The sequence below is a fragment of the Dermacentor andersoni genome, chromosome 7 (genome assembly GCF_023375885.2).
Source record: "Dermacentor andersoni chromosome 7, qqDerAnde1_hic_scaffold, whole genome shotgun sequence".
Lineage (NCBI taxonomy): Eukaryota > Metazoa > Arthropoda > Arachnida > Ixodida > Ixodidae > Dermacentor > Dermacentor andersoni.
In genome coordinates this window covers 134509441-134570881 of record NC_092820.1, presented here as the reverse complement: position 1 = coordinate 134570881, position 61441 = coordinate 134509441, and the positions used below count along the sequence as shown (strand labels likewise).

The following is a 61441-nucleotide window of genomic DNA, read 5'->3' as shown; positions in this document are numbered from 1 at the left end:
ATGTGTAATAACTTTACCGAATCGGGAAAAATTGATGCGCATCGCCCAAGAACGGTCACCTAGCTGTCAGTCGTGTTGATCGGCTTCGCCTGTTCGTAATTTCTAAGTTCTATACGCCCTGGAAAACTTATTTTAGTGTGTAATACCGTGTAATAGCATCTACGTGCTGTACCACTCTTAAAAAGAATAGTTCGTCATATTCACTAACCAAATGCTAACGCGTTACATCTCAAAAAAGCACTACGTTTTTACTAATTCTAGGTATGGAACCGATAGTATTTTTCATCTCCAGCTGCAGATAGCAAGTAGACCCTTCTTATACTAAATAAGTAGTAACTAAGCATTAACTAGCTACTAAATAAATGCTACTAATTATTTTTCGCGATATTCATTACCTCGGTATACTTCTGTTACTAACCCAACTGAAGTAGAAAAACCAACAATACGCTGGGCATCACTGCGATGAATACAGTGAGGATTATTCTATTCCTAAGGGGTTTCTTGCATTGTGACAGTAAACCGATGGCATTGATTAAATAAGGCTCATGGGAAAAAAGAGGACCGCTTCAATTCGGTGTATACTAAGCATGAATGATTGCCGAACGTGGTGCTTGCAGAAACATTCAGGCCCAGTCACCTCAGGTGACATGTCCTACATAACGCCATCCAGCGCCATAAGCAAGAGCATATAAAAGAAAACAAGTGATCTCTGCGGGGCTAGTTAGTTGACGGACATTATGGCGAAGCAGCACAGACAACTGACATGTCCGTTTTCCTCCCCTCCCCCCATTGTCTGCGCTTGTTGACCATAATACAAATAAAGAACGACGAAGGTGCTGCGCGACCCGTACTCTGAGAACAACTTCAAGAGTATTCATTGCCTCGGCCCTCTGGCTAGTAATGACAGAACTTATTAACTTCATCAGCCCCAGGCTAGTGCAGAACTACGGCAGTTTAATACCTAGTATTCTAGCAATCTGCGTGAATTTACTAACTATTGCTAACATTATATTTCAGATTGTAGGACGACAAATGGTCTCGGGCTGCGAAACAGTTGCGGTTATCACCGCGAGCTGATAGCGAAGCGAAAGCCTGCGACACAGCTCTTTCAGAACAAAGGACAATATCGCCACACCGCGATTACCGCAGAAACTCGAGAGGCACGACGACAATGCGTGCGCGGCTTTTATTTACCACTTCTTTTTCATTTCTGAACGTATAATGGTTTCCAGTAAGTACGGACGCGAGCACGAGAAGTAGAAACAGACAGGACAACGCTGGACTTACAACTGAAGTTATAACTTCAGTTGTAAGTCCAGCGTTGTCCTGTCTGTTTCTACTTCTTGTGCTCACGTCCGTACTTGCTGGAAACCATTATACGTTCACCATGCACCAACTGGCCCAGCAAACTACTCTACTAAACTGTTTTTCATTTCCGCCACCGTTACAGCACCCGCCGCAGATTACCTCGACGATGCGCCACGGGAGTCGAGTGGACTCGCGCGCCAGAATTCGTAAATACGGCCGGGCTACGATGGCCTAGAAAACTTTCCAGTAAACTCCATCCGGCATATAGAAGGAAAGGCGTGCTCTCCTCACCAAGCGCTCGGCTTGATCGCAAGATTTCCGACATTGTACGCGTGGTTTGCACGGCACGTACGCAACTAGCCACCATCCTTCCCAGCTGACCCTCACCCGGTTTCCCTCATTGCCATGGGAAACCACGTCCTAGGCGCGATCTTACTGATCTTCCGGCTTTATAAGCGGCATCACAGCGACGGCGAAAATTCGCCTGGAGTGCCTATCGCAATTATATGTATCGGTTGATCTTGAAGTATCAGTTGACGCTTTCCCCATCGCATGTATAGTATTCTTGCACATAATAAATTCGCTATTTACTACATAGTACTTCGCCATATAATCTTCCGTGTTGCACGCTTTCTGCAACAGCGCTTCACATATCTCAAGACAGTTTTTCATGTGTCAGGTACATGACCACTGCTTTCTCTCAATTACTCTTTTCACCTTACAATTACGAGCGCTATTACTGCCTCGTGCACAAACGTATGCAAAGCTTCCCAAACCTCTTGCTTACCCGCCGTGGTTGCTCAGTGGCTATGGTGTTGGGCTGCTGAGCACGAGGTCGCGGGATCGAATCCCGGCCACGGCGGCCGCATTTCGATGGGGGCGAAATGCGAAAACACCCGTGTACTTAGATTTAGGTGCACGTTAAAGAACCCCAGGTGGTCGAAATTTCCGGAGTCCTCCACTACGGCGTGCCTCATATTCAGAAAGTGGTTTTGGCACGTAAAACCCCATAATTTTTAAACCTCTTGCTTCATTTCCAACTTTCTTCTTATTCTTTGCAATCCAAATTTTCTATTTTATGTGATATCCTGCAGCTATTGTATAACAAGTAATCCTAGTAACTCTACTACTATATAACACTATCTTTTAAATTCTAACAGTTCCCCTCCCCGCTTGTTCTTTGTAATATGCCCTTATGAAGGCCGTTCGGGCATTCTTGAATACATAAACGAACTTAGATTAGCCAGCGAGCGTGGCTCAAGAGACTAAGACGTATTGATGTTCCGTAGGGAAAACATGAACACATTGCAGCTACCCTGACATGGCTTAGAACATACGCCGATTGTGCTATTGCTCCGGCGCCCTTACAGTAAAGCCCCCCGCGTCTTTTTTTTTTTTTTTTTTTGAACTTCGTAACTTTTGGCTTCAACTTTAACTAGAGTAAATATCGTACTTACGAGCAGGTCACAAGGTAGCTCAATGTCGTCTCAGGCTGCCGCTTTCTACAGGTAGAGTTATTGTGGACATGTGGCTAGAATGAAACAGACTAATATTTTCTATGTACATTCGAGCTAGAAAGTTAAAATAACATTAAGAGCCACGTGACACACATGAGGCATTGGCAAACAGAAGAGCTCGTACTATTGTTGAACTGTAATGGCTCTGATAGATTACTGCAACTTCGATTTCTGCGAAAATTCTCCTAGCATTTTCGTTTATTTCATACCAGCGCAAAAGATCTAAAGTAACAGTAGCAAGCTTAAGGAAGGAGTACTTGATACGTTCGCATTACACACTCAGTGCGGAATATCGACGTCCTTCCACAATTCCATGACATCACTGCCTAGCGTCTTCTCCTGAATTCTCTTCTTCAATCGCTGCACTTGGTCTTCCGAGAAGTGGTTCCGCCAATCGCCGACAACGCCTTTTCGAACAAAATCGCCTGTCATCGGCTTATCGCAAGCCTCAGCTCCTATCGATTCCCTTATGAGTGCGACCCATTTGGGCACCTTTCTACCGAATGCGGTCTCTGCACCATCGAATAAGGTTTTCATAGAATCGTTGACAGTTTCTCTCATGTTCTTAACGCTGATGCTCAGTAGTACGTTCTCTAACCGACTATTGTCGCTCCGCAGCTTCTGGCCGAACTCTTCCCCAATGAAATCAGCAATCTTCAGGACCCAAGCCTTGATGTCCTTCTTAAGCTGCTCGTAGGTTACGAACAAGACGTTTGGATCATCTTTGTGTGCATGCCAAGAGAGCAAATGGTCGAAGTAGTCGCCAAAGTCAACCTTGCCTTCCACAAACATGTCGAAGAACTCATCGAACGTGCCGTCTTCAAAGTGGTACTCAGGCATGTGCTTGGTGTGGTAGAAATAAGACACGCAGCAGTCGTACGGGTTTCTCGCTACGTAGATGTACTTGGCGTCTTTCGAGTAAGGTTGGAACCGGAAAGCCATGTGTGTCTTGATTGGGCCCGGCCTCTTCATGTCCTCGACAGATTCGGCTCCTTGAGCTTCGAGGAAAGGCATCTCTATCCAGCTCAACAGCTGGTTTTTGGGAGGTGGATGGCCATTTATGATGTTATAAACGATGTGCTGCATCCATGTAGTGCCGCACTTGGGGTAGCTGACGATGAATAGGTCGCCCGGTTGTGCCTTGTAGCGGAGCGCTGAGCGGACGCACTCTACTGGGAAGCTCTTGCTGATGTAGAAGCCGTCGACTTCGTGATACTGTTCATAGTGCTGCATCTTTAGTTCCAAGCGCGAGGCACTGCGCAGAAAAAGGAGAACGCAAGAAACATTAGTGTAATATTAGCAGGGCGACTGATTGTTTGCTTTCAGAAATAGTAAAAAGACTGGGACGTCGTAAATATAGCACAATCAACGCAATTTCTAACATTACAGGTGTAGATGCGAGCGGCGAGAGCAGTTTATTCGTACTTCTGAGTTGACACATTCTCGCACTGCTTTTTCACTTAAAGATAACTGAACAAGAATTGGTTGTGGCGGGAACACGGTAGTGTTAGGTTAAAGAAATACGAAATGATGGCATCGCTATACCGCCTACAAATCCCTTTCGACAGTATTAAGATAAAACGAAACATTTCAAAGCTCGTAAGCGAGGTCAGTTTTCGCATATACACTTTTTTACCAGCTAAACGAGATAAGCTCTGAAGACTAACATCATTTACCACATGGTTTAAGTTCAGAACAAGATAAAGCATATTTACAGCAACCGCAATAAGATGTGGCCTCCGAACCTTTCCGTTTGAAATAACAATTCCTCATCTTCAGAGACCACATCTCGGGTATAAAATGTCGCGGGCATAAAACTATTTACACGATATATTTATAAGCCGTGTATATAAACAGCAGCCGAGAATACTGAGAGTATGGTATGGTATGGCATTCCTTATGCGATGGCGCACGCTGTTGTCACTTCGTCGTCTTCACCGTCGACGACCTCGTCCCCTTTTTGCACCGTAACAAAATAACAATGGGACTTTATGCTGCTAGAAAGCTGCAAGCAGCGACTTTTTAATTACACATACTCCTTGTCAAATAAAAAACTGCAGATGGATAATGTCACCTGAAAAGGTGCTCAAAGAGAAAGAAAATACGAAATTGCAGCGCTAGAGAAAATAAAATGAGCTGTGGCACTGTATGGCACAGTTTGGGATTTCCACAGCGCTTATAAAAGACTCAGGCGGTTAAAATCAATGAAGAGATGTTGATTCCAGTATAACACGGTATAACACGGTTGTTGTGACGGTTTAAGGTGTATCAGCCATCACGAAGGCACCGTATGTTTTTTTTTTTTTCTATAGAGGCGATCCAGCTATCTGAGTAAGCGAACTCTAACATCGACCACAAAGATAGAATAAGGTTCAGCGCTAAGGACATGTCTGCACGTATATTTGAGGCTCGCGTTGTTTGTCGCTTAGGGTTGTATTTGACACCCGCGTTACCTTTTCTATAATTTCAGGCCACTACATACTTCATAGCCTTGCGCACTTCGCGAAGCTGACACATACAAACTTATCCGGACCGCTCTCTAGGTCTTTGGTGATTGCCTCGACGTCTTATTCTTGTTTACACATAATGAGCAAAAATACATGCGTACTGCATTATTTGAGTTATTTCTTTGAAAAACAAAAAACGCATGAAAAAGTCACCGCATGCCAGCATGTGTTGTGCTCCTTACTTGGCTGCAGCTTTGTTTGTTTCTATGAACTACCCGATGCAACATAACATAAGAAGTAACACGACCAAGAAATCCGGAATTAAACATACGTGACTCTTCTTCAAGGCTGTCAAATAGCCGCAAACACGCCCGACCACGAGCGCCGATTAGAAGGAAGATACGAGCGACAAGGCCGCGTGTCACATGTAACCGTTTTTCGTTTTTTTGTGCCGAAGCAAGATACTTTTATCAGCGGTATCGAGGAAACTGTGAGAATGCTAACGATTTTGACAATTTTCGCAGCTTTGCTTGCACGTGAGTTGAGGCAGACCCAGCGCGGAAAAAATTTGGGCGTCAACACACGTTGCATCATAATGTCACAGTGCATCACAGTGCATCATAATGTAGTTCATTGTCAAATGAAAAGCGTAAGTAATTTTAGATCTTGCATAATGATTATTTAGAGAGATTTATAGACAGATGCATTCATAATTGGATGAGATCACTACGAGCGCGATCGATTTGGCTCAGCCTTGCTTGCGAAGTTCTTTAAAGCGCTTCCATTGACCATTTCTAAAAATTCTGCATTGGCATATTTCGATTAGGATACGGTTAAGTTTGCTGGCAAAGAGAGGGAAGAGCAGTCCCATTTTGGAGTTTCATGGGTGCTTAACTACAAAATTATCATTAGTGTCCGCAGACAAAAGAATTCCGTCCATACCTGTGACGAGCATTTGTGTAACAATTCTAGACGTCACCGGTACAAACCAGAGTGAATCTAAACTTTTGGATCTACCTGTGAATTCCGCATTGCCAGCATCGCGATCATCGTTTATCATCGTCGTACTCTATGTCGGCAGTGCGACAAATTCCTCTGCCAGTGGTCTCCCCATTACTCTCACCACGCACCAGCTACCCCATCTTAAGTCCTGCAAATTTCCCATTATCACCACACCACATATTTCGCTGCCGTCCACGTCCGTGCTTTTCTTCCCCTGGCACGTAACCCGTAACTTCATTTATCCATCTGAATCTCAACTAGAATATTGGCCTGACCATCTTTCTCTCTTATCCACGACGCCGTTCTCCCGTCTCTTAACGTTACAGCTATCGTCTCTATTTCCATTAGTCGTTGCGCAGGTCCTTAGCTAATTCACAAACTTCTTGGTTAAAGTCCACGTTTTAGCCCCATATTTTAGCCGCAGTATCGTTCAATTACTGTACTCTTTTTTTTCCCCAAGATAGCGGTCACTTGCCAGTCATGACTACATACTCCCTGCCCTATGCATTCCAATACATTTTTCATTTTTCTGTATAATTTGTTTTCACTCTTCGGGTCACCGGCGACTAATCTTGACTCATTTAACACTGGAACCGAATAATTACTTCTAATAACTTGCATACATGCACACGACATGAAACGGGTTGCAAAAAGAAAAAAAAAACACAAGCATAGCGTAAATGCGTAGTCAAAGTTACCTGAGCAAGAGCTTCGTTCCTGTTTTCTTTCTCTGCGGCAGTGCTGCGCCTCAGGCGTGAACAGACCTCTCGTTCGTTGGACGAACGCTCAATAAAGAGCTCATGCCACGACGCACATGGCAAGCTTCCCATTACGTTTTCCGTTGGCGATAGGAAAACGTTATCACATGATGGGGGCCTCACCCCGACATAACCGGCGTAATGAACGAAGGGCTTGATGCGCTTTATATTGCCCGTGCGCTGAGCAAAGTTCCCTCGGCAAAGGACTGATAAGACAGCCTTCTATCACTATCGACTGCCCTCCTAGTCCCCGCTCTATTGAGGCGCCGAAGTATACAGACTATGGTGGTCACCGTGTGATTACAATCCCAGATACCCCCTAATATTCGTAGCACATGTATTTAGTCACGGAGGTGTGTTACTCTCTTTTTTTACCTCCGTCACCCTGTGCACGCGCTGAACTTGGGCAGAGTAGTGACAGCTCCAACCCACAGCTCCGCACATAGGTAGGTTGAGACGCGTGTGGCACCGAATAAACAAGCACAGTGGGATCTTCTATTCTCAATATAAAAAAAAAAACGGGAAAATAAAATAAAGTAAGGGTCCGTACAGCTCAATACAGCACAGCGCAGGAAAAGCGATTACATATAAGAATCGGTACAAATTAATAGGGCTGCTAGCTCATATGCAGTGTTCTAGTAGGGGAACCAAAACTACATACGTCAGAACTAACCGGTAATTGCGAAACTATATATATATGCGGGAAATGAGTTCTGCGGAAGCCTGCAAGGTGAAGGTAAGTGCATGAAAGAAAAAAAATGGCATCCACCTGAGTTGTAGCACGAAGCTACAAAGGAAGCATATACGGCTTTCTCAGAAAAGCCCGCAGTTGAAGAAAAATTCGTCCTCGTCCGGTACTCGAATATGGTGACGGATTACCCGCGAAGCTGCTTCGGCTGCATACGTTATGAAATCATTTTTGTTTCCATAGGGCACTACACTACACCGCCACAAGCGCCACGTGTTCAGCACACACCCAAGAAATTTGCCGCAACTGCGGCTGCAGCCGCTTCGGCACCTCCCCCGCACGTGACGTTATAACGCCAGACGCACAGGTCACGTGCGCAGGCACCGTCGCCGTACTCTTCGCTCCTCTCCAGTACCGGTTTTCATGCGCCTTTTTCGCGGGGGCGATGGCGCATAGCCCGGCCCTAGCGGATTAGTCGCGAAACGTGTTGGAAGGGGCACGCGCGCGGTCGCGCAGCCACATATAGGAGGAAAGTACCCCCCCCCCCCCCCCCCCCCCCCCAAAAAAAAAAAAAAGTTCGGCAGAGACACTTAAGAGTGCATGCATGTGGGAATGCGAAAGCATTGTAGTCGCTTTGCGAAAATGTTTTCGCTTAGGTATTCATAGGTATGTCGTCGTGGACGCTATAAACTTGCACGGCATTCCTTTTAGGAGAGTTTTTTTTTTCACTTGATCTCACCCCATAGCTCTCTGCGCTTGCGCCGCGTTCCTATAGACGTCAGACTCTGGAGTTTTGCAAGACGCGTAGCGCCACCTGCCGGTGCCAAGAGGCAGTAATTGAGTAGTGCAAAGCCAGACTCCCATGCTAAGTTGCCTATGCAGCTAGCGACTGCGAAACAACGATTTCACTAGGTTTTGGTCCATATTGCGAGTGTTTTGCTCATTTAACACCCAGACAGACAGCTATGAATTTCTCCGCTAGCCGGACGCGCCGCCGAACTGCCACAAAGTGCTTGCTGGCTCACTTGGCTCGCTCGTCAGACTGATGGTGGAAACGACGGCAACCTGGATAGCTCCGCGCGCTACCAAGAAACGCCGCAATCGACGCTACTGCTGTGCTGTAAATTGCGATGAACGTGAAGGACTGAATAACAACGTTCAGTTTTACCGACTTCCATCGTGATCGTATGAAAGGGGAAGGCGAGAGCGCTGGTTACGGACCGTTCAACCTGTTGGGTAATCGAATTACTTGCATTCCCCACAACACAGCGGCTCGCAGGAGAAAGTGCGACAATTTTGTTCTGGGGTAATTGTGTTGCGTAGCCCTGACGGAGGACCGCGGTAACCAAGCGAAAACTCAAGAATCTGCAGCCACCACTTCGTTGGTAACCCAAAAAAAAAACAACGTTGCGAACCATCCTGCGTATGTGCCATCGATATTTCCACCTCTTAACAAGCGTCCGCCTCCGCTTGACTCAACAAGTGAAACGGAGAGATTTGGCGGGTCAGTTTAACCAAACATTTTGGTTAGTTTATAAATTCAAAATCCTGTTCTAGAGCATCGTTGTATCGCGAGCTGATTTCTTGTTTCGGTATTTTTTATATCCTGCGACGATACAACAAGCACGTTTCGCAATGTTCTCAGCCTGCTAGACCGTTTTTCAAATTTGAGCAATAATGTTGCTGTAGGAGCGCTAGATGAGTAATCGCGAAGTAACGCACGTGTGTAAAGAAAAAGAATGTCGCGTATTTTTACATTTATTTGTGCGCGCTTGTTGCTCGAAGCGTGTACGAAAACTTCAAAGTAAGGTACTGAGCGATGCTGTAGCTCTCGCGAGAAAGAAAGATGCGGGGCGTAGGCACTGTAGGAAGCTTACTTTCGTTATGTTCACACGCTGTTTGCTGCCTTGGAAAACGTTTTCTGTTTGCTGCCCTGAAAAAGCCTATGGAAGGGTTTACTCTCTGTAAATAATTGCGAGGAAAACGTTACGGTAAAATGCATAAACATATAGGAGATACTTAAGGCTTTTGTTCGGGAGGTTTTCAATATGAACCAATTTTACATGCTTAGATTTTTATGCTGATATGCCTATAAACAAACCTGATGCTCTCTGTACTTGCGAGTTGCAGCACGCCGAAATAACACCGAGACTTCTCTTATATTGTACACGTACTTCGCCCTGCTGAGCTTCCTCCCTTTCCGAAGCGTGGATGGGCGGAAGAAGCTTTCCAGGTTCTTGATTTTTAGAAAACCGTGCCTCAACACAACCGAAAGCGGTGGGTGCATTGTGGCCTATGCACTTTCGCTTGCGGACAGACCCTTTTGCACTACTCAGTTCGCGCCAAGTCTGCAACGGGGGCGCTGGTGACGGGTTTTTCCGCAGCGCCGCCTGGGCAGAGTCTGAGGTCTATAGCCATGGCGACGCGAGGTCTATGGAGGAAGGGAGGAGAGCCATGGGTGAGACGGTCTGTTTCGCGCGCCGTCGGCCTAACAGACGGTGAAAGAAATATTTCAGGAGCAGAATCTGGCTAGGCCGCGACAGCGCGCGCGGACAGCCCGAGAAGATCACGGTTCGGCGAGGACGAAATGCAGCTTTCGCCGCAGCACGACAGATTACGCGTCGGGCGCGTTTCCATTAAGTTGCCATCGTTTACGTGTTCTATGGACGCGACACACAAAAATTGCGATATCGTCTCATATATCGTAACTTTTCCCAGATATCATTCTGTAACGCCTACTAAATCGAAGTGGCGGACATCTTGGCAGCCGCTATTAATGAATACTGTCCTAACTACATGTCATACTGTGCTTCAAACGAACTACTAGTAGTAATCCCGGAGCAGATTACGTCTGCCGACGTCGCGACAGTTCACTCGCTGGCATGTGGTGTGAGTGCATGCGTAGGTGACCTTGGGAGGAAACGCTCCCAAATTGGGCATGCAAGCTGTCGCGGTTTGTTTAGCGCTCTGCAGGCATTCCATCTGAGCTGGCTCTTGCGGGCTTCTGCATTGAGCCGGCGGCCCTGGATTTTCAGAGTTCGCGCGCTTTCTACGCTGCAACTAAAGCGAGCGCTTTCCATCTGTGCTTTTAAAACGACAGTGTTCAGGGCCCCTTGTCACAGAAAATTCGGCGTCGGCGACCAGCGTCAGACGTCGTTTCGGCAAGATGATTTGCGAACCACCCATATCCAGGCCCTCCATGTGCCGCAAGGTAGCTACTGAACTAATTGAATTTCTGAAGCTAAAATACATAGAAAAATTGTAAAGTATGACTTACTACTTACAGACACAATAGCGTGGAATTGTAACTTGAGTATTCGAGAAAGCAAAATTCTATTACGCGAGAACTCAAAGGAACTCCTTTTGCCGACTTTCTACCTTTCAAAGATCGGCCACGGCGTCCGCCATTGACACGCGCGGGCACGTGAATACCTTGGAGGCCACGGAGCCATCGAATTTTTCACTATAACTCCTAGAGACAAATCGGGCGCCACCGTCTATGGGAGTTTCCTAAGGGACGCTGTGCCCTCATGGGAATGACGGTATATGTGCCTGCGAGGGTTGTGTTGGCTCATGTTGTAAGAGGCTTCGTCTAAAACGAGGATATGCCTACACAAATAACGTGTTCGTAAAGTAAAATCTTTAAAACATGTTTTCGTTATGTCATATTACATCGTCCACAGAAGTTTACTCACTTACAATGCATAACCAAGCAAAGAAAAGCAAGAACAGACGACAAACTGTTCCAACATGAGCGCGAATCTTGCCGTCTCTGCTCTAACTTAAGTGGCCCGCTGATACTTTTTACGTTTCATATAATTATACATGCAATAACAAGTTCTCACAGTTAAACAAAACATGATTTTATGCAATAATAGAACGAAAAGCTTTTTACATGCTGTTTCAGTAGAAAATGAATCACTGTGACAGACGGAACGGTGCTTGCCAGACGCGTCTTCATGGTGTCCTGGCTCTCCGAGAACGGTACCAATCGGAAGTCCCAATATAGCGGCATTCCGATGCATACCACAGCGCCGCAGCACCAGATTTCCCTGTAGGTAATATAGTGAGAAACTCTATGCACAGTGCGGCCCGCCCCGTTGCTTGCAATACCTCCAAATGGCGCTAGCCTCCGCCACATCGCGGCCAACGCAAGAGGCCGTGTTTCTACCAGAAACCCCGCTTTCGCGGCCAGTGTTCCCCGGTAAACATTACAGTTACATACGCTTCAGTTGCCGCGAAGCGTGATCAGCAGTCGGGTATCTTTGAACGCTATTGCGTTTCACTCTTAAAGGCGAAGCTCAAGCGCCTTGCATCTTTTTTCTAGGACGGGGCGGAAATGTGTCGTGCCAAACTGCAGCAGTAGCTACGCATCTTGCAAGAAAAGGGTAAATACATTCAAGTTCCAAGTGACCCGGTACGGTTGCAATTGTGGGCTCGTGCAATTCCAAGCAAGCATTGGGAGCTGACGACTCGTGGCTATATGTCTGCGAGAAGCGCTTCATGGAGAGCGACATTGAGAAACGCCGGTATTATGGCGAGTTTGGTGGCGAAGTCCTCCTAGACAAATTTAAGCGCCCTGTCCTCTTACGAGTTGCCGTGCCGACAATGCTTCCGCACTGTGCCAGCTACTTCTGTTCGCAAAAGGAGAAAGCCAACTGGATCTGTCGTGTAGTGCGCTTAGCACGCCAAGACAGCGAATTCAGTTGAAGATACGAACATGCACACTGTTTGGGTGAGAAAAATGAGACTGTGTGTCCTGTCGCCTCTGACGTTTGCCATCGCTTCCGAATTCGCGTTTAAAAAAAAACACCTGCACTATAGATATAGCGTTCTAAAACATATCTGTCACGCCGGTAATTGCTCTGTAAGTGACGTATTTATTTCCTTAATTTTTCAAGGCATTCGGAGTCGGCAAGGAGGCGCAAGAAACACACCCACTCATCCCTAAAGCGCTAGAGGTGAATCGCCACCGAACTACCTTGAACCGGCGAGCCTCTTTGAAAAGCACACTGCGTTCTCCATAGCTTAACCTAACCCAACCTAACTTGCATCCCGTAGGTGCGTACTAAAGAAAATAAGAAGTAGAAGGGCAAAATATTTTTCAAACACCGCTAATGGAACCAGTGCCTCCTGGATGAGAGCCAGGTATTTAACCTCTAGACCATGCCGGAGACAAGTTCTACTGTTTCTTAGACCCCTGAAATAGGATAACATCGCCTTGGAGTACAACGCGTCGCATGAGCAGAGAGCAGTGGGGCTGAGATCAAGTGCAAAAAACCTCTCCCATTCTTTTTTTGTGCACCCTTGCTTCGTGTTCTGCGGCATGCTTCCGTGGGCAAGCTGGCAGCGACCAGGTTGCACAGATGCCGCTGAGGTAGACTCTTCGGAGTGCATGCACCCATAAAATCCGAAGAGAAAGTGTCGCACGGGGAGCAGCGACTTGACGTGGGCAATTATGCATACGGCACAACTTTAGCGAGACGTAACCATGGAACCATCATGGCGTCCGGGAATCGTGCTTGTCTAGCACCCCAGGGGCCCGAGTTCGAATGCCACCCAGACCTAAATATGCCAAATTTTATTTTGAATTCCGTTAATTGATTTTGTTTACAGAAACTTGCCTGACATATTTGACGTCAATCCGAGCATTGTTTATATGATTTTACTCATCACACCGTCGGCTATTTCTGGTATCCTTTTTTTCGGTCACACCGCCGAGGACAACGCCGGAATTTAGCGGGATGGGGCGTACAATACTTTGGCATTAAAAAGCGCACGGACGCGTACTGCACCGAACTCTTGTGCCGTGTACTGCGTTGAAACTCCTCTGGTCTAGCCGAAATCGTGCGTAGCGAAAGACTACAACTCACTTTAAAACAGAAAGCGGCCAGCGCTTCGTCTGGACTGCACAGTGAAGCACGTAGTTGCCGCCTTGTATTGACGGCTATCGAACTTATCGATAAACCACCGCGTTAAACATGAGGGCGACACTTTAAAAACATCGCGTTGCTGACCCAGTCCTTTTCCATCGTCGGCCCTCTCTCTTGCTGGTGGTGGCACCGCGTGCCTGACTTCGCGTACTCGGTTAAGGCGCGGTAACACTGGGTCGATGCGAGACGGACAAGACGCTGGCGCCAACGATCACGCCACTGTGTGGGTGAGACCATTTCATCATAATATGCCGACAACGACGAAACCGACGGGCGCCAGTTTTCGCAGCTACGACAACTCGAACCCCTTAGGACTTCTCGTCGACGGCACCGACAAAGTGAGCGTGCCGACCATGATCGCTCCACCAAACCCCACGTGATCGGCCGTCGAACCGACAAGGCGATGGCCGCAGCCTATTCACCGGTATATATAATTATGGCACTCAAAATGCGCCGACATGCCATAGAAATTGAAGTGCACAGGCTTTATTCCTCTCAAGCCGTGCACATGAATTTTTCGCTAATGTTTGTCCTTCTCAGGAAAGCTTGGGTTAGGCCTGGCCTCGTCGACGTCGTGCACACGCTATCGATGGACCTGAACTTAAAAAATAAGCAGTTAGGACGAAGGAAACCGCTCTTACGGTTAAGTTGTGGCACTGTAGCGATATGAAATCAACTACTCTTCCCCACGGCAGGCACACGATAAGCGGCAAGCGGTGACTCAGCGTTGTGCCAACATCCTGTACTAACGTTACCGCTCCCGAATGCTCGCGGTCGCATTCGCTACGTTGATTGGGGCGCTGTACGTGTTGTATGTACACATTTCTTAATTCCAGAGAAGCCCTGTTTACCGCTGCGAGAAACTGGAAAGAAGAGACAGTGCATTCGGTACTGCAGCATAAACTCACTACGTTACCAACGATGTCAGCGATGGCATCCACGTTTTAGCGAGAGGACTACACGGTCTATAAGTGAGCGCTTATGCCGAGCACAGTAGCATCTAATAATACTTTATAGCACGCGCAAACACTAAGTATGATCAGTAGTAACAGCCCGATATATGTGTGTAGATCACAGTTGCCGTTGTTTAAGTGGCTCGGACGCTCATATTGACTCGTCTCAGGGTGTAACAACGCGGCTGATATGCGCAGATATGTATGTTTTGCTACGTTTTGACATTATTTCTTATCAACATTGCGCTGTTCCACAATACCCGAAAGTAGCAGGTATCTGCGACTGTAGATGTCGACGTAAACAAATGCACCTCTTTGGCAAATCCGGCGTGGAAGGCTGCCCTCGGAGGCTTCTTGAATAAGGGGAATGTTTAATTAATGTGTAAAATTAAAACAAAAAGCCATAACGAGCTAACGTGCGTTGGTTGGTGTATGCCTGAAGAAAACGAGCAACAGCACTGAACGACTGGGCGCGACTTCGCTTCGTCTGTCTCAGTCACGTCGCGCTGCAGTCCAGCTTTTTTACTCGTTTACAAAAAGCTGGATGCAAACGCAGAGTTGAGCGACAACAAACTCCAAGGCAGCCGCGTTGGCAGAGAGAACTCAGCGTGCCTTTATCGGCCGCACTGTTAGCACAATAGCGCCCTCGGGCCTGTTTACCTAGTAGCCGATGGGTGAACGACATGCTGCCCCGGAGAAGGTATCGCGATCCACGAAACGCACAACCGACGCACGCTCAACTTGGGCGCAGGTACGCAAATCAACCTGCGAAAGCCCCGGCACCCTTGCAAAACGTTTTCAGTAGCGTGTCTCAAAGGCCAGCACAAGAACATGAAAATGGGAAATTGCTGTGCACGCCCCATCTCCCGTATGCGGCCGTACCCTACCACGGAACCAATAACACTACCGGGAACGCATGCGGGGGATGCATACCAGGGCTAGAACTAAACAGCTTCGCTGTAAAAGTTGTCAAGGATGACAGCTTAAGAGGAAGCTTTAGCTCGGGCCCAACTCCGACGCGGCCTATTCAAATACATGTAAAAAGGCAAAAACGTTTTTCTGAGATAACCCCTGGACCGATTTTAATGAAATTTGTTGCACTTGAGATAGAAAGGTGAATTCTAGTGACTGTTGGAAGCGGAATTTTGATTTAGGCCTTGAATTTTGTTAAAAAGATTTTCAAAAATTCAGAAGTTTGAAAAAAAATAGAAGCACGAAGTTTACAAACTAATAACTCTGCATCAAAAACAGATATCGCGATTCTGTAAACGTCATCCATTAGACCATTCAAAGTGGACAAACTTGATATGTCATTTTACATCTTACGTGAATTTGTTACGTTATGTACGAGGGTTTTGCAAAAGTTGTAATAACACATTGACACATTTTTTGAGGTTCATGTGTAACATATCAATTTTGTCCGCTTTAGATGTGTTATCAGATACAGTTCACAGAATTGCTATATCATTTTTTTCTTGCTGGGTTACGGAGTTGTAAACTTGATAGTTTCGTTTTCTGAAAATTTGCGATTTTTGCCAATTTTTTTTTAAATAACAACCTAAATCGAAAATTCGAAACCAACAGTCACTAGATTTTAAGTTTTTCTTTTAAATGCAGCAAACCCCGTCAAATTTGGTGCAGTGGTTGCCGAGAAAAACGAATTCTCCTTTTACATGTATTTAGATAGGAGCACCCGAGCTAAAGCTTCCTCTTAAGTGACGGAGCCGCGGGCCTTCCTTTACTGACAGAGACGCAGCGCACAAAAAGCGACAAAACAAGTACATGATATCATGCACACAATACATAAGAAGCACATACAAAATGTATAGTACATAATAAACAAGTAGCAATGGAAACTGCGCGAGCGCTAAAAGCAAATAAGAAGACATCGAAGGCTGGCAATTAGAATGATTACAAGGAACATAGGGTATATATATCTAACATAGTAAAGCAATTTATAAAATGTAACAAAAAGATCCAAGTAATACAAATCAATAGTACACAACATGCAGCACAGACACGAACGAAAGACAGAAAAATGATAATTATTATAACATGACGGATTATAACACCATCAAAAGGAGGGGAGGGGAGGTAATACAATGTTTATGGAGGTCACAAAAGCCAAACTACATAAGGTATTTTAGACAATATTACGAATTTCTCAGGAATAGGGGGTTTCAGTGTGTATTTTTAGCGTGTTTCATAGCACAGGAAGTGTGTTTTTAATGTTCTAATGGCCGTATGTTTTTCTTAATGTTCCAGCCATCTACTTTTCGTCGCTGCGTGCATGGTTTATTGTAACATGTTCTTGCAGAGTCGCGAGCAATCCTTCGCCATTGCCGATAACAGTACAATTATGTCCAAGCTGACTTTGTCAAAATTCATAGCTTCACGGTGGTAAGTGCGGGAACTGCAAGGCGGCGTCCATGCCCATCCTTGGTTAATGCGTCTTTTTTGGTTTACGAAGCGTCCTTTCGCGGTTATATTGCCAGTGCAGGAATAGAAGGGTAACTTCCTGGTACAGTTAAGCTTACTTTTTTCTGCGGTGTCCCTTTAAACGTTGATCCATGAGCTTCACGGTAAAGGCATCCGTAGAGAAAGTGGTCGGAGCGATCTATAGATATGTATACATGTACAGAGAGAGATAAACAAAACTAAGTTTGATAGTGCAAGGAGACGGGTGGATACCGTGGTGGGTGTAGCCTTGAGCCTAAGTGCCCTGCGGCGGTAGCAGCACTTTCGGCTCTGGCGATCAGCTTTCGCTGATCCTCCAATGCTGCGCTGCTTGTGCGTTGCATTTCGGTTGGGGGAGTTATTAACGGCTTTTTTGGCAGGCCTATGTGGTTTGGTATCGGTTACCTCGCTCTGTGCAAAAAAGACAACGGGATTGCTGAGAGGTGGGGCACATGGCGTGGAGGAGCGTGAGGTGGGGATAGGTGTTGGTCAGGAGTAGCCTCCACGCCGTGGCTTCACTTCTGGCAAGGGATTGGTGCAATGGCGGAATCGTTCTTCTCGAAAGACCGTCGTGCTAGAGTATTTCGTAGTAAGCGTGTTGTGCTTGTGCACTGAGGTCTTCTGGGGTCTCTTGCAGAGCCCGATTGCAGTGACCGCAAGCTATCGTATGTGCGCGGTGGTTTCCGCTGACGGCTTCTTAAACCGTTGTCGAGAGTATCGTGGAAAGTGATGCGAGGTATTTCGTTGAGGCGGTTTAGGATATGGCACGCAACTTTACTCACATTACTGTTAGCGTAGGTTCGACATGCTGATTGATAATCTGTGAGAATGCATATTTCCTCATCCTGTCTTGATGCCGAGATGGTGAGGGCAATGGTGGCCTCTTCTGTTGCGGTCACGTTCTGCGCACGAGCGGAGGCGAATACCAGTTCCTGCTGTCCGTGTCCTGCCCCGCTGATTACCATGCCCTCCCCATTAGAGTAATTGGCCGCATCAATCCAGCGAGCGATGGGGAGATTTCATTTGTTTTGGCCAGTGCTTTTCTTCTATCAAAGTGATATACCGGGTGCATGTGACGGGGAATAGGGGCCACCGTTATTTGCTTATGCAGGGACTTGAAAAGTGCTTATTGACTGTTGTTTGTCACCACGGGGTATAGCAATCTTCGCAGAGTTCTGCCTGTTCGAGTGATGATGAGGCGAGTCATTTGCACATGTCGGTGTGCTTCAATTAGTTTGCCTGAGCTGTTGTGGATGCCCAGGGATAGAAGTTTCCTTCTTCTCCTACCTGGAGAGAGGCCGAAAGCTTGTTTGTAAAGGTTTCTCACATTGTTTAAGTTTTCGCTAAAGGTATGTTTCCATTTCCTGCGTGTGCTTGCCTCCGCTGGCCTTTGTTGCTATGTGTCTCCGTAGAATTAGCGATGTAATAGAAAATCTACGATGCATATTTTTTGCGTTAGACGCAGCCATACCTTGTACTAGGCGGCTCTCAGATCAAAGCAAACCGAAGATAAATGATAAATTAACAGCTACCACAGTATAGAAGCTATTAGTAAGTTGTTTTCTACACCTAATAATACCGCTCACAGATTTAGCTATTTTCCCACGTTCAGGCTATCTTTTGTATGCGAAGTACTAGGAAGATCCTATATTTACTGCCAGCAGCAGTTCTTCATTTGATGGATCTTGATGTTCCGTTTTCAACACTCTCTTCTTCGTTCTTTGTCGCTGCCCAAATGGATCATCTATGATGCATCGATGCGACACCTCAAGCATCCTATCGCGACCAATATCGTTTAGCGCGTCGAGTTCGACACCCTCATCTGTCAAAGTTCAATAAACTACACGAGCTTTAGGTCACCCTTTGCCAGCGTGAGCCGATATTAGACAGTTTTAGTTGCACGTACGTAGAGGCTTTGCGTACGTAGAGCTTCTACGTGTCAGCAGTGCGCATGCGTACAACGTAGCGGGCGCGCGCGCGTCTCACGGACGTACGTGAGATTCAATTCTTTGCGTGCGTTTCTTGCGCACGTAGACAGCTTCGCGCGGGAGTTCCGCGAGATCACGAACAAGCGATAGCGGGCCGCGCGCGCGCAGTCGGTTTGCATCGAAACGCGGCGACAGGATTGAATTGGCTACCGCCGTGTTCACATTTCCCGATAGATGTAGCTACGGGGTCCCTCTTGGCGTGCGTAGCGTACGTGTAGCTAAAAGCGTTTCAGATGGCGTGCACGTAAGGCACGTAGGGTTTTCGCGTTTGCGTACGTGAAGCCTCTACGTACGTGTAACTAAAACTGTCTATTGTCGAGCCATTCGCAGCACCACACTTTTTTCTGCCCATGCGCATTGTTGCCGCATCGCATTACACACAGCAATAGAGAAGCCCCCGGCGTGGAGCACTCTAAGTATGACAACATGAGAGATAGAATAAACATTATAAAGATGTACTTTTAAGAGATAGTGGTTTTGATTGGGTTGGAACGTGGTAATTTACAGAGTCTTTGCAAGACAAGTTTGGTGTATATTTGGTTACCGGTTTTTCAACGTGATTGAAGTCCGATTCAAAAGCTGAGGTATGAGAGCTGTAGCTGCTATGTGTAGTAATTACAGAGCACTCACATTCAAGTAATATTTTTTTAGTGTTATCCGACAGAATACTCATTCTTATAGCACGTCACGCATATAGTGCTGCAGGAAGTAACGTTGCTGCGCACCTGGTGTTCTTTTTTGGAGGTGTCTCACAGCGGGCCAATCGAGTATACAAATGTAGGTGAATGGGGCTCCGAAGAAAATACGGGGGAAGGGGGAATCAGCGATTCTGTGTGCACGAGACTGAGCAATACCTGATAAACAGCGACCCAACATCCATCATTCATTTTCAAAAATAAAAGTTTCATTGCTTCTCAGCCCGAGCTCGTTGATCAAGTAATGTTTTTGGGTTAAAAAAAAAACGCACTGACATTTTGTTCTACGCAGCGAGCGTCAATTAATGTTTGTACTCAGCCGCGATTTGTATTAGTAGTAACCTTATAGCTTACGGACACGCTGCATCTTTCCTACACTCTAAAAACTAGGAAGGGTATCGCAGGAGTGAAGCTGCCGGTTCACTCTTCAAAGCGTCGTTTTACTCTCGCAAAATGTCGAGGAGAGTGAAATGCATTGTTCACTCTGTCACCAAGGAGAGAGTGAAATGTGCTTTTCACTCTCCCCTTCAGAGAGAGAGAGTGAAAAGACTCTTGCGACAATAGAAAAGAGAGACTCTTGCGGCAATAGAAAACAAAACGTAGCGTAATCTTCTGCTTCAACTGTAGGTGGCTGGCCCCGAACATGGCAATGTATATATCATTCATGCACGCTGAGCAACGAACACATCGTTTTGCTTCTAAGAGAACAGGCCGCCGCAGTTCAAAGGAACGCGTAGCGAGCGCTCTACTTTTTCACTCGGAGTGGCTCCACCGCGCGCGCGCGCGCTCAAGATCGCGGAACAACACAGCACCGGAGACGTCCAGCGAGCAAAGGCCAGCCGAGGGAGATCGTGTGTCAGCCATCTCGCGTCGGCACGAAAACACGACAGTCGTTCGTCATGCCTTGGATATAACAACAAATCCTCCACGGTAAGTGAATTCTAACTTAGGTGCACATTCTCCGTATATGTCATGCTATCGCCAGGAAGTCGTCGCTGCGCTTAGCCGACGCGATTGACAAAGGACTAGGCGTACGCGCTGTCTCTCGATGTCAATCGAAAAAGCCAGTCGTCGCGATAACTGCATGTGATTTTATCACTTTGCCGTTGTCCGTAAGAGCTTTAAAAATCGCTAACGCTGCCAGAACTATGGTATGTTCAATAAGACGCCAGGCGAGAGGACGCTTAAAACGGTTAGTTCACCAGCCCGTGATTCCGAGCCTATGCGGAGCGTGATTAGCGTGCGTTTTGTGTGTTTGAATTTATTCAGTTTGGCAGTCTATTGTGTACGGAACGCTGTTGAACTAAGGAATCACATAACAGAAGGCGTCATTTTGCTGGCAGCATGCTTTTTTTTTTATAAATAAACCGCGCGCTTGACGGTGTCGCGCGCAGGGGGAGTCTGCGACCACTGAAGTTACGTGCAGCACCAGTGCTAGTTAGAAACTTTGCCGCAGGCATTCAGCTGCATGCTGCAAGAGGTCAGTTGGGCGCGTTATCTTGAACTTACTGAAAACGCATGAGGAATCCATGTTTTATGCTGAAAAGAGTATAAACCCCATATAAGCGATCTTGCGCGCGGCAGCTACAAGCGACGCGACGGAGATGGCTGTCGCGTTCGCTCGTCGCCTACAAGTCGTACTCCGTGCGAGCGACGATTTTGAGCGACGCCTCCCCAGTGTTGCCGGCATGAGGGCTGCAGTCACGCGTGACGCGTGCTTTAGTAATTTACGTTGATGTATTTTACTATAAAAAGTAGCATAAAATATTTCCGGAGGTCTTGCAGTACGTTCTTATCCTTGCACGTATAAAAATTGAATCATTTGCTCGTTCCGCGCGACAATCGGTAGTATTTGAGCGTACATCCAGTTCCGGCTTCGCGCTATTGGCTAGTCGCTCATAGCACTTCTGGGCGACGAGCGACGATTTCTAGATTTCCAGAACCGAGCCATCTGTTCAAGCGACGGCCCGTTTTGTCGCTCGAAGCCGTCGCTCGTCGCCGTCGCGCACTAAATCGCTCTCACAGTGTTTATCCCTAAGACTGAACTGTTTTTGCTCATGTTGAAATGGTGTGATTATAGGTCTGGTTTTGTCTCCTGTTGCGGTTTTCGTGCACGGTGCGAAACTGAAAGGATGCTTATGTCTACGAACTCGGTGAATTGTCGAGCAGCTAGTTACGCATCGGCATCGAATATGACGGCTGCTGTGTGGAATTACAATTGCAGGGGCCCTTTGCATACGCTTATTGTTTTGGACATGCCTGTGCATTTGCTAATATGAGTTGGCGTGTCAGAGTTATGTCATATTAACAGCTAAATCAGCCTTCCTCTGGGGGTTACAAGCGTAATGTGTGCATTTTGCTATAGCATGGCAGATCAAGATGTGTTTATCGCTTGAATATTTTTAGTAGAGAAATAAAATATCAAAATAAAATGTTGCTTTAATTCCGTGTTACCAGTCTGTCGTACACAGAACAATAGGTTGGTGTAATAAACTAATAACTGCGGTTTAACTGCAACTTTTACATGCCTACAAGAATCTAAAATGCTAGATTTCAAACTGCAGCAGTAGTCGGGTCTGTCAAAAATGAACTCCACTGCGCACCTCATGCATGAAAATAAGTTCATGCCTTTTAGTAAGCTTAGATGCAGGCCGCAGTGAACTTGTTAGTATTGAAATGTGGGTAAGCTTGCCATAACAAGCCTTGTTGCCCTTTTTTATAGGCACATCCATATATCCATTGAGCTGAAGGACAATATTTTCATCCCTACTGAGCATCATGTTTGCAGCTATAATCCTCAAATTATGGCTTCAGCAGTGGCACAACCAGGGATGGTGCGCGGGGGGGGGGGGGGCACACTGGGCGCGTGCTTAGGATGTGTCACAAGTGGTGTTTGCGATACACCAGACTCATGACAGACCTATGACGTCTGAAAATGATCAATATTCTATTCATTAGCAGGAGTATTCTAACATTCATGAAAAACAAGGATGAACTGTGGTTTATTTGTTTTTTTGCTTAAATCTAAAAATTGAAGTTAGTTTAGCAGTTGACTGTTGCAGTCATTTGGATGTTTTGCATGCATTTCACTAGGAAGACTAAGAGCTAAGACTTTTTTATTGCCATGGCCTTGACTGTCTTGATGTTGTTTTGCACCATGCCCTTGTGTTGACTTTTGCATACGATATTTTTCAGGCACCCGCTTTATATAACGCAAGAAGGCAGCTGCAAGGACGCGAGGATGTGAAAGAGCCAGTGCAGCGCGACTTCACGTAGTGCAGAGGAGCCAATGCCAAAAAATCAAAATACATTGGCATGTTATTTGGACAAGAAAACTAGTATGTGGGTATATTGGGTGTACCATTTGACCAAATGTCAACAAAATCAAGATACAGTATGTTACACGAAGATGAAAATTCTCACGTTCTCCAGGCAGTCATCTTAACATGGTATATTTATGTAATGTCTCTGATTGGAAAGTCAAATCAAGTATGCTCTCTGGAGACAAACACATAGCAGCAAGTGTCATTGAAAAGTTAAAAATGTGTTTTAAGAAGGCTGATTAATTCTGAGAAGTGACTGCTTTTTGTCTTGCCTCTCAACAGATATATCCATGTGATAAAAAAATAGTGGTACAATGAAATTGCATATTTGCTTAGCGACATGATACATACTTCCAATGAGCACGGTGCCTGTGTTTACTATAAAAAGCAACAGCCCATGCTTGGTTAGGTTAGGCCCACTACAACATGCAGGCATGGGTGATTGGCGCTTTTTTTATTTCTGTGTCGTGAGGTTTATTGACGTGCGTATAGGTGCAGTGGCACGCAGTATGGCTAGTACAAGAAAGGGGGGGGGGGGGGCAGATATATGTAGCTCACTGTACACGACACAGGGCAAAGGAAATCCGTGTTCAGCAACTATGTTAAATGCCATGTACGTAAATTTTACAACGCTACTCGTTCGAAGCACGCACAGGTGCATATTGAAGAAAAGTTTCCAGGGTAGATAATTTAGTTCGTAATTTACACTAATTTTGCTCTAACCACGAGACATAATAATTTGAATATACTGCACGGAAAAACCTAGAGCGAATTAAATTGTGTGTCAGCTTCGTGTGTATACATATAGTCTTTCCTATGCATTAGGTTTGTTGCGTAATGCATTAACAGTTGACAGCCTATCTTATGATGTGTACTCTGTTTACATTACAGTTATTTATTAGTTTACTCGTTTGTTTTGCGACTGATGAAATGTCGGCATATACATATTTTCAACATTTGACATAACCCTGTATGTTTTGCAGGGACAACCCAGGACGTGCATTTCTCAGCACCCAGTCAACTGCCAAAAGTGATTCAAACACAGGCCACCAGTGAGTGGACATCAGTTGCAATTTCACATTATGCAGTTGGCGGCTGCCTTGTACGGAGGCTTTTTTTTTAATGAGATGGTGATGTCGTTCTAATGTACATTTTGACCACAAAGGTGCGATCATGTCTCACAGAGGCATATATGGTTGCTATTCTCTGCGAGGGACGTGTTCTTGTGTTCGTGAAGCATTTGTGTTTGGCAGTATTGTCGCCCAATGAGTCGGATATAAACACTAACTCGCCACTGCCGGCAAGTAGTTGCGAGAAACGCATTATGACGCTGTAAAGTTATTTCATTAATTCGAAGGAAAGTTTTGCAGCAGGAAAAAAGGTTGCTATTCCAGGTAAACATGTCTTTTTCTCACAGGTTATTTAGCCAAACTGTGGATGCATGAAATTCGTGACTTATGAATAGATTTTAAATTATTCTTTAGTAATGCTTCTAAAAGAGACTAGAAATAGCATGTGACTACCTCTGCAATCAGCAGACCATACATTTACAGTCATAAGTGGCAGTTCCATGCAGTCTCGCACTTTATATAACCTTTCCTTTCAGCAACATTGGAACTGGTGGCTGCGTTTTCAGAAGGAGAAGTGCACTTGACACTGTATATGTATGTGTGAATTCGGTTTTCTTTGTATGTGTCGGCTCACTGACAAACAGTGCAAAAATCTGTTGTACCTTGAGCCTGACGACGCCTTCTGCTGCTAGAAATGCGGCACTTCATATTTTGTAGTACTGCATGACATTTAAATCAAAGCTACCACATAAAATGATCAAGAAAACTAACCGCTGTTATAGCTGTTTTCCTCAAAGAACGCTTGTCCTTTAGGGGCTGTGTTAATCTGAGCTCTCCACCGATGTTTCAGTAGTATTATCCCTTAGTGAGTGAGAGATTGGGGGCAATTAATCGTGTTAGTGTTTAAGTGGTGTCCTAATTATGTGCATTTGTTTCAACAAAGTTGTCTAGATTACTTTATTGTGTAGTGTAAAGCTTATGAAACCATCAGCAACTACTGAGTTGCTAACACGCATATGGACTTGTCACTATACAGGTGGAACTCGGCTGTACCACTGCAGTGCTGCGGAAATTGCCTTCACCAGCGGCTTTGCAACAGCTGTTTCGCAGCATGTCGGTATGTGTTAATTTATAATTATGTTGGGATGGGCTAGTATTATGGACCACTGCTACTCTGTATTGTGACAGATCCATATGATAAGGGATGTAATGGGCACAGCGAAAACCTTTGAATTTTTTACTATGGTACATAAACAGGCTCTCCTTTTCGTCACTGGAGCAGGAGAGAAGGGCATGCAGGCACTCCTGAATGTACATATATTTCAAAACATGAGAGAGACATATACACACACACACACAATTAAACTAAAGGCAGGGACGTTCCATCTTTCATCTTGAATTGAATTGTGCAGCGCAAAAATACAACACAGACCACAGAAAAGCACACATGTTAACAGGTTTGATACACACGTTAGTTCAACAGATTTGATACTTCAAGTGTGCTATTTTACACAAGGGGGAAGGGAAAGTGGAGAAAATCTGAAAAAAAAAGTGGAGTGGAAAAAAAGGAATCGTGCCAAAAAGCATGAGAAGCATCGCGCAGCCAGGATCACCAGCAGGACATCTAAAAAGCACTCTGATAAAATTACATACAGGACAACCTTACGTATAGTTTGTTTCAATCAACTCAGATCACATGCAGCCATTACTGCAATCAAGTTGTTTCCTTATGTCATATGAGGGAATGATGTGGGCCCAAAAAACTGTTTAGAGCTGAAGGATTATGTTCCATGCTAGCCTCATTGCCTGCTTTTTTATCATATTGTTATCAGCTGCTTATGTTAGGGACAAAAAGTAAGAGTACGAACTGTTTCCTGATTCGCCATTCCACACAACATGTCTTTGTGACTATATGTACATGCAGATGATCCATAGTTGAAAAATATTCAGTACAGTAGAATCTCATTACAAGATGCACTTGGTTGTAAGAGTCATCTGAAAATGGTTTGGTTGGTTTTCCAATGTTTGCCACGTTAACAATACTGTATACAAGAGACACCTTTGTTACTAAGGATGACTTTTTAAGCATTCACTACTTCGAAGGGACACAACCCAGACACATTCACTTTGTGCACCTTGTGTGCTTCGAAGGGCGTAAAGATCACGCAATCCTTACACAAGTCAATCGCGGATGTCTCTTTTGGCATGAACCAGAAAAGGAGGGCAACGAGGACAGTGCAGGGCAGAAAGTGTCGGCAGTTGAAGCTGACGAGCGTCTAAGAGCACCTCAAAGGTACTGCGAGCAACAAGGCTTGCAAAGTGAAGTGTTTAAATTCAAGAAGTTGGGAAGGAAGCTAACACAATCTACAGTCACTAAAAAGCTGTGAATGTCTTCTTTAAAGGGCCCCTAAACCACCGAGGTAGAAATTTAGTTGCGGTGTTGCAGTTCTACACAATAAGGCAATGAACAGGTAGCCACGAGAATTTTTTCGAAACGGTGCAGTAATAGTGGAGCTACGTGTGTTTGATTATCGAAAAGTAGTCCCCACTCATTTTACTCTTTCATCTGGTACACGCCATATGGACAGTATCGTCTTTTCCTTGCCTAGTACACCTCCAAATGTTATGGGACAGGCCAACACCAACGAGCCCTGTTGCTGCCGCGCTGGCCCGTCGTCCTGCGAGGGGTGGCGCTAATACAACGGAACTGTATGGTGACTCGTGTTGTAGAGCCTCATAGGGAGACCCTTCTGTTGGCGTTTCTGTTCTTTGCCCCCATTGGCTGCCCACAATGGCATCGCGCGCAACGCGACGAGGAAGAAGGAGTGTCTGTATTTGCTTGCAGGCCTTGCCGGCAGTCGTACACTTTCGTTCGACCAATCGACAGCACCGGAAACTGGTGACATCATCAGAGACAGCCTGGTGACATCAGGACAAACTGGGGGGTGCAGGATAGGTCCAGAGAGGCGCACGGGGTCATTTTCTTCATATTGTGGTGCTCCGGCAGTGCTACGCACTCTGGCATTTGGCTTCGTCGATCGTGACGGCATTCTGATTTCGATGCGTGTGTTTACTTGAAATGTTCAAAAAATGTCGAGAAGTGGTTTAGGGGCCCTTTAAGCCACCCTGAGCATTTATTCCTTCAGATATATCAAAACATACTTTAGTGATGATGCATAATAAAGTGATCTAGTCTGGCTCCTCAGTGTCTCAAAATTTTTGGTTTCGAGAGACATGTTTCCCGTGCCTCTTGAATATCTTCTGATGAGGCTTTACTGTAATATACACAAACAATTGTGTAACTCCTCCTGCAAGTATTATTCATTAAGCCCGGTCACTTATGTGCAAAGCTTGTGGTTAAGTCTTGATGTCCGTACTTTTTAGAGCTATGTTTATTAATTCATGCTGTTCTTATTGGTTCTTCGATGCAGGAGACAAAGCCTACGAAATTATTGGCCCTGATCATGAGAGCCCTCAAGGGGCAAACAACATCTCTGTTGCAGAAGTGAGCCCGATACCACTTGGAAGTTACCATGACAGATGACACGGCAGCAATAGATACAGAGACTGCCATGTCTACTGCAGCTGCAACAGTGTACGAGGCAAGCAGCAGCGCGTCAGCATCAGCAGCAGTGTCAGAAGGAACCACACCAGGCCTGGTAGAGCAACATGTGTGCAATCGCTGACTTTTTTTGTAGTGGATACAACTCATTTGCTCAACATACAAAAGCTTTTCACCACGACTGTGAGCCAGTGTTAATGTGCAGCAAGTGCAAGACTAAGTTAGGTGTTATAACACAGTACAATCATCACTTTAATATATGCAAATGCAAACATATTACAGTTGTTGCCTCCCCAGCCAGCCCACATAGTGACAACAATGTGGAACACATGGTGGGACACACCTCTCCCCCATTACAAGATAGTAGAGACTGTCAGTGTTGTTGCTAGATTGACTGGTCTTTGTAGGCAACTAGAAGGACAACACAGGTGTCATAAGATTGTTGTTGATGTTGTTGTTGAAGAGGTAAAAAAGAAGTTTGATGCAGCTGAAGTGCCAACTGATATTGAGCAAATCAAAAGCAACCACCTGAGAAAGCAACACTATCGAAATTTGGGTATCTATGTGCCGCCAACTCTGGTAAGAATGGCATAGGACAGAAGTGTGATGAAAATCACACAGACACTGCTGTTTCATCACTGGCCACAGTGAGCAGCGACTTGTAGGGCAAGAGAGTCAACTGAAACTAACATTATGATATAGTGTCATGCTCCCATGTGACCACTTTTCAAGTTATTTTGCAAGATACAGCTCAACCTCCAGAAACGAGACTGCAACTTGTCTGTAAAAAAGCTTTCACAAAAAATTATTCATAACACTATTAACATAGCAGTATCTTTTTTTTGTGTCGGTTCGAGGTTCCCGGCTGTCCATTAATGCAAAAATTGAGGAAAAAAAGAACATGTGTCGTACTTACACCTTTTTAACAAGTACGAGGGGGACAGAACTTTTCTAGTCATGCATCTTCATCATACTATCAAGTTTTTAAATGCCTTTTATAATTATTATTACCAGTTATATCTGAGTGCATTGTATGCATGTAGCAGGTGTAAAATCAGGTCAGTTGGATCAGATGCCTTATCTGCAAGCGAGCCCTATATTCAAGAAATTTGAATTAAAATAGTTACGTTAGAGACGCAGTCTTTCAGCACTTTATTGCCTGTGGTTTAAGCATTGCTCAATACTTTTGTGGGTGGCAATTTCAACCGGCACAGCACTGCGCTTTGCCACAGTCACATTTGTCTTCAAAGCGGTGTTTACCATTTGTGTTGATCTGTTTGTGTATGCATAGAGCAAGTTTTTAATTTATATTTTTCTGCATTCTTGTGCTTGCACTAAGCTTGTATAAGGCAGTTACAAAATGTGCGTCACTATAACGAACTGTTCTGTTGAGCTTACACTTGCAAATAATCGTGTTCAGATGGCCGCACTTCTATGCGGGTGCACCGCTAGCTTTGTGTATGTTCTCATGTTTGTATAAAGCTTATATAAGCTAGTTAGAAAATGTATGTCACTAAGCATTGTGATATTCTTTAAAGAACTGCTTGGTTGGTTTTACACTTGTGAATTAGTATTGAGGCGGTGGTATTCCCATGTATGCCCACTGCTAGCATTCTGTGTCCTCACGTGTTTGTATTAAGTTTCTACAAGGGAGTTACAGCATGTACGTCACTAAGCGCTGTGATATTTTTTAAAGAACTGCTTTGTTGGTTTTACACCTGTGAGTAATAGTACTCGGGTGGCACTAGTCATGTGTAGGTACACAGGGACCATTTGTATACATTATGCTCATGTAAAGCAGTTGCAAAGTGTATGTCACTAATTACTGTGATATTTGTTGAATTGCTGTGATGGTTTTACACATGTGAATAATAGTGGTCAGGACACAGTACTTGCGGTGTATAGTTGAATTTATTCACTGCCAAGACATGGGCTGTATACGTACCAAAAGAAATGTATGTCATTATATTGTTGTGATTATTACTGTTTGGATTTTATTAAACTGTAATAAAATTGTTTCTTGTATCTATTGAGGTATGGCAATTTGTCATGCAACCAAACTGAAGACCTGAACTTGTGCATACAAATAAACAGCTAATTTAAGAGTATACTGCTCATATTCTGCTAAACCAGTTTAACAAATCTTGTACTACAATGCTGGAAAAATGACAGAGCTGACTCGGATGTACAGAAAAAGTTCTGCATTGGCTGAAGGACTGCCCCACACTGGAGTTCGTAATGTTGCGTTTATTGGAGTAGAACAGAAAGTGCACTTCTGTTAAAAATGCGACAGTCGGTGCAGAAACATAAGGCAGACGAGCGAATGTGGCACATTTTTTTCAGGGCCCTCCATGCCTACTACTGCATTTCTAGCCTTCCTGTGCTCTGCGTATAAGCCCCTGTTCAGCCAAGGTTTTTACTCCATGACAGTTGTTCTACTGGGTTCGTAGCAATATTGAAGAAAAAACTTCAATGGTTTTCAAGGACTTTCGAGGCCCCGACACAGTAACTTCAAGGACCTCGTGCAATGTGTGTAGTAGTTTGGACAGGCAATAACTTGTTCAAGAACACCGTTAACTTTAATGCAAACAAAAGAAAACAAAACAAATCGCATTTCAGTGATTTCAGACATTTGAAAGACTGCTAATTTGTCTTTCACCGCCCACCACTAAACGCACACAAGGAAGCATTTCAAGAAAGCGCTCAAAGTTTTTCTGCAATAGCACAATTAACTACTTGGACCTGCAACATTTGCAGTTTTTGAATATTGTTTGGTTTGACAGTGTATGTGATGTCATCTGTTGCCTCAGCTTTTTTCACCATCAAATAAGCAATAGTCATTTCTAATTTCTTTTTATTGTGTCTGTCGCTCTCAATTTACTCTTCACGGCTTCTCTTCGAATGCCTCAACTGTTGTGCTTCCTGCTTCTGCTCCTCCAAGCACATTTGTCGCCGGTTCCATGTGCATAAAACTGGTATCTGCAGCTCCTTTGTAATTTCAACTTTAAGGATGTCGCTTTCCTTCTATTACCTCCAGAGACAATTTTCTGTGACATGCGAAAGAGTGTCACAGAAGGGAAAAAAAGCGCTTGGCAATGTCTGCTAAGTCTAGCCAAGGGTACAAGTTTAAGGACTTTCCAGTACTTCTAAAAATTCAAGGGTTTTCAATGCCTTGAAAATGGCATTTTAGAAATAAAGGATTTTGAAGGATCGCTACAAACCCTGGATTCTAGCACCTAAATAATTTTACAAGCTTATTTTGGCATGGAGTTAGGAAATTCATGCTTTCTAGCTAACGCTGCACTATCTCTGTACAGTGAAGCCACGAGAGCGCAACTATTTTGGAGTAAAGAAAAATACTGAAAGCTTTTAATACCACTCTTCTTTTTTTCTATGGAGCTTCGTATTGCCTAGTTAAGTTTACGAATGTGCCTGGTTTGGGCGGGCGTTTCTTCGACATTTTCTGGAAGAAGCAGATGTCTAGCCCCCGTATTCAGAAATGTATCTTAATACAAAGCTCATGCTTGACTTGATATAAACGACGCCTGGTGCGAACGTCCCCCAAGACGCTCACTGCCTTTCTTTTGGTGCGTTCACGACTTGCGTCGTTTAGATCAAGTCAAGCATGGGCTTCAAGTTATGATGCATTTCTGCATATGGGGGTAAGCGTGCACAATTCCGGGCAACGCACTGTGCCATTGACACTGAGAGAAAACGGGGAAAACAGAGTTAACCACTTATGCTCCTAAACTTTCGCGTACCTGTGGTGTGCGTGTATCGTGGAAGAAGAAACAGCGCAAACACAAGGACGAAAAAAAGCATCAACCACACCAGCGCTTCGTGGTGTGGCATGTTTTTGCGTCGTCCTTGTGTTGCGCTGTTTCTTCTAAAATGCTCAACCAACTAGCCGGCAAGTCCATCCTGTGCATATATAAATTGAACACACGCATGAGTGTAGATGGTCTTCGAAGCTTTTAGAACGAGCACTGCCACAGGATACGAGCAGTGCACGCGTAACAAGTGGACACATTAGTCATTTAAACATGCGTGCCAATGCATTTGACGCGGCTAACGGCATAAGCAGTCTCCAAATGCTGGAATGCATGCGCTTCAAAAAGCTAACGATCCGCTGCTAATGCAGGACAACAGCTCACAGCGGACTGAACCAAACTCTAAACTAATGCACTTGAAAAGAACGCCTACACGGCAACGTGAGGCACGTCGAAATGCCTGGTACTGGCGTCGCTGTTGCTCACCAGTATACGCGCGAATTAAATTCACATACGTGGATGGTTGGCGCAATACTTTGTATCCGCTTATTTTGGAGAACATGGACTGGAGAAGCACTCGATCATGAGCTGAACGGCACATTTGTTATTTTCCTGCGGTGACGACAAGCCTTGAATAGTTCTCACGTTGTCGTCTACGTTGTCTTCCTTCGTTAGTCGTAGCAAGGAATGGAAATGATGCAAACGCACACGTATTCCAGTACACAACAGCACAGCACACTGCAGAGAAACCCCACCCACCACAGCCGATTCATCAAATACGTTTGGTATATATATAACCTCTAAAGGAACACGACTGGGCGTGGCGGCGCTGTGGTGTAGTGGTTATGATGTGTGCTTTGAATTGTACAAATGCGAGTGTACGCGGGTTCGAATTCACACGATGTATAGAGCATTGTGATTCTTGATAAGTATGTGATTCCCTTGACAACTGTATTCTAATTAGATTGTGTGACTCCTGATTGTGAAATTTGCGAAGATATTTGCAGATTAAGTGTTAATTCGCTTTTTTTTCTCCTCAGTGGCGTTCGTGACGCATACGCATAGGCCGCTTCAGAGCAGTCACGCCTCACGGTAGGCAACAAATAGCCAGGAAAAAATGACTTTAAAATCCTGCATAACTTTGCTCACGCCTATTCTGAAGGCCGCTTGGAATCGGGTCAGTGTCTCTGAGGAGCCGCCTAGGGAACAGTATATCAGCGGCCCTAATTTGATCTGATTTCCTGCCTGCATGCGTGACCAGGACTTGGCTAAGAGGGTATTGGGAAGAGTACTAGCACTCTGCTCTGAAGGAGTACAAGCACTCTGTTTGGGGGAGTAGAAGTACTCGGTCTGGCGGTGTACTATTAACCCTGCGGGGAGAGTATTAGCACTCTGCGGAAGAGTACTAGCACTCCCTGTGGGAAGAGTATTATCACTCTACGGAAGAGTACTAGCAATCCCTTGCGGTGGAGTAACAAAACTCTGTCAGGAGGAGTTGACCTACTCTCTCTCAAAGAGGGTCGATCTACTCTCGAAAAGAGAGTGAAATATGGGACAAGCAGCTACTCCCTCAAAGAGAGTGCCCGGCACTCCCTTAGTTTTTAGAGTGTACTACGCGCCACCCTTGCTATATAGTGGCTATAGCAATGCGCTGCTGAGGTCGAGGTCCTGGGTACGACCTCAAGCGGTGCGGCAAAAAATGCAAAAATGTTCGCGTGCTTCAATTAAGGTGCAAAGACCTCAGGTGGTCAAAATAAATCCTACTACGGCGTGCTTAATACTACTATCATGATTATGGCACATAAAACCGCAGAATTTGTGTAATTGACTTTATTTTTTCCTACTAAGGCGCTTCGATTTTCTTTCGCATCCAGATTCACAGGGTCTGAATGAGACTAACAGCTCCGCATCGAAAAAAAAAATTAAGAATTTAATTGCGCGTTCTAGACGAAAACGGCAGTTTCACGCAAAAAAGAAATTTTCGGGTCATACCCAACAACTGAACATCATGAACGTGCAGTGAATGCATTGAAATAATTTTTGGAATGTTCAAGAATTCGGGAAAATTATGTCAGCGATGTAACATGTTTTCGTATGGGTTATAGCTTGCGGAAGTACCCCGTGCGGCACTATACTGTCTCTAAGAAGTGTCCCTTGATCTCGAACTTGATGTTGTCACAACCAGTGATGTAACCTCGTATATGGACACATTGTAAACAGTCTGTGCGTTTTTTTTTTCAATGATATGTGACCTCCGACTGACTGCTCTATAATATAATTTTTTTATCTATCAGCTATTATAGGACCTGACGTTAGTTCCTGCGCTAACTGTGCGTTCTAAAGAACAATGTACTAGTTCTAATTTTATGTGCTCTTTCCTTCACCACATTCCGACTTTCATTTACAGTTTGCATTATTAACGATACATTTTATGTTATTATTTTGTTTGGTATGTTTATTTGTCTGTTTGCTTTAGCATTTTTTTGCGCTAAATATGCTTTCTGTTTGTTTTAGCCGGCCTTTTTTTCTACGTACAATTTCCCTAAGCCGGAAATAGAAGCGGCCATCACCCATAGTTGGAACCTCTACCACACAAACATTTATAAAAAAATTAGCAAAGAAGAAGCAAGAACCAAACGTCAAGAAATTAAAAAAAAAAATAAGCGTTGCCGTTATCGATCATTGTCGTGATATCTCAAGTGGTGTAGTTTCCGCACCGTAGTCCGCGTTCTTTCAAAGTTGTTGAAGCGAAATATTGCGGTGTGCGGACTATATATAGGTTCCGACTATACATGATTTTATTTTTGAAGGCGGGAAGCACGCTTCGAGAAAACGAGTTCACAATCAGGCGTGCTATGACTGTCGCTGCGTAGGATCAATATTTCCAGCCCATATTGGTACTAAGCGACACGCTGGTTGTGCTGCGTAAGTGGGTACTTTTCAGTGTTTAATCTTGTCAGCACATGCGCGAACCGCGTTAGAAACGCTTCCACGAATTTATACGCATTCGTAAACGCAAAAAAAAAGTAGAGATGTGGGCTGTTTCCCAGGAAAATAGGAAGGGAATTCCTGCGCAGAGGAAGGTACGAAGATGCAGGAGTCCGGGATGGCCAAATATGTAGAAAAGCATGCAGCGCAGGTTGCTTCTCTACTGTGTACTGAAGCGTCCCCGAGGACTAGACAGTCGTGAGTGGACTGTCTATTAAAAAAAAAAGCCTTTTAGACCCAAATCGGCCTCTGCGATCTACACACCGGGCGCGCACTATAGTCCAAAAAATACAGTACGTACAACCCGAGCAGACGGAAAGAATGTGTTCGGTTTGGTTCCTTGCTCTGTCCCTGTGCGGTCTGGCTATACGTATAGTTGCTCGCCGAGCGTCAACAGATAATTTGTTTGTGAATACTAATTCAAAAATAGTTGAATTTTCATTGTGGTCTAACGTATAGCGCTTATTTGTACTTTATTGCTTCGTTCAATCCGAACGAAGAATATAAGGACAGAACTATAGCTAAAATGCAGTAGAACCACGGCAATGTAAAAACGGAAGTATGCCATTGCTGCTGGCAGTTACATACGGCGAATGCATCGGCGATAAAAGGAGGTATTTTCTAAGTTCTCGAAGACTCACGGGCTCATAAGCAACAAAGTGCAGGCGCTAGGAAGCCGCAACTCAAGCGCGAGCATGAGCCATTAAATTGATTAATTGGAGCCGCACTTATTAGTTAGCCCATTCGACAGCTGCATGTTATTGTTCGATTGAGAAGTTGCACCTATTGACGCAAAATAAGCGCACAGGAAGACTCACAAGAACAGCCGAGAAAGACACAAGACAGGAGCTAACTCGCATCTATTTTATTTGCAGCCACGCCAGCAAATATATGCAGGAAGGATGACATGCGCAGTGCATAACAACAATGGAAAAATGTGATGACAAGGTAACCCAAATCATTAAAACTACAACACACGTTCAAGAAACTCGATTTATGCCCTAAAGAGCTTCACAGACGTATCGCTCACACATTTATCTCCCCTTTTACTGATATAAAAGGCTTCGAATAGTTCACGCGCTGTCTTATCGCGACCTTTGCCAAGGATTCTTACGTCGCTCAGTCGCGGTTCACACGCTGTGCAATTGGCGCAATGATCAGCCAAATTTGTCCCACCTCCCATAATAGCCCTCAAATGACCCCTGCCAGGTCATTAACGCAGCGCCCAGTCTGGCCTATGTAAGCCAGCGCCCAGTATGGATCATAGGTCAACGTGATCTCGTACAGGACCCCCGTACAGCAGTTAACAAACTGCTTGGCATGCTTTTTTCGGCTGTTTGTGTGTGTCTTCCTGTGCGCTTATTTTCCGTCGATCTGCAGTGCACCATCTAGCCCGTCTGCAGGTGTCGTTAAATGTTGCACTTAACGCACAAATGCAAAATATATTCGCTGGCGTAGAAAAGCGTAAAACCTGGCACCATCTACCCGTACGTTCCATCGTATAATATACACGCAGCTGTGGAAGGTCGTGGCCACCTTCTATACGTGCTACATGGTACGCGCTTTCTCATTCCTGGCAAGCTTTATCATGCGTATGCATTGCGGCAGCAAACATCACGTATCGCCTGTAGTCGTGGCGTAATGACTCACGGATGAAGGTCGCCGGCGCCTATAGCAGTACGCCTTCCCCGACGAACGGCGTCTCGCGAGAAGCCCTCGACGCCGCAAGTGTGCCGCAGCTTGGCTGCTTGCTTGATGCCGCGCAGGCGTCGCGTGTGAGGAAATTGAAGACGGCGTCAAGGCCGAATCCACTACGTCGCTTGGAGGGGAGGCAGCGTATAAAACAGCGCCGTTACGGACGACGGGACAGTTTCTTTCACATGTTGCGATTTTCGTCGCACCGGAAGTGCGATTTCCATGGTTTGCGATGAAAATCGCAGTCGCAGTGCCGACCCACCGATTTTCGGCTGCAACAGTCGCACCGTTGCAGCGATCGCTGCCATTTTCCGTCGAAATTGCCCAGAGAGCTATCGCGGAGCTATTTCGCCGGTTTGTTTTGGAAAATGGCGTCTCGCACAACAAGTGCAATGCGTGGAGACGTGGATTGCCGAATTCGGTACGTACGGGAAAGGAGAATAAAAAAACTTGTCCTGCAGATTCCATTCTCCCGTTTCTAAGCGTTTGTTGACACGCTACGCAGCAAATGAAGTGCATTTTCACGTTTGCGTCGTGCGCATTTGCGAGTTGTCAGTACTAGGAGGTGTTCGATCCCCGCCAGACGATGAGGTCGTCACAATTTTCTTTTGTTCAGTAGCATGCAAAAATCGCGCTTACGGAGCAGCTTGAATTATTTCAGCCTCGGTAGGGGCAAATGACAAGACAGCAAAGAACAAAGTACCCGAAGTTTCAACGTTGTGCTGAACGCGGTACCGTTCAGTTGCACTTTCTTGTCGGTTTTCAAGCGTGAATTTCTCTATGCATCTTGAAAGCTTATTTATTATTAAATTTGACAGAGCAAAAGTGTAGGCTATCGCAATGAATTTGCTACAATAGCATTAAATCCGTGGCTTGAATAAAATATTACATGCACGTTAAGTTGCACCTCTACTCCGGAGAATTTTTTTTTCTTGCACAGAAACCAATAAACATTGACTATGTTGCGGACTTTGTATCCTTACTGCATCTGTATTAACACTTGCTTTGAAAGGTAATTAACTCTACAGCTAGTAGATTAAGTAAATTACTTGCTTCCTGTAGTGGCACCGTGACAACGTACCCTCCTGCACCGTCATGTAAAACTTATGCAACAATGCGAAAAGCAGGCGAACGGCCTGTTCTTGTGGAGATAAAACAGTATAAAACGACACGCTCAAGAAAAGTAAATCAACACTGCGCAGTGAAGTCAGCCAGTACAAGCAGTTCTAGCACCTTTACAGCTGATGAAGTGTGCAGAAACATTCATGCCTTACATGTTTCTAATAAGTTCGTAATCACATATATTAGTGTGTAAACCCATATAACGATATCTGCTGTGATTACTCTTTATAAGTAATGAAATACTATGCTACTTGCAAGAACATATCACCCGAGGATTTTAGAACGAATTTCTGCATTTCAACTATACACAATATGTGGTTTATTCAATAAAAGACCACAAACTGGGCTTTTTTGTAATGACAAACTTATTCCAAATTTTACTTACATACAGGCAAGAAAAAAAAAATCTATAGACAAAAATATTGTTCTTCAATTTATTCACCTGCCACGGTGGCTATAGCATTCTGCTGCTAACACAAGGGGAGCGGTTGATTTGCCAGCCATGGTAGTCTCATTTCGATGGGAGTCATAGGTAAAAAAAAGTTCTTGCACTTAGATTTAGTTCATCACCTTTTATTGAACCTTTAAGCTTCAACATACTATTGCAGAGGGGGGCATGCTTATGCAAAATCTAACACCAATAGAAAGCAAAGGGCAGAATTGTAAAACAACCATCTTCCGTGATAATTCAATTCAGTAAATATTCATTGCATCAATATGTATTGTTCAACAGCACTGCACAAATAAGCATAATCAGGTATAGCAAGTACTCTGTCAGGAAGCTGGTTCTACAGATGTATAAATGACAAGGCATGAATGCTCATACTACGTCGCACACATAGCGCAAAGAGTATTCCCTTCTGGCAGATATGAGTCGGCCATAAGCAGCAGAGACCTTATTGCAGGACATTGTGTAATACCGCTTATGAAAGAATGAAGAGAGTGAAGACCCTGCATGGATCCACCAGATACTGTCTGGGCCTGCACATCACACAAGATTGTCAGGAAAATCAGGAGATTGACACGCGGCTTGTAAGCTCATGGCCAGAAATTAAATTGCAGGATACATAGCCGTGCAGATATTTCAGGACACAAGCGGGCTCATAAGCCCGACATAATAACTGAAAACTGGATGAGTTTGTGTGTATTCATTATTAACTAAAGTGCAACAGATAGACAACAGACAAGAACGAAGTGCTCTGCGTGTTCACTTTGTTCTTGTCCATCGTATTTCTGTTGCCCTATAGTTAATGAATTCATAAGGCTGCACAGGAGAAGAATGATACCTCTGCCCAAGGGCCCGATTTCACATCCAAATCCACGCGTGCACAGACACACACACACACACACACACACACACACACACACACACACACACACACACACACACACACACACACACACACACACACACACGCACACGCACACGCACACACACACACACACACACGCACACGCACACGCACACACACACACACACACAGACACACACACACACACACACACAAATGTTGCAAGAGTGCATAGCATGAACCAGTATCAACAGGATGAGGACTAACTTTCAATTGAGGTTCATTTGTAAAAATTTGGCGCGTTATACAAATTACCAGAAAAAAAGACAATGAGCAAAACAGGTGAAAGCAGGAGCCAACATTTCGACAAGTGAACTTGTCTTTTTCAAGGGCCACTTGTGGAAACGTTGGCTCCTACTTTCACCTAGTTGTCGTGTTGCTCATCGTATTGAATTTCCATCTCCCGCCTTCCCCGTGTTTTCCCTAGAAAAAGAAAGACATCTTTGAAGGATAGATAAAAATTGGTGCTTGATGCAGCCAAACAAATAAAAATGCTACAGAGAGAAAATACAGAAAAATTCCAAGTGCAGGAAAAAAATCTTTATAATTGCCAATCCTGCATGCCAGCACCTTTCAAGAAACACTGTTGTTATTCCAATAGACAGACTGACAGCTTGCTTATGCAAGCACATTCTTCCAGTTCCATGCCATTAGAAAAAAAAGAGTTTCCTGGAAGGTAGCCACATGCACACTTGATCACAATGTTTTTTTCCCTGGACTTGTATATCTATATGTATTTTCTATCTTTCCCGCTTTTATGTTTGGTTTCATCCAGCCTTAGTCTTTATCAGGTTTTATTGCTGTACTACTTTCTGGTAACCTTTATAGATCACTGCATTTTCACAATAAACCTTTTAAAAGAAGTTAGCGTACCCTGTTCTTACTGCTTCACGCTATACATTCTTGCTACATTGGCCAAATAAAAGATTTTATAAGGTACACAAAAGCATCATAAGGGCCATTAAAGTGACTTGTTGCAGTCTAAAAAAAATTATGATAAGCCTGGCTGCAAATGGCACCAGAGAACAGATAGAACGAACAAGAAAACCGAGATTATCTAACAACCAAAAGTTTAATGCATGCACACTATACGATGCAGACAAATGCTCAGAACAAACTCCAGAATGTTTGCATCCTGATACTTATGAAAGTGAAGTTTAATTCCATGGCTGTCAATGAGAGGGAGAAAGGAGACTTAATTGTGTTCGTGGAACAAAAACGCATTGATAAGCTTAGAGATATAGTCATTGCTTAACACTTTCGAAATGAATAATTATAGCTTGCTATCGACATTGAAGCAGCCTTTCGACAGCAAGAAAAGGAATCAGTTTTTCCACCTCTTAACATTGGATTGCACAAAATGCAAGCAGGCATAAAATTCTGCCAATATAATCTGTTTAGGAATACTAAATTGGAATAAACATTGAGACTTGCATTTGTAGTTTCCCTGGCTGAGCAATCTAGCTTGAAATGACTCCCATAAGCATGTCGTAACAATGTTGATCTAATACAGGTTAAATGCACGGCTAGCTTAAGAAATGTGGATGACTGCTATAAATTACAGTGAAGAAACTACAATATTTATTAACAATAATAATATAGTAATAATGTTTATTTCCACAAAACAGGCTAACCGTGAGCGGCGTGCGAGGCTGAGCACGAAGCTGAAATATTCTACGGCAAGTGCGCCTGCCGTGGGCCAACGATCCTGCATTATGGATAGCGCGTATTGATATGGTCTTCTTGTTAGAAGTTCCGAGATACTACAAGCGCGAGACACAGGACAACAAAGTGGACGAGAAGCGTGTCTTTTAGAATGCTATGTTACAACGTACAGGTTTCTACAAACGTGACGGTAACTGCTCGAAACATTTGATGCGTCGGCTTTTGCGCCTTTAGAAATGTTTAGAGAGGGCTCCCATATATATATTCGCAGCACAAGCACGGCGATGGACGAACCAGGCTAGCGCTAAGGCTGAATTTCACAACACAATTTTAATTCCACGTTGTAATCACACAGATCATTTGAGGCTTCGTTGAGAGGCACAGGCGGGATTTTGGGTTTGTGCTTCTTGTTGCGTTTGGCGTAAGAATATGGCTAGGAGCAGGCACCGCATATGCACAATCGCGGGCAATATACAGGCATCATTTCTCCAGAAGCTGACGCCGAGCACGGGTAGCGTGAGGATCTTGTTGGGCTGACACGACGAGTTCGTGGCAGCCGCATTCCGAATACTGCATATGCGGTGAAGGTAGCTATATGAACTTGTCGATAGGTCATCTTGTAGATTGTTGTAGCGCAGACAGAACGAAACGGTCATAGAATGTAGATGAAACAACACACAGCGCTAAACCACCTGCGAACAGCTGTTTACGTGCGCCATGTCGCACTGAACTACAGAAACCGCCGTCACGCATTCCAAGACAAATCTTAACTAACCTTGCTGGTATGTTAGAGCTTGGCCTACACGGTCAAACGCTGCGATGGGTATCAAATTTCTTGAAAGGTAGAAAAATATTTATGGGTACAATTGAAGGAGAACGTAATTATCACAGCATCACGCAGGGCGTTCCGCAGGGTGGTGATGTCAGTCCGTTTTTTATTCAACTGTGTCATGGCAGCCTTGCCGCAAAAACTCCCGTCTGGTCTACGGTATTCTCTGTACGCAGATGACATCTGCATATGGGCCTCTCGTTCTAATATACAAGACATTCAAACAACGCTGCAAGAAGGCCTTGATAGTATCGACACCTTTTTAAAAGAAAGAGGCATGAGTCTTTCATACGCAAAGACAGCCGTATTTCCTTTTACTAGACGGCAGTTGATTAATTTCCAACTTAGGCTTAACGGGCAAACTTTGATGTTTGTGAAAGAGCATAAATTTCTTGGAGTTATTCTTGACCGCCAACTTACATGGGCTTCACACATCCGCGCAATTGAAAAACAGACCAATGCAGTAATAAACGTACATCGGCGACTCGCAGGCACAACGGGGGGGGGGGGGGGGGGGGGGGTGGATCAGTCTCTTCGCTACTACAAGTTTATAACGCACTCATAAAACAAAAAATTGCTTAATCGGCACCTATTCTCCATGGTTTATCGCAAACTTCTGAGGAACGTCTTCAACGTTTACAAGCAAGCGGGCTGCGAGTGTGTCTTGGGGTTCCGCAGGCTACCTCGAGTTCTTTAGTAACCGCTGAAGCTCGTCACCCCCTCATTTCCAGTCATACGAACGGTTGAAACATGCCGACATAGTTATCGCATCTTAACCCAACACGAGAAGCATCCATTAAACCTCGCGCTCGCCGAAAGAAATAAAAGCAAAATTCACGATGTTGTTCGAGAACATAAAGCATTATTACCAAGATTTGAATTATGCAAAGTGGATGTTAGTTACCCTCCCTGGATGTTAACATACCCTAAAATAGAATTATCGGTTGAAGGGATTATATCTAAGAGAGACATGTTCATAGTAGCCGCACAGCAACTGGCACTCTTCCAAATTTACTCATTATACCCCCAGTACATCCACGTTTATACAGATGGTTCGTGTCATAAAAATTCCTCGACTTCAGCATTCGTCATTCCACATTTAGCGCTAGAGCAAACATTTAAATTATCTCGAGAGACATCTTCCACCATGGCAGAACTATTTGCAATCCTTTGTGCTTTGCGTTTCATAACATTAGAAAAACATTCGCAAAAATGGGTTATCTTTAGCGATTCTCAAGCCGCTCTCATCTTACTACAGAGCAATAAGAAAAATTCTTTGAACACTTCGATATTGTATGAGACGCTCAAAGAACTAACAAAAGCAAGTGCAATGAACCACGTAATTGCATTCCAATGGATACCTGGGCATTGCAATATTCCTGGTAATACTGCAGCGGACGCAGCTGCGAATCGAGCGCACAATAACGCAGAGACAACCAATCTTCCCCTATTGCGTAGGGAGGTCCGTCTGATCCTGAGACAGATTTCTTGTCGTCTCAGCAAAACTACCTGGTTTGACCAGCAAACTAAAAACTCGGAGTTATACTCTATAGACCCATGAATAAACTTATCAATGCCGGAAACTCTAAGAGACAACAGAAAATTTGAAACGTACACCGGCTGCGTCTTGGTACTGCATTTAAGAAACACTTCTTGTACAGAATAAAACATGTCTCTAGTCCGCAGTGTTCTTGTGGCCATCCAGGCGAAGATGTGCATCATCTTCTTCTCGAGTGCTCGAAATACGATACACAAAGAACGGTACTGCAAGCTAATTTGTTTATATTATACAGAAGACCATTCACTCTAAAAAAGATACTTGGCCCATGGCCAACGGCGGGCCTTCAGAAAAGAGCGCTTCTTGCTCTGAAAAAGCTTTTAGAGGAGACCAACATTTTGGGAAAATATTAAGTATTGGATGATCCGAATACGCTAAATGAGTTACATAAACGTTGTTCGTGGTTCATAGTTGGTTTATGTGGTGATCGCAACTTTTACGCAATATGTATAATTCTGTCCTGTACTAGGAGTGTATTACAAGTGTTGTGTGTTTTGGCTGTTCAAAACATCGGACTTTATATATGCGTACGTGGACTGAACTAATGCACAGAACTTTGCGACTCATGTACTGTTGGACTGTATATATTTTATTGATCCGGTGTTCTACTGAGTGTTATATTCAGTGTCGCTATTCTCCCTTTTGTGCAAATTTGTTTCGTCTGCCAAGTGACAAGGAGTAGCGGGTGCCACCACATAAAGACGCCAACCTCTCCTAACATTCACTTCAATAAAAAAAACATTATTAAATTAATAAAGGTCCATATTATTTGCTACTAATAAAGAGAAGTCAATAATATTATAATGTAAACGTTTTATTCGTTACAATAAAAGAATTATGCACCGCGTGCCACGAAACCTGGCAGTAAGCAACCCTGGGCGTCGCACCCGTCGCATTGTTGAAATCGCAAACATGTGAAATGAGCCCTCTGAAAATCGCATTGCGACGGGTGCGACAGCACCGATTTTCGTCGTTCCAGTCGCAGCATGTGAAATAGCCTTATGACGGGACCCCGTAAGACGCGCGAGGTGGTCGCGCGCTGCGCATACGTGCAAAAAAGAAATAAAGGAAAAGATCAAGCGACCGCTCTGAGCCTCCTTCTACATTCTGAGGCATACCTCAGCGTTCCAAGGGCATGTCGTCACCCATTTGTGGGAGGGGGGGGGGGGGATCGACGGCCGAGTTTATCTTCTCGTATTCTATTAGGTTCACAATTTCTACGTTTAGCGACTTCAAAAGGACAATAGGCGAACATATTAAACTGGGCTAGGTCGGTAGATGTTTCCCCTAAATTCTGTCATCGTTTTCTGTGCGCCATTATGGGACCTTGTTCCACGCAAAATTTCCACCGAAGGTGTCTCTGCAGCTCCTGAATTTGAATCGCCCACACTGAACGAAGGAGTCAATGTAATCCGCACGGGACCTCGCTTCGAGCCACTTCTTTGTGACCCCTGTCAATCAGCCAACGCCGACGTAACATGATCACGACGTAACACGTTTCGTGATTTTCTCGCTCAAGAAAGCTCTTTCCTATTTACGAATGGCCAATTGGTCAAAAAATTGACAAAGTTAACCCGGAGCCCCTCCAGTATGTTAGCCGCAGCAATCATTTTGCGCTATCTTCTCATTTAACAAAAACAAACAAACAAACAAACAAAAATAAGCGACGTTGACGTACACCTTTAGGTTTATCGTCCATGTTGGAAATCAGGTATAAGAACTCCGCTCAAGAAGGCAGCCGTTTCCCTGAGGAAGACAAGACTACTCGTGTAAGCGACGTTAGTGTTCGGAGCTCAGGGTTGGATAGCTAATGGTACCTTGCGGGCACTAGTGCTACTTGTCTGCATATTACACAACATACAGCGAGCGGTGTTTGCTTGAGGCGTTAGTTGTGCGCCATTGTTTGTAACCTATGAGAGGCGTGAGCATTGTCATTGCTTGCCATGCCACATCGCATTGCGTCAGACGTGTTGGCTGAATTATAGGGCTCTACGTGCACAACCACAATCGGATTATGAGGTACGCAATAGTGGTGTACTCCGGAATAACTTTGATTCCCTGGTGTTCTTTAACGTGCTTCTAAATCAAACTGCACGACCGTTTTGTATTTCAGGCCCGTATAAATCCGACTCCCAGCGGGGATTGAACACCTGGCCTCGAGCAATGGCATAGCCGTCAAGCTACCGCGGCGGGCACAAAAGCGTTGATTTGACGTGCGACTGCTTCCGTAATGTCGCCTATACCCTACGCTGATTAAATGCGGCTTTGCGTCTGTGTGCCCTGCGTCAGTTGTCCACTTGGTAATTTTGCACGGTGTTTATTTTTGAGAAATAGCAGAACCGTACAGTACCGTGCCTTCAGTTTGACCGCAACCGCTTTCGTGTCTATAGTAGCAGCGTTTCGTTATCTTCTGACATCGCATTTTCTCTCTTTCAGTTTATCTTTCGCTTTTACTTTCCGTTTATCTGCCTTTCCACTTCTCGTTTTCTTCGCAGACGCAGGCAGAACGTAGACAAAAACGAAAAAAAAAGTAAAGATTGCTTCAGCCGTTAGCTGACACATCACCTTAACTTTGGCAGGCTACTTTCGTTGGAGCGCATGTGGGGGGCTTACGGTTACGTGGAGATTTATTGTAGCTTAGCTTTATTGTAAATTTGCTTTCACTGACTCTTTTCGGTTAAAACTGAAACGCTGGACAAAAATGAGACCTACCATACGGAACACTCACACGATCTCCAGCTGCACAGCAGGCAAGAAGGCAGCTTACTGCATTCGCTAAGACACAGAAAGGCAGTTAAAACTAGCGGGTGACAGGCTGCGCATAGACAACAAGACATACATATTTGATATCGCTACAAACTCGGTTATTCCTTCCAGTAGATAGCTCAACGGCAACGCCTGTTCAAAAGGCCATCATTGGTCTAACTCCTATCATACCTATCCGCCAGTATCATTATTCGAAGCCCTGTGCGTAAACGCGACCAGCTTTCTTCCTTTCTTGAAGACGGCAAATCTGACATACTAGCATTTACTCAAACTTGGTTGCATTAGGATAGCTCTCTTAAAAAAAATATTTGAATCTGTTCACGGCTAAAATATTTACAATTGTGGCCGAAAAGATCAAAGAAGCGGCGGCGCCCTTCTAGGAACAAGAACAACCGGTTGGCTTAGCTAAGTAACTGTAACTGAAGCTCTAACCTAGAAATTATCTGGGCTGTGTGCATATACTCATCCTCGCGAATACTTGTAGGTGTCTGTTACCGGCCTCCAGATTCTACTGATTCACCTATTCGCCACTTGCACTGCGACATGGATTCAGTGACGGAGCTTCACCCACCTGATGCCATCCATTTTGGGGGAAAATTTTCCTTTGAACGACATGGTAAACTTACCTTCAACATGTAATACATCAACAGAATTTATCAATTTAACCTTAGATTTTAACATGTGTCAGGTTGTTACGCATCCTACACGGGGAAATAATATCTTAGACTTCATCCTCATAACTGCCCCTGAAACAAATCACCAAATTGTTTCTATCGGTGGTTTTAGTGATCATTTGCTTGATTTTGAGATTTGTTTGTACGAGGCGCCTTGCCATGTCGGTTCCAGTTGCCCCACTTTGTGGAAGTATTGCTTTATTATGTGGATAATTTTCCCCTAGTTTGCCTTAAGGTGTTTTATTTATGTACGCACGTTCCCTTTCTTACTGAGAAATGTTGACGTATTCTGCTGACACTTCTGGTATCGGTTCTCCTTCAAGTTGAAGAATGATGAGGTAATTTGTCTTGGTTTATGTAGGGCCGAGCTTTTTGTCTTTCCTTAAGATGGAGTCGTTCCCGTAGGACAAAGATGTACTTCAAGATTTTCAAGTGTGTCCAGTACGATTTCTTGTTGCCGGCTTATCGTGCGCTCGTTAGTGGTCCACAGTGTGATATCGTCGGCGTAGCCTGTAAACGACATTCCTTCACTCTATTCGAGCTACCAAGCAAGGTTGTCTAACACCCTGTTGAATAAATGTGGCAATATCGCTACTCAACGTGAAAGTTTTCTCTGGTTTTTATTTTTATTTTGTATCAGTGTTCATCATGATTGTGACCCAAGTGTATTTCAAATGCCTGGTTGTACAGGAAGTCTTTGGTAAAATTAGATCCTTTGGCTCCAACTTTGTGCTGCTCGTATGATGGTTTCATATTTGTCCGAGTAGAACGCTTTGCAAAGATCTACCATGGCGAGTATGTAGGAGGTTATGCCTTCGTTCGCTTATGGTTGAATCGACTGTCTGATGATGTACATAATGACTGTCTCTGGTACCAAGGCATGATGAGAAGCTGATTTGTGATAGGTGGAGGAAGGCTGTACTCTCAAGGTGGTGCGAGATTACTGTCACTACCACACTTTCTATAAGTTTATAGAGTGTGGCCGTCAGCAAGACATGTCACTTGTTGGTAAATGATGTCACCTGATTGTCAGCATTGAGGACAAGTACAATTCTCGAATGCTTCCACTAGAATGGTATTCTGTTTTGCAATAGACGTTCATGCTGTTGGGGGCCTCTTCCTTGGTCTTTGTGTGTAAGTCTTCTTAATGGCTGTGCAGGTGTAGGTGATGCTCCAGGTGCGCTTTATTGACGAGTGTTGATGAGTGTCAATTCTAGATAAAGGATTGAGAAGCGACTGCCTATTTTTTCTCCGGCACATAGTGAATGTTTTTCATATTGTTTAGGCTCTGACGGGTGACTCGGTCGTGGGAAAAAAGTTGTAGCTACTCCAGTTTCCCATTTCTCCATTGATAATTATTGGCTAAAAGAATGGGCGGAAAGAATCAAAATATTTCACTCATTCAGAGATACCTTTGAATTAGCGCTGAAGCCTGTTCAAGACTGAGTTTGTATTGACTGTTTAGGATTTGCGACGTCGTAAATGCTGACACACAAGATATTTGCGCACCATAATTCCATCTTGAGTGTTCAGCTGGAGCAATAGATAAAGACGTCACGCGCTCTACAATCAGTTTCCGATATTGAAAGGCAATCATGTCACAGTGCTGCACTTCAGCTATCACCGCTTGATAACACATGCGAATGGAGTTCTACTTAATGAATATGTGAAGTGCCGGGGCACCATTAAGTTTGGACCCTTTGGAGAACACTACCAGTGATTACATTATCGCAGTTGAATATCTGTGCACGCTTCCTTCTGTCGCACTATATATCCTCTAGGAAAGAGATAGTTTCTAAGTCAGAATCGCACTAAAGCTATGAGATCGCTTCCGGTACATTACATTTATCTAGTTTTACCTAAATTACCTGCCACGTATTTATTCTTTGCGGCATACATAGACCATGGTAATCTTTTTATTGGTTATGGCGAGAAATACATACTTATGATGCCATCGCCATATAAGTTGCATGTGAGCAACTTACGTAGAGCGCGTACATTAGGGCTGTGGCGTATAACAAGTACTGTTGATTTGTTACACACGGGACATTGGAGCTGACATCATTGACAGTTGCTAGTGCTGGACGGTGGCGGTGGGGAGTGGCTTCAAACGCACACTGACACATACACGAAATTTTAAATGAAGTTTCGTCATTGGTCTCTCTTGTGTGTCTGAGTTTCCTTAGGGCAAATTTTATCAGTCCATGCACTTGTTAGCCGAATGACACATTTTTATCAAACTAGCCCAGTGCTTGTCTCTCTCCATGCACTTCATGCTGCTTACTACGTTAAGTAATCCTACCGGCGTGGGATAAAGCCATGTCTAGTCGCACTCACGAAGAGCAGCACATTGTACAAATTTCTGTTTGTGTAAAATGCATAGTTATGCAAGAATATTTATTGCGCACAGTGGACGAAGCCGTATGCAAATTTGTACACAGTTTAATTCGTGAGGCGCAATAAGCGACCCGCGACTTCAGTGAATCTTTCTGAGCCCCACTATGAAGGCCTGTTCTGCATATCTCCGCATGGAGTAAAACCCAATGCTCTTACTTACGAAGCACGCTTTTAGACGTGTCGACTGCATCATTGCCAATTCCCACGACCACCGCTTGGGACACTCTCCCTGACTTGAAGGGATACGCTGCTTTGAAACCATTTCAAACTCAGCTGGTTCTAGTAACAGTGATTGCATGGTTGACACGCCATTGTCGTAGTTCCGCCGTCGTCGCCAAGCTGTCATGTCATCTATGAAAACATGTCGACGGTGATTTATGCCGCCCTCTTAACGTACAGGAGAGATTTAGCACTCAATGATTTGAATGGTGGCAGACTTGGAAGTTAGAAGAATACGTGAATAGGCGCACCACGCTCTTCACCGAGACCCGTCAAGCTCCCGTCTCGCGCAGACACTACGCAGAACAATAATGTATGCGTAATGCTGTTATTAAGAAAGAACGCTGCGATTAGCCGGGTTTTGCCTTTCCCATGGATGTATTGACAACCGCGTGAACAGTACAGCGATACATAAACTGGTCAAAACAACTCCTTTTCTAAGAATGTGATGCAATAAATGAGTGCATTGGGTTCTACGCTAATTCCTAAATATCTCGCGTTACTGTGCAAGTTTTTCCGGCTCGACTAGTCTGTAAGACGTTCCTAACGGAGTGTATTCCATATGGTCATGGGGTGAACGTTTTTTCACGCGATTTGTCTCTTCATTACAGCCGATTTATGACATGGAATAAACTATGGGCATTAATAATCCGGTAAATATAACAGTGGTTGTACTTGTTTTGTTTCTGAGTAGTTAGATTGACGACATAAATGTTTGTATGTACAACCTCAGGCAGGTTGCGTCGATACAGATTAGTTGAGCTCGGAAGGAGACTGCACCCACGAAGCCTACAATTGTAGTCCGGTGTTTTTATGGAATAAAGACCACTATTTGCATATAACTTCATCGAATCTGCTTTAAGGCTAACTAAAACAAAAGTTTAGACCACGTATAAGTTAGTGCAAATACAGAAGGACCTATATTCAAAACAAGGCGTTTGAACTACCAGCAGAAACTTCACAAAAAACTCGCAAACGTCGCCGTTTTTGATACTGAAACGGAAAAGAGTGAGTGAGTAAAGATATTATTTCAAAACAAGGTATTGACGGAAGACCGTGTTGTTAGGCAGCCACGAACCCCTGTGTCCGGGCGGCTTCTTCAGCTCTCTTGATGACTTTGACCGGCAGGTCAGGGTCGGAGCTGAGCAAGACGGCCTCCCACTGCTCAGTATTACTTATTTCGTGATTTGTGTGATTGATTTTCCGCTGGGCACGGCCGCATAATATGGAACAGAACCACTTTTTGTTACAATGGTTACATGTACTAGGGTACTGGTCCGAATAGCAGTAGTGATAGGCTACGGGGTTGGGGTAGGCGTTCGTCTGAAGTCGTCTCCAAGCTACTTCTTTTCGCTTGTTAAGCGATTTGTGTGCTGGCGGATACACTGCCCTTGCTGACCTGTAGTGCTGAGTTATTTCCTGGTAAGTGACCATGCGATCCCTCTCTGATCCTAGCGTGAGCCGTCCGGGTGCTCGGTTGACGAGTCCTCGAGCAGTGGTGTGGGCGGCATCGTTGCCGGGTAGAGAGGAGTGTGCTGGTGCCCAAATGATTTGGATTGGTCGTGGGTGTTTGTTGGTGTCTAGTATGTGTTTTCTGGGAGCCGAGACCCGACCTTTTGAAGAATTGCGTACTGCTGCTCTGGAATCGCTAATAATGTAATAACAGTGTGGAGGCTAATGCCAGAGCGATAGTCGCCTCTTGCGCTGTTTCAGAGTTTCTGGTGTGGATTGAACCACCAGCGCGTATTTGACCTGAGGAGTCCGCCACTGCGAGGGACACACAGTTGCGTTGTATGTATTCTACTGCGTCGACATGGACTACGTCTTTGAAGGCGTGGAATTCCTGATGAAGGGCTTTGGACCGCTCGGCCCTCCTTGCCTTGGGGAATTCGGGGTGCGTGCTTTTAGGGAGTGTATTAATTTTGAGATTGCGCCTCTGATCGTGAGGAAAGTCTACTTTAGTGCTTTGTATCGACTCGTAGTTGATGCCGGGATTCTGGAGGGTGTTTCGCCCGGCGGCACTTTGAACTAGCCTTTCGTATTGAGATATAAGGTGTGCTTCCACAAGTTCCTTGAGGGTGTTGCGCACACCTAGGGCTAGCAATTTAGCGCTGGCCGTTCTTATAAGTAGTGCAAGAGCCTGTTTATGGCCCTCCGGATAATTTCATCTATTTTTTTCTTTCTCAGCCGCTTTGAGGCAGAGGTACGGGGTGATGTAGGTGGTGCGGCTGAGCACGAAGGTTTGTACCAACCTTATGAAGCTGGCTCCTTTCGTGCCAGGGTGTCGGTTGCCAATTCTTGAGATGAGTCGCATCATCTGTTGAACGCACGCTTCTAGTTTATGAATTGTGTTGCCGTTGCGCCGATGAGCTTGCATGAAGAGGCCGAGTACACGAAGGTGGTCATCAACGGGGTCGTGCCTCCTCCGGCTCGCACAGTGATTTCAGGGGGTGGTGCAGTGTCGGATTTGTGGTTTGTATGGGCTCTGAGTAGGAAGAGTTCTGATTTTTGCGGGGAGCAGGTGAGGCCTTTGTCGGTCACTTAAGTTTCAGCCGCGTCTACAGCTTGTCTTAGCGTAGTTTCTATATCTCCATCGCTACCTTTAACCACCCATAGGGTGATGTCGTCCGTATGCAAAGTGTGGTGTAGTTCTAGAATCTGATTAAGTTGTTCCTGTAATTATATCATTGCTAATTTAAAGAGGAAGGGGGACAAGACTGATCCCTGCGGTGTGCCACGACTTCCAAGAGGCATCTTGTCCGAATGTAGTTCTCCTATTCTTAGTTCCGCTGGGCGGTGGTTGAGGAAATCTTTGATGTAGTTGTAGGTCCTCTGGCCTACACCTGGGTACTGCAGATTCTCCAGCATAGCATGATGCGCTACGTTGTCAAAGGCCTTTGTAAGATCAAGGCACAGGACAGCCCGGGCACCATTCTTGGATATGTGGTCCAGAACTTGATGTTTGAGCTGAAGCATGACGCCTTGCGTGGAAAGTTTAGGACGAAAGCCAATTATGGAGTTCGGGAATAGGTTGTTGTCCTCCGCAAAATTGTGGAGGCGGTTAAGTATTACGTGCTCCATGAGTCTTCCTACGCACAAGGTAAGAGATCGGGCGTAAGTTCTCGAGCTGTAGTCGCTTACCATGTTTAGGTATGAATAATATTTGTGCATGCTTCCATTGCGAGGGGATAGAACCTGTTTCCCAGCAGCGGTTGAATTACTCTGTTAGGGCTGTGATAGCTGCGTCGTCTAGAATTCGGAGGGTCTTATTTGTTATGCCATCGGAGCCTGGTGCAGATTTAGTTCGGAGTTTCAGCAAGACGGCTCGTACTTCAGCCTCTAGAATGGGTGCGTCTAAGTTAAGATTCTCCGGACCAGTGCATGGCTTCTTGGGGATTTGTGCATTTGTGCCTATGTACCGGGTTCTGATCTCTGTCAGGAGCTCGTCGTTCGTGCTCTGGTATTGGTGAGTGATCATATTGAGGTCTTTCCTCTGCTCGGATTTACTCTTATCCGGGTCCATAAGATATCGGAGGAGCTTCCACTTTTTGGCTAGACCGAGTTTTCCCTGCATGCTGTCGCGTACCTTCTCCCATTGGTGTTTGGTTAATTGGTTAGCATATTCTTCGATTTCCATGTTGATTTGCGCGATGCACAAGCGGTGTGTATGGTTTAGTTTATTCTTTTTCCAGCGGGTTCGCATGCTATTTTTGGCTTCCCACAAGTGTAGGAGGCGGCTATCTACCTCGACCAGACCATCGTCTTCAGGGATTTCCCTCGTGGCGCGTTTCACGCAATCTCTGAGCTCCCCGATCCAGGCCTCAAGATCGTTTATATGCTCGGTGGCGGTTGTCTCCCGAATCTGGCGGAAGCGGTCTCATTCCGTGAGCGAGACTAGTTTGCCATTCTTGCAGGGTGGACCCACCTGAATGTGGATTTCTATAATGCTCTATTATAATATCTCTATTATAATATATAATGGTACAATGATCGCTACTGAGGCTTTCCCCGCTATTTGTCCAATCACAGTTGCCTATGTTTTTGATGAAAGTTAGGTGGGGAGTGATGTCAGCCCTGACACTATTCCCAATATAGGTGGGTGTCTGGAGGTCTCTGATGGGAGTGAGTACCTGTTGTTAGGCTTCTAGCCAAAGATTACGACCTTTGACTACCTCTTTGCGGTATCCCCACGCAGTGTGGGGATAGTTAAAGTCACCTAATAATATTATGGCCTTTTGTTGGGAGATCCTGAGAGCCTTCCTGAATTGAGTTCCGAACTTGTGGTGTCGGCACTTTGGGCTACTATAGACAGTAAGGATGAATTTGCTTCCATTCTCCTTACGTTTAGGGATGAGTTAAATAAAGACGTGGTATATGTCGACGTCTCCAATATCATGTTTAATGGCTGTTAGATTTCTGCGAACTAGAATAGCGCTGATAGAGTTCGACCCAGAAGCATTATAGGATTTCTACCCAGCCAATTTTCCATGGCCTCCCTTTTCCTGAAGGGCGATGATATCCGAGGCCTTCTTGCCCTGAACGAACGGCTGAGGGCTTCCCTGTTTGCGGTGAAACCCACGGCAGTTCCACGGTCAGATCTTGTAGTTAGGAGTGTGAGCCATATTGAGATGGCAGGGGTTCAGTGATCGGTTTGGAGATTTTGGATAGGGATGGGCGATCATAGGGTTTGGATACCATGCCCTTAAGGGAGCCGGAGGCCGTGAATGTGAATCTCGACTCCGAACGAAAGACTTTGGCTTCGGTCGTGGCTACCCGAGACTCTAGTTTGGTGGTTCTGGTTTCCAGAGCGTCTAGACGTGCGCTTTTTTGCTGCAAGTGGGCACCATTTTCCTGGTGTTGCTGAAGCATCTGGTTGGCAAGTTCAATAATCATATGTTCTAGTTTATCGAATCTTAAGGATATGTCTGAAGAGTTGTCTGTATGATCTTCTGCCTTACGTTTCTGTGGTGGCCCTGTGGTGTTGTGTGAGGGATTAGACGGTGGGGTTGGGCGCGGCGTCTGACTGCGCTGCTGTTGTCTTTTTTATAGTGGGCTGATTTCTGCCTGCTGCTTAGTGATTTCGGTTCTCTGTTGTTCTATTAACTGCCTCATTTGTTGGAGTTCTGCCTCGAGAGCCTGAATCTTAGGATAGTGAGCTTTGGGAGAAGAGACCGTGTTAGCCCAGCTCACCTTTGAAGCGCTGTTAGTCGGGGTCGTTTGTCTCCCGGACGACATCCCGCCGGAGTCGGTGACGCTCGGAGTTGAGCTTAGTCTCGGGTAAGATAGAGATCGGCTCCTGCTACTCGATCCTCCGGGAAAAAAGCTTGCACTGCTTTCTTGGTTGTTCTGCGTCGATCGGCGTTCTCGCGATCTACTTTGCCTGCCATCGTTGGGGTGGTTCTGTTCTTCCACCGATAGTTTTTGCCACTGTCGTTGTCGGATGATGTACGGGATTTGGAAACGCTTCTTGGATTGCTTTGAGCCGGAGAGATGGTTGCCGTTGCAGATAGCGCACACTAGTTCACAGTCATGGTCCGTTGGCCGGGTTTTGCTTGCCGCACCGGATACAACATTTTTCGTTCGGGGTGGAGCACACATCGTCCCCGTGGCCAACTTTTCTGCAGATTCCGCACACTTCGATCTTCGTCTTGTACAGAAGACATCAGTACGTATTATTTCGGTAGTTGATGTGGTGTGGTACTTCTTCACCTTGAAGAACGATGATAACTGAGGACGTCTTGCCCATCACCTGGCATGCAGGACCCGGGTGGTATTACGCACCAAACTTCTAATAATGTCTTCTTGTGTGTCGTAATCCGGAATTCCATGGATGATTGCTTTGGCGGAGTTTTCGGGCGCCGCAATGTAGGTAGTCATGCTGAGTCTCTTCTCTTGTAGTTTGAGTTCTTTGATTTGGCTGTACTTGACGGCGTTGTCTTCTCTTGGTGTGCTGACAATAATGATATTATGGCTGGTGTTGATTCGGATCGTGTCTTCTAGTTACGTCGCCACTTCCAGAGCGGCCTTTCTCATGACGTTGTCGGTGATGAGCGCGGAGCTCCAGCTAGCTGTATTGAATCCGTCACGCGGTCGGAGAACCACTTTGAAGTCGCCTTCCGGCAGCTGTGGAGGCTTCGGAACTTGCCGACGTGGACGGAACGCCGGCGCCTGCGCTACAGAACTAGTTCTTGTACGCGGTATGGCGTTGGAGTTGGTAAGGCTTGGTTTGCTTCGCTGATGGTTCTTATGGGCGGCGAGCCACCCTGCCTCATTTAGTTCTTCTGGGGCGACTTCAGTCCCCTCCACTTCTAATTCCATAGCTGCCTGAGGAGTTGGTAGAGATGCCGGGCTGCGGAACCTGTGTTAGGGTTAACGAGGCGGCCGAAGAACCGGACATGAAATGTGGCGTTTTATGGGTGGATATGGAACTGAAAAAAAATGCCGACATTGCCGCTCGCTGGAAGTGCCGCATGACCTACGATATGTGATTCCTCGGTGGGATCTCAAATGTAAAGCGCTGCCCACGACTGCCACCAGTTGGCTGAAAAATATCGGCAGTAGTGTGCTGAAACTCGCATCCCCGCGAACGCCACCATCTGCACCCCTCGTCTGTTTAGGTGGTGTTTAAAGGCTCCGCAGTAAGAAAAACTACATGATTGCCAGCCTTGCGCCTTTGCCAAGATTGCTTCACAGGCGTGTACTGCTTACTTATACCAAATTCCGACAAAGCGAGATTTCTTTGCTGAAGGCCTTTGTAAGTATATGCAAGTTGGACGCCAACCATAAAATATAGCAGTAAAAATACCTTTTCCGCTTCCATGCAGGCACTGAAACGTCTTCCTATTTCGCATTTTTTATGGTCGGCGTCCAAGCTCCAACTGATTACTATGTCTCCTCGCGACCAGATCTATTCCATCAAGCTCTTCATTAGTTGGCCTTTGTGGTCAAGGCAGGTCCGCAACCGGTGTTTTATTGTGGCTGTAGGTGCTGAAGTAGAACTGTGTGACGTTGTATTTTCAATGTACTTAGGTACTGAACTTCGCTTCATGCGCAGAATATGCTTCACACAGCAAATTTGCCATGCTTTTGTCACGCCTGCAACTAATCAGTAATTTGTGCATGCGCTTTGACAAGTGATTCAAATCTTTCTAATAAAGAAGGTGCCGTGTGACTGAACAAGTGATATTTAATTACTCGGTAATTAGAAGGACTCTGTACAATACACACAAACATCATCGTTCCGCCATAGTGTTCTCTTCAACGGAGTGTCGAAAGCTTCGTAAAGAAAGGATGCAACGTCCACACATTTATCAACACTGCATCCCAATTTCCGACTGAAGGGGAGAATGGCCAGCAACCACAACTTCACAGTAACAAAGAAATTCAGTAGGCGTGCTTGCTTTTGTCCATCTCTCTTTCTGCATGAATGTTGGTCTGCTTTTACCTATCGCCAATATAACTCGCACTTATCGTCCTAGCTTCGGCGTGCTTAAAGTATTTACATGCATTTACAGTACTAAAAGTTCCAGATTGAGCCTCCGGTACTCAAACGGACCATATTGACACGCATGTCGCCGTGTTTGGGTCGCAGATAAAGCCTGTGGTGCACTCCACTTTCGGTGGGTCTCCGCTGAGCAACAGCTGGGAGCAGGATTCATGTTTGCCTGAAAATGGAAATAGAGCTCCATTTAACGAAATCCTAGTACTTCGAAACAGATCTATGATATTGTTAAACTTTGATTGAAAATAAAATGACAATTGATACACGCGGTATAACGTCTTAAAGCAATGCTAGAGCTATGCTAACTCTTTAGTTGACAGATCCAAATTAACTTCAACTACCTGATGCTGTCTAGTATGCACCTATTTATAAGCACCGGAGCGATTTGCCATTTCGCCTTTTGCAAAATCGGGCCGCTGTGACTAGCAAACGAAGCCGACACATCATGCTCAGTCGAGAGAGTAACAGAAGTAGGCAATGAAAAGCGCAAATGTAGGGACACGTCGTGAGCGTTAAAATGTTTTCGATAAAGTTCAACAACCTCCACAAAGACTAAAATTGCTGTTGCATATGAAGTCGCACGGTTTTTTATTGAACTCGCTAGTCATGGACGCTCAAATAAGTATTATGGCGCAAAATAAACGAGGGCAAACAAACAGATGTTCACAGGACGTGCACCAACTACCAAATGATTCTATTCTTCGAGGAAGACAAGCACTTAAGCGACAATACTATTGATACATAATACATGAACGTAGGAAGCAGAGCATAGTGAAGCATAGTCAAGAAAACCAAGGGCATAGTCATGAAATCAAAAGACGGAAGAAGGAAAAAAACGAGGAAAGCATGAAAAATTGCTCCCTTGACGTCATTCATTGCGTTCATGCTTTATTGGACAAGCTAAAAGAATGGCAAAAAGGTACAACAGTGAACGTTGTTTTGCCTGCTCTCTGCAAATTGTCACATATCTTTGTCATGATAAAAGAAATGGACAGGAGAATCTGCGGAACCAAGCACCTGGCGTTTACAGAGTGAGTAGCTGGCATTCAGTTGTATCGAGTTGCAGCGACTCGATGACATGGGCCAAACTGGTCGATGGTTCAATGAGAGGGCGTGTGTACACAGACGTCACGTCAATACACGTAAGGAATTGGTACAGTAGCGACATCGCTTCGCATGACAAGAGATGTGGGTGCTTTTCTATGACCCAGCCCACATTGGTTGGAAAAAGTCACGATAGGACTGAAAGGGAAGTCATATAGGCTGGTCACTTTATGAAAATGGTAATCGACATGTGTCAGCAAACCTTCGCTGTATCTTCTTGATAAAGAAGTATTTTTAATAAGGAATTTGGCAACGTTATAGCGCTAGCTTTGCCGACAGCTGTATATATTTTGTTTCGCTGCTAGTGCTTGCTGTACTCGTGATATTATGGGTAGAATGGTTGTCTTCTTCGAAAAAGAAAATAAATCGGTATTTCTCGTCCATCCCTTCGATCTAGAATTCTTTTTATTTGTCTTTTTCTTTATTCCTACTACACTTTCCAGGTCCGAAGATTTTTGCGGGATGAAAGCTGAGGAACATATATTCATGTGCTTCGAATACTAATAGACGGAGAACTTAAAGTACAACCATTATAAACGCGCACCTACCTTCTGATGTGCCACAGTCAACCCAGACGTCCATGTAATCGCAAAGAATACAGTTCAGCCAATCTAAGTAGTGCGAGGTACTAGATTTCTAAACAAATGTAATCACGTTCAGATCACAAAACTGGGGAAAGTACGAGACACAATGGACGGGTCACGTGAACATAAAACAATGGAGGAGGAAAGCGCTGCCTCTGAAAAACAAAACAGTGAAATTCTGGATCTTTATAATCAACGCTCGTAAACGAGATGTGTGTCGCCGAACGCAATCGCTCGTAATGTATAAACCGTACCTCTTAGTTGATTGCGGAGTCGGTCGGTCTTCATTGTGACTGTAATCAAAATAACAATGCTGAAAACGTGTCACTAAACGAGGTCGCCCCAACGTGAAAACAAAGCGATGACCTCAGAAGCATTTTGTATTGGTAAATTAGTAGTAGCTGAAGTAAAAGTGACATATATGATGGAACAGTAGAAGCTAATTGCAGAGACACTTACCTTGTAGCACTAACAAGTAGCACATCTTTTCATGAAACAATCGGCCAGCACTGCTGAAGATAAAAACCACCAGGTGCGGAAGTATCTAAAGCTATATTAAGAAGTTTCAATCAATGCAGCGTCAAACGGCAGTATTCTGAACGACTTAATATATGAACTGTCTTTAATTGGACCTGTCAGATGTGGCGAATCAATTAACCAATCAATAAGTGAATATAAAGCGTGAAAAAATACAACACAGTTCTATGGAGAATGACGAAGGAATAACCGTCACTGCTTCGATATAATATGTACCAACGGTAACAATTTGCGCTTTTTCAGTAGCTGAAAAACACCCTTTAGGCACCAAAAGAGCAGTTCGAACCTTTGGAAGTAAGCAGTCGTCAACGCTAGAGTAACCGAATAAGTGTTATTTATTGCAAGTCGTTTTCGCGCACTTCTTTTGCTTTATTGCCACCTTTCTTGGAGCAAAAATCAAGGGCACAGTTGTAGCTGTTTGAATATGCTTGATTCTGAGCCACGAAACTTCGTAACAGGCATATGTGCACTATACGTAGGCTAAGATCGCATGCTTCTGTTTTATTGAGGCCCCTTTAATGTGATAGAGTCCAGAAGCGTTGCAGCTCATTAGTAAAAGAAAAATGATGTATCGAGCAAAAAGTACGCCCGTGCGCGCTTCCCTGAAGCCAGCGGTAAGGATTCTGGACTAGCAGCGGCTTTTCTACAAGGCTATAGTCTCCTTGCTGTTCATTTTCTTGCGGATACGAGGGCGTGTCTGCTGGTCACATCTCCTTTTGAGTCACTTGACTCGACCTTCCTGCAGCTTGTTCCGCGTCGGCTTCGTCCATGACGAGCTCTGCGGCGTCAGTTTTACCAACGGGTCCTGTTACACTTGCGTAAGTCTTCACACACGAACTCTCATCATGCCCAAAACGACGGCACCGCACACATCGAGGTGCACGATAGTCGCGCAATCATACCCTTGGCGTTGCTCACATCAGACGCACTATAAATTATGCCAGCGTTGGAGGCAGTATTGGAATACCCTCTAAAGGCAATCACCTTCTATATTTCAATGCATTCTTTACCGTCAGTGCACAGGAAACCCTCAATTTCTACAATGCTCGTGCGCGAGTACGGCTCTAAGTTAGCCAACTGTGTCTCTAATAATGTGTTATTTGCACACAGAGCTTTATTGCCAGCCTCCTTCCCAACATCGCGTTTACTTTGTAAATATCTTGCGAGGGTAAGAAATCCACTTCCTTATTGGCCAGAGCACATAGAACTTCGAATGTATGCAGAGGCTCACATATGTGTAAGCCTATTTAGTTCAAAAATGCGAATTAGTTGACACCTTTACAAAAAAAAAAAACAAAAAAAAAAACGTCGCAACACTCACTTGCGGCTCGAATCCAGGTAATACGATACGCATGATTTGCCATAAGTCGGTATGCAATGCAGATGTAGGTTGCTATAGCACACGTGTCATGCCATCTGCGCTAGTTGCAGCTGCTTCATGCTCGTTTTCTGCGAGAACAGCCTGATTTGTATTTGAACAGCAACAAGGCAACTGCTTCATACTCGTTTTCTGCGAGAACAGCCTGATTTCTATTTGAACAGCAACAAGGCAACTGCTTCATGCTCGTTTTCTGCGAGAACAGCCCGATTTCCATTTGAACAGCAACAAGAGAAACAATGAGCGGATGAGAGCTTATCGCTCCATCCGTAAGCCGTGCGACAGAACCGGTAGCGGATTTCCGCAGGTACCTACGTGCGGTCGGCCGCCGAGATCGTTACAGCGAAACTGAACAGCTTTTGTTCGTAAATATTACTGGGCGCCATAAAGGCAAAACACGTGCTCGTGTATACCTGGTGCCCATATATAGAACTTACTGCCAGTCAACCTACCTCGCAACAGCTGCGCGTTGTTGTGTTCTTGCTTGTTTTGAGTAACCCTGCTGCACGTGTTGTGGAAATTGCAAGCAGCTTTCACTGTACCAAGCATATTTACTGCCATCTCCGAATAAAATTCCTTTGCATATCACTCAAATGTACTGTCGTGTACCAAACACGTTAAATATTTAGATGTCCTTAAGAAGTCTGTCTTTAAGACACTCCGTAAAACTCAGCTGTGACTGTGAGTCAGCAATGACGAGCTGATGCACTGATGCACTTAGGTATCTAGGGTGCACATGCGCGTATAAAATGTTGACACCTTTTAAACACCTACTGCAGCGATCTATTCTTTGTCATTATGTTATTTTGGTACTAAGAATATTATCATCTTGTTCTTTGTTTTTCTTCCCTTCTTCCAATCTTGCATTGTTATGTTTCTGTTCTTCCTTCCTGAGTAGTACGCAGGCGTTGCGCTTGTGTCAGTAGGATTGGCTAGCCTGCGTATTGCTTTGTTTTTATATCGTTCAATTAAGTGTTTGTATTCAAAACAAGTAACATAAATATAAAGAACTGAAAGTTATTGTTGATAACAATAACAAAAATATTAATATGAGTAAAATGTTAATAGCTGGCAAGATATATTACCTTGGGTTCTATAGATCCTACACATAAGAGAGCATCTTCTAGAAATCTTCTGCGCTTGTGTCTGTCGCTTTCCTAGAGCTTGTTTCAAGTGGTGCGCAAATAACATTTATCATGAATTGTTGCTGACTAGCCTAGACCACGCCCTTCTGGGAGGAAGGTTCGCGTCTACTTTCATCTTTAAGACAGACTGGTTCGCTGTACGTGAATCAAACGGGTGTCAGTAACACTGTAAAGCAGTCAGGTGTAGCGATTACCTTCCTTGATAGCCTCGCTACACCAGCCTTTTCCTACAATCCAACACCTATCGATTATATTGTACAAGGTTACCAGAAGTAATAAATAAACAAAATAAAGACATCGCACACAGCAGAGAGATGCAGCCTTAAAAGAGCCCTCACATTGGCGCAATTTGCTAATGTCGGGGAACATGTAGCCTGCATATTTGCTACTAGGGTAAATACGGTTCTAGATGCATCGTGGATGCCTCGTGCATAAAAAGTGGGCGTGGGTGAACTT

The 61441-nt window shown here is 44.8% G+C and overlaps 2 protein-coding genes across 4 annotated transcripts; one reads left to right on the top strand and one right to left on the bottom strand.

Annotated features, from left to right (window-relative positions):
- Positions 1-2993: 2993 nt before the first annotated feature.
- On the bottom strand, positions 2994-36247 carry LOC126533788 (sulfotransferase ssu-1-like). 2 transcript variants are annotated; one of them, XM_055072367.2, is made up of 2 exons: positions 36110-36247; positions 2994-4080 (listed from the first exon to the last, which is right to left on the bottom strand). In XM_055072367.2, the coding sequence occupies exon 2, from the start codon at positions 4056-4058 to the stop codon at positions 3105-3107; it is 954 nt and encodes a 317-aa protein (XP_054928342.1). In that variant the 5' UTR covers positions 4059-4080; positions 36110-36247; the 3' UTR covers positions 2994-3104. The 2 variants fall into 2 exon arrangements, with proteins under 2 accessions (XP_054928342.1, XP_050036941.1); XM_050180984.3 differs by lacking the exon at positions 36110-36247 and adding an exon at positions 6973-7165.
- Positions 20576-29726, top strand: LOC129385602 (uncharacterized). 2 transcript variants are annotated; one of them, XM_072289111.1, is made up of 5 exons: positions 20576-20676; positions 22942-23084; positions 24053-24121; positions 25176-25256; positions 27571-29726. In XM_072289111.1, the coding sequence occupies exons 2-5, from the start codon at positions 23036-23038 to the stop codon at positions 27681-27683; spliced, it is 312 nt and encodes a 103-aa protein (XP_072145212.1). In that variant the 5' UTR covers positions 20576-20676; positions 22942-23035; the 3' UTR covers positions 27684-29726. The 2 variants fall into 2 exon arrangements, with proteins under 2 accessions (XP_072145212.1, XP_054928343.1); XM_055072368.2 differs by lacking the exon at positions 20576-20676 and having other exon boundaries at positions 22866-23084.
- Positions 36248-61441: the final 25194 nt, after the last annotated feature.

What these genes read in the sequence shown, in the direction of transcription:
- LOC126533788 (XM_055072367.2), bottom strand. Translation starts at nt 4,058, where the DNA reads ATGCAGCACTATGAACAGTATCACGAAGTCGACGGCTTCTACATCAGC.
- LOC129385602 (XM_072289111.1), top strand. Translation starts at nt 23,036, where the DNA reads ATGCCAAAAAATCAAAATACATTGGCATGTTATTTGGACAAGAAAACT. An exon ending in TTATTTGGACAAGAAAACTA is followed by an intron (nt 23,085 to 24,052) that starts GTATGTGGGTAT and finishes TATGTTTTGCAG; the next exon opens with GGACAACCCAGGACGTGCAT. An exon ending in GATTCAAACACAGGCCACCA is followed by an intron (nt 24,122 to 25,175) that starts GTGAGTGGACAT and finishes GTCACTATACAG; the next exon opens with GTGGAACTCGGCTGTACCAC.